General features: G+C 34.4%; 2 protein-coding genes across 3 annotated transcripts; one reads left to right on the top strand and one right to left on the bottom strand.

The window, feature by feature from the left end:
* The first annotated feature begins 48,509 nt into the window (after positions 1-48,509).
* On the top strand, positions 48,510-59,786 carry LOC125839138 (U-box domain-containing protein 4-like). 2 transcript variants are annotated; one of them, XM_049518117.1, is made up of 5 exons: positions 48,510-48,861; positions 56,426-56,706; positions 56,926-57,042; positions 57,197-59,200; positions 59,423-59,786. In XM_049518117.1, exons 2-5 carry the CDS (start codon positions 56,431-56,433, stop codon positions 59,480-59,482), a joined length of 2,457 nt encoding a protein of 818 aa, XP_049374074.1. In that variant the 5' UTR covers positions 48,510-48,861; positions 56,426-56,430; the 3' UTR covers positions 59,483-59,786. The 2 variants fall into 2 exon arrangements, with proteins under 2 accessions (XP_049374074.1, XP_049374073.1); XM_049518116.1 differs by having other exon boundaries at positions 48,510-48,879.
* Positions 59,787-67,845: 8,059 nt separating this feature from the next.
* Positions 67,846-71,437, bottom strand: LOC125839142 (ADP,ATP carrier protein, mitochondrial). The gene is made up of 4 exons (XM_049518122.1): positions 71,331-71,437; positions 69,068-69,578; positions 68,578-68,952; positions 67,846-68,425 (listed from the first exon to the last, which is right to left on the bottom strand). Exons 2-4 carry the CDS (start codon positions 69,557-69,559, stop codon positions 68,129-68,131), a joined length of 1,164 nt encoding a protein of 387 aa, XP_049374079.1. The 5' UTR covers positions 69,560-69,578; positions 71,331-71,437; the 3' UTR covers positions 67,846-68,128.
* Between the last annotated feature and the right edge of the window lie 652 nt (positions 71,438-72,089).

The raw sequence follows: 72,089 nt of genomic DNA, 5'->3' as shown, positions 1-72,089 counted from the left end.
AGAAAACAATGGCCAAGCAGAAAAGTTGTGCCAAAATAATAGAGTTCCAACAACATTTTTTTTTGTTTCTTCTTTAGATGCAAGGACTATCAATTTAAGTTACCTTCTCTTTTTGGGCAAAATATATATATAAAAATCATTTGGATTTTAGTAAAATTTATTGTTACTTAGTCTTTTTCCATTATTTTCTGCGAATTCTCTACCCATTTTCATCACAAAAGTCCTTGTTTTTTTGAATTGTTCAAAGTCAGGTTTTAGACCATTTATGTCTAAATTGACTCATGTCTTCTCCCAACTTCGGAGCATGTGGTCCTCACCTCGAGGGGACATAATGAAAGAGTTAGTTTTCCAATTCTCTTTTGAGCTTAGAGGGTAAAATTTTGACCTAATTTTAAATTTGAATTTCATGCCATCAATATGGGTATCGTTAGTTAAATATTAACGTGTAGTGTATATTTTTGATAGTGTGGCATCGTTCCAAGACTTCTTGGAAAGGAAAAGCTCCTGAGTAGAAGTTCGAGTGCGGTTTTGGATTGGGGTAAGTTATAATCTTATCTTTTAGACTTGGATTAGCTAGTGTAACGACTTCCCTCCTCGTTATGGGCAAACTATTAGTGAAGGAAAATGAGTGAGAAAACTTTTGGAGTACTGGGTTATATAAAAGTTTCAGGCTAGGTTAGGCTTGAACGAAATCTTAGTAAAGTAAGTTCTTGGGCAATCTGAGAAACGATTGGGGTACACATTCAGGTAAAGTCTAATTTCCTTGTTGCTAAGACATTAAGGAGTCCGTAGGACATTTCATACGTGAACTCAGGTGTATAGAACTCTCGATAATGATATTGGCATGAGGGGATCGGTTTGGACCATCAAAGTTCGAAGGTGTGCTGAAAAATAAGCTAATTTTGGAGGATTTCCAAGTCTTTGTCCCATTCAAGCCAATCTAGCAGGTGACACACCGCTATAGCGGTTGAATTAATTCCCACTATAGTGGGATCGGGCCGCTATAGCAGGCTTAGTCGCAGTTAATGCAGAAAATTTCCCTAAACCTTTCATTATTTGGCAATTACGTTTCTGGGAAGAGTAGGGGAAATCTAGGAAAAAATTCACCTAATTTCCATGGTTATCATCAGTAAAGGTAAGTAGATTACTCCGCTAGCGTGATAATTCGATTGTTAGGCCTAAGAATCTATGGTGATTACTTTAGGGGTGGGTTTTGGTTGATATACTGGTGGAAAAACCCAGTTTGTGTAGAACTATCATGAAACTGGTATGGAGTTTGAAATTAGGATATTATTCAGGTGTATTTAGGCAATTTGGTTCTGATTATCCGTCATGTCGATTGCTTGTAAACCAAGAACAAGTTAGGTATCATAACAAGGGAAAAACTCAAGTTCTATAGAGCATTTCGGGCTTGATTCAAGGTATGTGAAGGTTGTTGTTTCTCGTTTATGTTATATGTGCTTGCTAGCCACTTCGTCGGTATTGTTGGAAAAAGAATGTTTTATATCTCAAATAGAAATATCTCTTCCCACAAGCAATTGTAACAGACAATTGGTTCTACAATTGAATAACCTTAATGACTTTTCTTTTGAGAAAATATTGTGTTGATAATCTTAATTTCCTACCTTAAATAGTCTTGTTTGTTCATTATTTTAATACTTTTTTAATGTTGCATATTGAATCCTACAGCTACCTTTGTAGCATTTTCCATTAATCTTATTGGCATTAATCCTCTCTATCTGTTTGAGTCTTTAACATCATGTATGTTTCCCTATAAATATTGTCTTCCTCTATTACAAAGACTATGAGATTAATATATCTCTAAGAGAAATCTTTGCTCCTATATTATTTTGTGAGTTTTATTTTAAAATATTTTTGTTAGTTTCTGGCTCCTAGTTTTATACTAGAAGAACTTGTTGAATTCTGGGGGATACACCTATAACGGGTGAGATATCCTAAAGGACAGTGCCTAACACACCTCAAGCTTTGGTGAAATTCATACAAGTCTTCGTAAAGAAGATAATTTTCATAAGAGTTTCAACAATATTGTATTTTCTAATACATTGAGCTGTTATCTATTGTTTTTAAAATCTTTTCTTTGTAATGCATCTTTACTAATGCTTTATATTGAATTGAGTTGAGTAAGTTTGAGTATCATTGAGGTTGAGTTGAGTTGAGACAACGTAAGTTATTTCTTCAGTTCCAGTTTAAGCTTATGTCTTATTTTAGATTTCCCCTTGCATGCTCGTACATTCCATGTACCGACGCCATGTGGCATGCATCTTTTATGATGGAGATACAGGAAATCAGGATCATCAACCGGCGCTCCATTGATCCAGTCATGTTCCAGAGTTGTTTGGTGAGCCTCCTTGCTTCAAGAGGATCTTCTAGTATTTTCAATTTTTTTAGGATGATCGGGGATCTTGTCCCTACATCCCTCATAGTATTAGAGGCTTCATAGATAGATAAACAGTAGTAGTTGAGAAATCTTTTCATTTCCAGTGTTAAATGTTTAAGACTTGAGTTGCCTTTTTTGCTAGTTGAATGTTTTATTTCTAAAATATTTTGAGTTTACCTTTTGAGACAATTTGAGTAAAGTTTGATTTTAAAGCTCTTTTATTATTGAGTAAGTATTCCGCTGAGAGTTGAGCCAAACCAAGGGTGCTTGGGGCCACCAATGGTTCTTGAGTTCTCGTCGTGTCCAGGGTGTATGCTCGAAGCGTGACAAACTTGGTATCAGAGCCCAGAGTTTAAGAGTACTAAGGCGTCTATGAAGCCGTGTCTGTAGAGTCCTAGTTATCGGTGTGAAGCTCGCCACATCTATAATTAGGATGCTGCAACATTTAGGAACTATCTCACTTCTTTCATACTTTTTTCGTGCGATAAAGTTCATCTCTATAAAGTTTCTCTCTAATTCATGCTTGCACGTATCTTTCATATCATGCCTCCACGAAGAGTTGTTCGAGGTCGTCCCTCTATGAGGAATGTTGATGGTTGTCCCTCTAGGAGGAATGTTGATCCTGAGGATCAAGGGGTACCCAATGTACCAGAAGTACAACCCCAAGGAGAGGTCACAAATACTGAGTTCCGGGATGCTATCCGGATGTTGAGTCAAATGGTAACCAACCAAGCTAGGAATCGAAGATGTAATCAATAAGATGTGGCTGATACATCTAGCATCCATGAGTTCTTCAGGATGAATCCTCCAGACTTCACCGGTTCAAGTGTCACTGAGAATCCAGAGAACTTTGTAGAAGAGTTGCAGAAAGTATTTGAGGTGATGCATGTTGCGGAACCTGAACGTGTGGAACTAGATGCATACCAACTAAAAGGTGTTGCTAGAGTATGGTTCGACTAATGAAAGAAGAGTAGAGCTAAGGATACACCAATTATGAGTTGGGTTGTGTTTGAGGAGGCCTTCTTGGGGAATTTCTTTCCCCGTGAACTGAGAGAGGCCAAGGTAAGGAAATTATTCACTCTTAAGCAGTAATCTATGAATGTGAATGAGTACAACCTTATGTTCACCCAACTGTCCCGTTATGCTCCAGAAATGGTTACTGATATAAGGAGTGTAACACCCCAAAAAAAATTTTGAGCTAAGACTCGAACTGTTCTTCGTAGTGAGTGAGATTTTGGCAAGGAATTTAAAATTTCTTGAGTGTTAAGGTCACTAGATGTAGCACCTTAAGTTCCAAGAAGAACCAAAGAGAAAAGCATTCAAGTCATTCGTAAGTTTTCTTAAGTTTTGGGTCAATTTCAAATGACCATAACTTTTAGTACAACATGAGTTAAGAGACCCATAAGATATTAATTAAATCTCTTCGAGTCCTATTTCCAATGCCACCGAGTTTGATAAATTCCGAGCTCTAAGTAAAACATTATGACTGATTTACTAACGACGCACAAACCTGGCAGCAGCTCTGCGATGGCTCCGCGTTACGGAGCCAATACAAACCTCACTGCCTGGTGAAAAATTATTCTGACTCCCAACTCATTTTAATTATTTCTTTAAGGGTATTTTAGTCCTAAAAACCCTTAGGAGGTCATTTAAATTTCCCTAAACGAGTAGAAAATTAGTTTTTCAAATCAAACCCTCTCATCCACTCCAAAAATTATACGCTCAAGGAAATCAAGAAACTCTAAGGCTAGGGTTCATCTTTCAAGATTTTCCTTCAAGTTGCTTCAAGAAGATGGTTCTTTCAGGTATGTAAGCTTCCATAGTGTTGGGTTTGTTCACCCACACGCCAATCATGTTAATTTCAACGTTAAATTCGTTATAGAAAGTTGAAGCTTTGATGTTCTTGTTATGTATTCATGAATTTGTTTTCATTCTTGAATTGGGATGATATTGAGGAGTTCTTGAGATTATTGTGTCAATTTATATAGTTGTTAGAGTTAGATTCTAGTGTACATGTGTTGGGTATCTGAATCTAAAGAGGGGTTGAGCAAAAGAATCAAATTTAGGTGAATTGGGGTTAGAAAATGAAGAAGGAAAAAGTCGGGCGAATCTGGCAATCCAATCCGCATCGTGGACCTGCTTCCCCATTTCATTAAAAAAAAATCTTCGAGTCGTGGAGAGGACACGGACCTCTTTGCCTCAAACGTTATTTTTCAACCAAATATTAAAATGCATCTCTGCGTCGCGGACTTGCTTCCAGATAGTGATTTCTTGATCGTTTCTCATGTTTAACTATCTAAAAACACTCCTAAACATCACGAGATCTTTCTTATCACAAATCACAACCTTGAATTCATAATTCAAATTCAAGGTAGAGTAGAGGGTTAAGTTTTTGAGAATTATTTCGAACATTCTAAGAAAGTCCCTTTGAATCCTTTTGTGGAGTCTTTTACAACTTCTAGTAATTTATTTCAAGACTCGAGCAAGTGAGTATGAGGATGAGGAGAATGTATTCATGAGTCTACTTTGTCATCATGGGATCTTTCATATTATGAACCATAACTCTTGAATTCATAATTCACATTCAAGAGAGAGTTAAGAGTAGAGTTCAAGGAAACCTTTGAGTTCAATTGTGAATCCTTTGAGATCCATCGTCGATTTGAGTTAGTTTTGAGTAAGTAAGTATGAGAATGAGAAGAGTCGTATACATGAGTTCCTTATTGATATTTTAACCCTTGAGTTGAGTCGTTTATGCCTATAACTTCCGCATGAACTCCATCAGTTGAGTACCTTTGAGATGAGTAGTATCTTCAAGTTCTAAGTCTTGAGTATTGAGTTCTTAATCCCCTTTGAGATTATGATTCTAATGATGGGACTGCTACATGTTACCCATGCAGTCTTTGAGTTGAATTGTTCATGCCCATAATTCTGCATGAACCCTATAAGTCGAACAGTCTTGAGATGAGAAGTATCTTTGAGTCCTTGAGTTGAGTAGTTCATGTTCATAATTTCGCATGAACCCTCTGAATTGAGAATTCTTGAAATGAGTAGTATCATTGAAGTTCTTGAGTTCCAAGTATTGAAGTTCTATCTATGGTTATTGAAAACCTTGCATTGAGTCGTTCACGTCCATAATTCGGCATGAACCATATTTTAAGAAGTCTTTACAAATGTTTTAACTTTGTTTTAAAACTTAAGCTTTGACTTGAGTAAAAAGTAAGCGTAAAGTTCATTTTCTTTAAAATGATATATAGGAACTAAGTATTCCCAAGAGTAAATGTTTTCACATTTAAGATGAGGAAATTGATTTCCAAAAGAGTTTTGAGCAAGAAAGGGAACGTAGATTCCAAGAGATCTTTTAAGCTAAGTTTTGAGTAATTATCTCACACCAAAGAAAAAAGTTATGTTTTTAAACATATGAGCTAAGTATTTTTGGGAGTAGTATTGAGCACCGATATGGGGACGAGTTTGAGTTCAGATAACTCACGTCTCCATAAACCATGTAGCTATCATGGGTAGTAAAGGATTATACTTTTTAGATGATTCCTTAAGTGATTTTTAGCATAGACTAGTGGATCCACTTAGTTAAGACATTCTATATGACGACAAAGTATAGGACAGTTCTGGCAGCGTGGGCAAGACGTTGTATCATCACTTAGGCTCATAGTAGTGGTTGTCGGTTAGAGAAACTCCCACAAAGTTATATTGTATTTTTATATATACAAACTGAGTATATTGTCTTCATAAATACATTGAAGTTGCTTTCTGCTGTTTTAAAAGCTTTCCATATATTGCATCTCTTATTGTTGCTTTATATTGAGTTGAATATCCAGAGTTGAGTATCTTGAGTTGAGTATCTTGAGTTGATATGTGTTTTATTGTGTCAAGTACCTTATTGTTAAGTTTTACTGAGTTGAGTATCTTATCCTTGAGTACTTCTGAGTTGAGTAAGTTTGAGTATCCTTGAGTATTCCTTGAGTTGAGTAAGTCTTGAAAGAGGTAAGTATGTTTTCCTTTTATCAAGTTCAAGCTTATGTTATGTTTTAGAATTCCCCTTACATGCTCGTACATTCCACGTACTGAGTCATTTGGTCTATATCCTTTCATGATGCAGATACAGGTATTCAGGGTCATCAACAGAAGCTTCGTTGATACCACATGGAGTTCGAGTTAGCTATGGTGAGCCTTCTTGCTTACGGAGGATTTCATTTACTTTATAGTTTTGTCAAGATGTCGTGGGTCTTGTCCCGACTTACATCTTTGCCATTTAGAGGGTTCATAGATAGATAGTAGAATTTGAGAAGCTTGTTTCATTTATCTTATTAAATGTTTTAAAGACTTAAGTTGCCTATTTTGGGGTGAGTTGAATATATTATATTATTCATAGTTTTCTTTTGAGTTAAAGCTTGTATTTAAGTTTTTCATGAATTTTATTCTATTTTAAGCTTTGTATGCTTAAGTTAGTCTTCCTCATGTAGTCAACCTGGATGAGGGTTCGCTTGGGGACCAACAATGGTTCTCAAGTGCCGGCCACGTCTAGGGTGTAGGCCCGGGTCGTTACAAGGAGTATGATGAGTTTGTTTGTTTCTGGGTTGTCTCGCCTGTCAAGTAAGGAGGGAAATGCAACTAGGTTGATAGGGGACATGGACATAACAAGGCTGATGATCCATGTGCAACAAGTTGAGGAAAATAAGATGAAAGATAGAGAAGAGTTTCGAAACAAGAACACTAAGACATCAGGAAATGAGTCCAGGAAGCAAAAGAGAAATGCAAACCGGTCATCTTTTCAGAAAAAGCCAAATAAACCTGCTCCATCATCTGCTAGTGCACCTACACCAAGAAATAGAGGTGAGTTCAAGAATTAGAGTTCGTAGAATTTCAGAGCTAGACCTGCACAGTCTCAAGGTAGTGTGGCACAATGAGGTGTGTCATGATGGCCCCATTGGTTGCTTCAAGTGTGGTCAGAATGGTCATTTCATTAAAGAGTACCCTAAGAGAAGGTAGGGTGGTGGTAATGTGGGCAATATAGCAATCTTCTTTAGCGGCTCCACCAGATAGAGATACACCTAGAGGAGCTACTTGCGGAGGAGCAAACCGTTTGTATTCTATCAACAGTAGCCAAAAGTAAGAGAATTCGCTAGATGTTGTCACTGGAATGATCAAAGTCTTTACTTTAGATGTATATGCTTTGCTAGATCCATGAGGGAGTCTATCTTTTGTGACTTCTTATATTGCTATGAATTTTGATATTCTTCCTGAGTAACTTCTTGAGCCCTTCAGTGTTTCTACACCTGTTGGTGAGTCTATTCTAGCTGAGAGAGTTTATCGTGATTATGCCATTTCTGTCAATCACAAGGATGCCGTGGCTGATTTAGTTGAGCTAGATATGGTGGATTTTGATGTTATTTTAGGTATGGACTGGCTTCATGCTTGTTATGCCTCAGTTGATTGTAGAACTCGAGTAGTTAAGTTCTTGTTTCCTAATGAGCCAATTATAGAGTGGATTAGTAGTTCAACAGTGCCTAAGGGTCATTTTATTTCGTACCTTAAGGAGAGAAAGTTAGTTTCCAAGGGGTGTGTCTATCACTTAGTCCGAGTTAATGACTCTAGTGTTGAGACACCACCTCTTCAGTTAGTTCTAGTTGTGAGTGAGTTTCGAGAGGTCTTTCCAGATGATCTTCTCGGAGTCCCTCCCGAGAGAGAAATAAACTTCGATATAGATATTCTTCTTGATACTCGCTCTATCTTTATTACACCATATAGAATGGCTCCAGCTGAGTTGAAAGAGTTAAAAGTGTAGTTGAAAGATCTTCTTGAGAAAGGTTTTATTCGACTAAGTGTCTCACCTTGGGGAGCTCCAGTCTTATTTGTGAGGAAGAAATATGGTTCTCTTATGATGTGTATTGATTACTGTCAATTGAACAAGGTTACCATAAATAATAAGTATCCCCTTCCGATGATTGATGATCTTTTTTATCAACTTCATGGTGCCACTTGTTTTTCTAAGATAGATCTCAAATCAGGTTATCGTCAGTTAAGAGTAAGAGAAAGTGACATTCTTAAGACATCATTCAGGACTAGTTATGGTTATTATGAGTTTCTAGTCATGTTATTTGGTTTGACTAATGCTCCTACAACGTTCATAGACCTTATGAACAGAGTTTTTAAGCCTTATCTTGATATGTTTGTTATCGTATTCATTGATGACATTCTAATCTATTCGAGGAATGATGAAGATCATGCTAGTAATCTCAGAGTAGTTCTCCAAACTCTCAAGAATAAAGAGTTGTATGTTAAATTCTCTAAGTGTGAGTTTTGGCTTAAGTATGTGGCATTCTTAGGCCACATTGTTTCTGGTGATGGGATATGAGTTGACACTCGGAAAATATAGGTGTAGAACTGGCCTAGACCCACTTATCCGACTAATATTAGAAGTTTCTTGGGATTGGCTGGTTATTATAGGAGATTTACCGAGAGGTTTTCATCTATTTCATCTCGATTGACTAAGTTGACTCAGAAAATAGTAAAGTTCCAATGGTCTAAAGCTTGTGAGAAAAGCTTTCAGGAATTGAAAACTAGGTTGACTACTTCCCTAATATTTACCTTACCAGAGGGTACACAAGGTTTTGTTGTGTATTGTGATGCGTCCAGAGTTGGACTGGGTTACAGTTTAAGGTTCACGAGAAGAATTACCCAACCCATGATCTAGAGTTTCCCGATGTAGTGTTCGCTTTGAAGATATGACGTCACTATCTTTATGGTGTACATGTAGATGTGTTCAGCGATCACAAGCGTTTTCAGTGTGTATTTAGTCAGAAAGAGCTTCATCTTAGGCAAATGAGGTGGTTGGAGTTACTCAAGGATTATGACATGAGTATTTTCTATCACCCAGGTAAGGCTAATGTTGTTGATGATGCTTTGAGCAGGTTATCTATAGGCAGTACTTCCCATGTTGAGGAAAAAAAGAAGGAATTAGCCTCACACTTGGGAGTCCGTTTGCTGGATTCCAATGAAGGTGGAATAGTGGTGATGAATGGGGCTAAATCATCATTAGTGTCTGAAGTGAAAGAGAAACAAGACCAAGACCTTGTTTTGCTTGATTTGAAGGCAAATGTTCATAAGCAAAAAGTGATGGCTTTTGAACTAGGGGGAAGCAGTGTATTGTGGTATCAATGTTGGTTGTGTGTACCAAGGGTGGATGAACTCCAAGAGAGGATCATGGAGGTAGCTCATATCTCGAGATATTCGATCCATCCTGGTTTTACAAAGATGTATCGAAACTTGAGAGAAGTGTATTGGTGGAGTAATATGAAGAAGTGTATTGCAGAGTTCGTTGTTAAATGCCTGAATCATCAACAAGTTAAGGTAGAGCGCCAAAGGCCCGATTGTATGGCTCAGAATATAGAGATTCTGGTATGGAAGTGCGAGATGATCAATATGGATTTCATCACTAGTTTGCCGCGGTCTCACAGGCAAAATGATTCTATTTAGGTGATTGTAGATCGAATGAATAAATCTGATCACTTTTTATCAGTAAAGACTACCTATTTAGCAAAGGATTATGCCAAACTATATATTCAAGAGGTAGTTATACTTCTGGAGTTCCAGTGTCCATCGTTTCAAATAGAGGTGCACAATTTACTACACAATTCTGGAAGTCTTTCCAAGAAAGGTTTGGATTCGAAGGTAAATTTGAGTACTGTTTTCCATCCTTAGACTGATGGTCAAGCAGAGCGTACTATTCAGACTTTAGAGGATATGTTGAGATCTTGTGTGATAAACTTCAAAGTTAATTGCTATGATCACTTACCTCTCTTTGAGTTTGATTACAACAATAGTTATCACTCTAGCATCCAGATGGCTCCTTATGAGTCTCTTTATGGGAGAAGATGCAGATCTCCAATTGGATTGTTTGAAGTTGGTAAAAATGGATTGATAGGACCAGACTTAGTTCATCAAGCTATGGAGAAAGTGAAGATCATCCAAGAAAGGTTTAAAACAACACATAGTCGTCAGAATTCCTATACAAATTTTAGGAGAAGAGACTTAGAGTTTGAGGTGGATGATTGGGTTTATTTGAAGGTTTCACTCATGAAGGGTGTTATGAGATTTTGTAAGAAGGTAAAACTTAGTCCCCGGTATATTAGTCCTTACAGAATATCCAAGAGGATTGAAAATGTAGCTTATGAGTTGGAGCTACCGCAAGAGTTATGAGTAGTTCATCTGGTATTTAACATTTCAATGTTGAAAAAGTGTATGGGCGATCCTTCACTTATTATACCTACTGCAAATATTTGTATTAAGGCAAACCTATCTTATAAGGAGATTCCCGTTCAGATTCTAGATCGTCAGGTTCGCAAGTTGAGGACCAAGGAGGTAGCATCAGTCAAGGTCCTATGGAGGAATCAGTTTGTTGAGGAGGCTACTTGGGAGACAGAGTAGGATATAAAGAAGATATACCCACATTTCTTTGAGTCTGGAGAAGTTTCAAATCAAGGTACTAATTCTTTTCTTAGTATTCTTTAAATTGGTATGCTGAGTATATTAGATTGCATGTTGGGAGTTTGAGTAGGGTGTTAGATGTTGCCACCCTTAGTTCTACTTAGAGTGATCTCATTTGAGGAAGAATGTTCCCAAGGGGGAATTATAGTAACATCCCTCCTTATAAAGAGCTAAAACTAGAAACAACTAATTTGGAAAGATCCAAATTGAGAATTTTTCAAGTTATGCTTTAGTTGTGAGTTTTGGGTCAACTTCAAACGATCATAACTTTCAATACTACATGAGTTAGGTGGCCCATAAGATATCAAATTAAAGGTCTTGGAACCCTATTTCCAACACCGCCTAGTTTTCTAAGTTTTGAGTACGGATGGGATATCCCCATTTGAAAATCTCCCTTTCCAGTTAAGGAAAGTTACTCGGATTTAAGAAGGGTATTTTGGTCTTTTCCTTACCCCTTCAGATTAAAACGACTTTTTTGTAATATTTAGGGGTATGAACTGATTTGGTTCAGTTTTTCCAATCCTAATTACGCTTAGGGTTTTAGAAAAGAGTTTAAGGAGAGAAAAGGGGAGAAAATAGGGAAGGTTCAAGGCGTTCTTCAAGTTTTCTTGCGAATCGAGGATCGTTTCACCAAGAGTTTGATCCCTAAGAGGTATGTGAGTTCTCATAGTGTTGGGTTAGTTCAACCACATGCCAATCATGCTATTTTAAATGCAAATTCCGTTCTTGAAGTTGAAAAGACTTGTGTTCTTGAAGAGTTTCTTGAAATTTCATTCGTAATCTTGATTGTTGGGGTTTTGATGAATTCTTGAGATAAGTGTTAGTAATTTGAGGGTTGTCTTGAATAGATTATCATGTACTTATGTTGTGTATTCGAATATAAGTGAGTGGGGAAGAAACCATTCGATCCTATGCGAATAAGGGTTAGAAAACGAGAAAAACAATTCGTCGGGAAGTTCTGGCAGGGCTAGCGTGCCACCCCAGCAGTGCGCTAGGAAAAGGGTTCTGTAGTTTGGGTCCTGGGGTGCCGCGCCACTTAGTGTGCCCCAATCCACTTTCAGTAGTTCATGGCCTGGCTCCCCGCGCCACTCAATGCGCCAGGGCCACCAGGTCCCCTACTTATCTGTCTTTCTTTTCTTATGAGTTCCCTCGAATCGTACCTATGTTTTATACTTGATATCCACACTCTAATTACATCTAAACATCGAGAGATCATTCATAACATGAATCATAACCTTAATTTCATAATCTAAATTCAAGGTAGAGTTAAGAGTTCTTCTAAGTCATTTTAAGAAGTCTTTTACAATCATTTTAAATTTGTTTTAAGACTTGAGTTTGAGAAAGAGGAGTTAAGTTTCATTTTTTCAAAATGAATATATAGGAACTAAGTATTCCCAAGAGTAAATGTTTTTACATTTAAGATGAGAGGAAACACCGATTTCCAAAAGAGTTCATGAGCAGTTTTGAGTACTATCTCTTTTAAGAGAAATATTTTGAGTAATAATCTCAAACTAGAGAAGTTATGTTTTTAAATATATGAGCTAAGTTATATTTTGAGAGTAGTATTGATCACCGATATGGGGACGAGTTCAGATAACTCAAAGTCCTCATAAACCATATAGCCAACGTGGGTAACAAAGGTCATACTTGTTAAATGATTCCTTATTGCTTTTAAGCATATACTAGTGGATCCACTTAGTGAGTAGTCTTATACCCCGACAAAGTATATGACAGTTTTGGTAGTGTGGACAAGACACTGTATCATTACATAGCTCGTAGTGATGGTTGTCGGTTAGAGAATCTCCCACACAGAGTTATTTTGTATTCTTATACACAAACAGGGTTATTTTGTATTATTACATACAAACTGAGTTATATTGTATTTTCTAATACATTGAGTTGTTATCTACTGTTTTTTAAAAGCTTTTCTTTATTATGCATCTTTACTACTACTTTATATTGAACTAAGTTGAGTAAGTTTGAGTATCCTTGAGGTTGAGTTGAGTTGAGACGAGGTAAGTTGTTTCTTCAATTCCAATTCAAGCTTATGTCTTATTTTAGATTTCCCCTTGCATGCTCTTACATACCATGTACTGATGGCATTTGGCATGCATCTTTTATGATGCAGATACAGGAAATCAGGATCATCAACCAACGCTTCGTTGATTCAGTCGTGTTCCAGAGTTGTTTGGTGAGCATCCTGGCTTCCGGAGGATCCCTTGTATACTTCTAGAATTTTTCAGTTTTGTTAGGATGATCGGGGGTCTTTTCCCGACATCCCTCATAGTATTAGAGGCTTCATAGATAAATAGACAGTAGTAGTTGAAGAGTCTAATCATTTCCAATGTTTAATGTGTAAGACTTGAGTTTCCTTTTTGGCTAGTTGAATATTTTATTTCTAAAATATTTTGAGTTTACCTTTTTGAGACAGTTTGAGTAAAGTTTGTTTTTAAAGCTCTTTTATTATTGAGTAAGTCTTCCGCTGAGAGTTGAGTCAGGCCAACGGTTCGCTTGGGGCCAGCAATAGTTCTCGAGTGTCGGCCGCATCCAGGGTGTAGGCTCGGGGAGTGACAAGTTTTCCAACATCAACCCTATTTTCTTGTTTGGCTTAGTCTGCAATCTAGCTATATTTTAGCTTTCCTAAAGTTCAGCATAATTTATTTAATGGAACTAGAGTAGTGGTTTAGTGGGAATATGATTTCATAATATGTAAGCTTATTTAAGTCTATAAAGCATATTGAATAATATATCCAGCCAAATTCTCTGCAAACGGTTATCTCATTTCTCTTCTGTTTCTGTTTCTTTTCAGTTCTTCCTGTTATTTCCTACTCAACTATTGACTTCTTTGTTCAGTTGAGTTCATCATCCGGGTCAGAGAGGCTGGGTCAACCGAAATTGGGAGGATATGGGACACCACCAGCTGGATCAACTGATGCCTGGATGAACCGGGCCGGGATACCCGGGATGACTCGGTAGTCTCATCCCATCCCACTACTTTTATGGGACGGGATGGAACGTGGGGACGGTTATATATATTTACTAGTCCTCGGAACGTGCATTGCACGTTTGACCCCTATTATTATATTAAATTTATACAGTCCCAACTCATGTTTCTAATATCTTTATCTTATTGTGTGCCACCAAGTTCGTTCATTGAGTCCTAATGTAAGAAATTTTGTAAAAATAAATTATACAAAATAGAGTTAGAAAAACTCTTTTTAAAATTCGTGGAAGTGTCATTACAGGTTTATTTCAAAAGAATATAATAAATATCAGTATTTTAAGATAAACTTTCTAATATTAATAAATTAATTGTCATTATTGATTTGATTATAAAAGTTAGAAAAAAGTTTTTTTTTAATTAAAAAATAGAGAAAGGCATTTTCATAAGCCAACTTTGAATTTAAAACCTTCCACTTTTAACATAGAAAATATTTGTAACATCAACCCAATTAACGTGAAAAGCTATAAGATGAACCGGTCATCATACTATTGGAAACAAAACTTAAATAATAAATAAATAAACGCAAAACATTTCTAAATGTGAGAATTTTATAATCAACAAATATAAAAAAATATTATAAAAGTGAAAAGGTAGATAACTAAACAATAAAGTACTATATAGCACACAAGAATCAATAATCAAAATAATCTCTTTCTTATATTACAAAATTAACTTATGAAAATGGTTTTCCTATTTTAATTAATTTTTGAAAATAAAAGAACCGCAATGAAGATTAAATATATTAATTTCAATTGTTTGACATAATATTAAATCACAAATTTCATTTTTATAAAGTAGAATCTACAAATAAAGTATATATTCATTTATTATTCGATAGTCATTACTATTATATTGAATAAATATATAAAAATAAATTAACAGTGTGTTGACATAACAAAAAATAATCAAAAAGAAAAGAAGAATATCTTTTTTTGGACTGAATACTTGATTGTCACCCATGTCAAGGTACGGACGTATTCGATCCAACTCTTGCTATTACTTTATTATTATCAGATTATGTTATAAATTTAATTAAATAGCTACTTAAAAATTAACTAAAAAAATTTATTTAATATTTAACTAATTTTGCGTAAGAAATAATCATATCTCAATTCCTCATTCTAATCAACTTCGAAAAATGGAAGAAATGAAAAAAAGATTTTACTTTCAGTTCTTTGACATATATAATTAACTTGCAAGTTACAAAATTCAATTTTAACAATATAAATTGTATCAAAATTTAAATTTTAACATCTAAATCTGCCAAGTATTTTGCTTACAATTGAGACATCTATTTCCTTTTGCTTACAATTGAGACATCTATTCCTTTTTGCTTACAACTGAGACATCTATTCCTAACTAAAAATGGTACAAAAATAAAATAAAAATTTACAATAATTATGCCAAAAAAAACAAAAGTGATAATGATACATACAAAAATATATTGTATTTATTTACTTCTACGTATGACTTTATTGGTGCATAAGGTGTAACATTATTTTTCTTCAGAATAATATTTAAATTATTTGTATCTTATCAAACAAAAATACAAAAGAAAATTATTCTTTATGTAATAAATAATATCAATGCAATTGAAACACAAATTAAATCAATTGCATACGCGATGAAGCAGACATACATTATCAATAACAAATGAAAAAATAACAACTTAGAAAGAATCTTTATTGAAAGCCTGATAATTAATGGAAGAAGAAGAAATTATTATGAAAAATTACAAAAATCAATATAGCAAACAAAATTTCTTTATTACAAATGAAACAATACCTGATACAACCCAATAGAAAAAATCAGCAACTTTAAAATTAAAATATGCTAAAATGTGAAATGATTTTAGAAGCTATAAGTATATGAAGTGATATATTGGATTGGGAGGCCAACAGTTTGGAAGTTAGAGGAGCAAAAGCCTGAGAGTTGAAGAAAAATAATGAAGTGCCAATATTTATTGTGGTCTCTTAAAGAAAATGCCTTAAAGGTATTTTTACTTTTAATTGGATTTTTTAATTCAAATAAATTGTAATATATATATATATATATATATATATATATATATATATATATATATATATATATATATATATATATATAAGAATATATTAAGAAAAAATGTCAAAAATTTAAGAAAAAAAATGTCATTTAATTGTCATTATTGATTTGATTTTAAAAGTTAGTAAAAGATAGATTTTTGGAAGTTCAAATTTAATTTGAAACTATAAAGTTCAAATTTGAAATTTCAACTTTCAAATTTAAAATTTCAATGTATAAATTTCTAAGTTCAAAATTCAAATTTCAAAGTAAGTTTGATAAGTAAAGTATCAAATTATTAAAGTCTGTTTAATTATTTAAATTAAGTTATTGATACAACAATTGTATAAAAAATACTTGAATAAAGCCTATAAATTTATTCAAAATAAAATTTAATTGCATGAATTTTTGTTACAACTTACAATTTATAAATATTAAAAGAATAATTAATCTACGCAACCACCTTCTAGGAAGGGTTGTTTCAACTAGTTCTCGTATATAAGACTAACAGTTGTATTGTAAAGTATCAAATTATTAAAGTCTGTTTAATTATTTAAATTAAGTTATTAATACAACAATTGTATAAAAAAGACTTGAATAAAGCCTTTAAATTTATTCAAATAAAATTTAATTGCATGAATTTGTGTTACAACTTACAATTTACAAATATTAAAAGAACAATTAATCTACACAACCACCTTCTAGGAAGGATTCTGTTTCAACTAGCTCTCGTATATAAGACTAATATTTGTATTGTCCAAAAATATTTCTTTCTAACTCTCATATCATTTCGGCGGAAACATGACAAAGATGCTTGAAACTCTAGTGCCTCCATTTCGTCATCACTATTACATCCAATTATTGAATCTAATGCAGCTTCTTGTTCGAAAGTTAACTTTAGCAAGTCTTAATTTCTTCTCTCGGTGTTGATCCAATCTCTAAATAAAACCGATATCTCTAAGTTGTCTTCTGCCAATGAATATCTTTGGTCTCCAATTTTAAATCATGCTGCGCTGAAAGCACCCTCCAAAACAACTGATGAAGATTGAATAGCTAGAGCATCAAAAATTATTTTTCTAAGTCTTGGAAATGTACTATCACATTTCGTCCACCAATCTAATAGTTTTTAGTTGATATGCTCGTTTGTAACTAATTTCGATCCTTCATTAAGATATTCTTCAAAATCGTCATGGTTAGGAGAATCAAGACCAAGAAAATCTCTCTTATAATTATCAATACAATTACCGTTAGCATTAGAATTTTGAGGAGTATCTACTTCATAATTTTTCATAGGTCTATATTTTTTATACAATGTTTTGGAATGCACTTTTATGCTAGACTTATAAAGTTCTACATTTGAAACTTTTTCTGATAAAATTTCTAAAGTATCATAAAATGTATTAACAAGTGTTTGTGCATCTCGTAATTTATACCCTGAGTTAAATAAAATACAAGTTAAATAAATTTAAGGAATAAGTTTTAAAAAAAAAAAACAAATTCAACCATAACTTCAATAGCCGGTCTAAAATTTTAAATATTTTTGTATTTAACAAATATTTTTTGTAGCTTGATAAAAATGTTTTAAAAAATCAATGTTTTTTTTAATTTCATTCCGATCTTCTCACTAATTTGATCAAGTGGTGAGCATTATTGGGCATTGAAAACCATTTGTATGGGTCTTCTATATTCATAAGCAACTAAAAATTTCATATAAATAATTCCACCCAGTTTTAAATTGCCTTGGAACTTCCCATGGTATGAAGATGTCACGACCCAAAGTACGCCCTAGACGTGACATATCGTAGAAGACCCCGAGAGTCCCTATCTAAGACACTTGGCATACATATACACAAAATAATAGACAAAAGTTAAGAGTCTCGTAAGAGTAAAGAGTGTGACATAAAAGTGGAATCTACTCATAGTCTTGACAAGTCATCCTAATACATCATTATAAGAGGTCGGTACGTAAATTGTACACCACGTACAATGTCTGAAAACTAAAGCATAAGAAAGTAAGTAAAGGTGTCCGGGATTTTAGTAGTAAGCGGCATCCCCTCTTAATTTTGGGTAGGCGGAACCATTCTGTTTTGGTATGAGGACTCACCAACTATCTTCGAATCCTTAAAGTGACTAACTAGCCACAAGCGGAAGGAGAGGAAGAGTCACACCGTACATTAGTGATACAATGTATGCATAAGTACATAAAATGTTCTAAGTAAGATGGATATGCATATAAAGGTAAAATATAATCATAAGAGGACATAATCAAAAAATATGAAATGCATGACCAAGCTAAACATAGTAAAGTCATTTAAAGAAGAATAATAAATCATCAACATGGTCAATGCATCTTAAAGTCATAAATAAAGCTTCATGAAAACTTTAAAACAACTTAGTTTATTTTGTGGAATATTTACTATTAACCAACATAGACCACGTGAGCTATAACTAGAATCCAGTGCCTTGCTTCCACACCGAAAATATATGTCATTTCTTTCCAAGGAAAAGAATTTAAAATTCAAGCTTAGATGGATCCACTAATTATGTCACTTAAGACAAATCTACTGGACACGTAATTAGGGACAAGGAGATTGCTACTAGAGACCCGACCTCTACTAACGGGAGAACCTCCATCTCAATATCCTCTCGGTGCTACGTAAAGTCCCAACGGATTTAGTGATAAACATAAATATATCATCATCCATGAATAGACACGATTTATATACTAATCCAAGCTTAAATCATCATAGAATAGCTCCTTAAATCTTGTATCATGCATGTGTGAGAAAACCTTTCACCAAACCATGTTCCCTTGTATATATGTGAGAAAACTTTTCAATGAACCATGTTCCCTTATATGTGAGAAAACCTTTCACAATTTCATTGATGCTTATTTTAGAGAAACCTAGATCATAAAACATCCTTTTTTCATAAATCATGCATAACTTTCATGAAAACATCATTCATATATTCATAGATTCTTCATAAATTCATGTCTTTGAGAGTTCACAGTCAAAATTATGATCAATGCATGGGTTCATGTAAAATTGATTAGAAATCCTGTAGTTGAGTTGAAACAATCAGAATAAGATCAAGATAAAAAAAATTACTCCACACAATTAGACATATGAAGAATTAAATAAAAATCTAATCACTTTGATTAAAATTTGACTTGGAGAATTGAGAAATCTTTAGGGCTCAACGGGTGAATGGAACCCATTGATGAAGCCCTACATAACTTGAGGATCAAAGCCCAAAAACAATGGAGGAATTGGAGACTTGATGCTTGAAAACCCTAACCTACTTCTTGACCTTTGGAAAGAATAGGAGGGGATTAATGTGGATGGGATTTGGGGGTTTGAGTGAATGAGAGAATTGGGGAAGTTTCAAGGGCTCAAGGGTAGTTATAGGGCTTAAAATAGGAGTCATAACAATTAGATATTAGATGCATAGGAAAAGAACCAAATACCCTAAAAAAAAACTATCATATAGTTCCTAAGGTTTGGACCTAAGATCCGTAGAACTTTCTACGACCCGTACTGGTCAAACGTAGAACCAAGCTAGCATGAATAGAGTAGGAGAGAAACTAACAACCCAAAAAGAATACAAACTTCATAAAATGGACATAAACTTGGAGAATCACTCCAATTTAAATCAGAACATCAAATATCAAGTTTTGCGGAACATGCATGCATATGGAAAACATGAGAATGACTTAAACACATGAATTCAAAAGAATGAACCATGCAGAACTAATACCTTAAGCTAGAATAAGAGCGGAGGAAAAGAGATGAGGATACTGGGATGTCATATTGGGTTTTGGCTCCCAAGTAGCACCCTCAACTAATTGATTCTTCCAAAGAACTTTCGCGGAAGCAACTTCCTTATTTCTCAACTTCTGGACTTGCCGGTCTAAAAACCTCCTCATAAGAAAGATTTTCTTGAACTCCCAAACCTTTCAAAGGTATAATGGATGTCGGATCTCCAACACACTTCTTCAACAAAGATACATGGAACACCCGATGTACTGATGCTAAATCATTGGACAAATCTGATATGTGCCTACATAACGAGGACTAAGCTTCCCTTTCTTTCCAAACCTCATTGCACCCTTCATGGGTGAAATTTTAAAGTAAACCCAATCATCAAATTCGAACTCAAGCTCTCTTCTTCTAACATTGTCATAAGACTTTTGTCGACTTTTAGCTGTCTTCAACCTTTCACAAATGAGTCGAACATTTTCCATAACCTCATGCACCAACTCGGGCCCTATGTAAGTGACCTCACCAACTTCAAACCAACCTATCGGAGAGCCACACCTCGTACCATAAAGAGCCTCAAATGGTGTCATTCCAATGCTAGAATGATAGCTATTATTTAAAGCAAACTCAATCAAAGGAAAATGCTCATCCCAATTACCCTTGAAATCGAACACAAAAGCTCTTAGCATATCTTCCAAAGTCTGAATGGTACGTTTGTCTTGTCCATCAATCTAAGGATGAAAATCTATGCTAAGTTTCACTTGAGTACCAAGGCTTTTCTGAAATGACTTTCAAAACAGAGATGTAAATTGAGTACCATGATCGGAGATAACGAACAAGGGAACTCTATGCCACCTTACCAATTCCCGAATATAAAGCTTCGCGTACTTCTCTGCTGAAAACGAAGTCTTAAATGGGAGAAAGTGACACGATTTCGTTATTCAGTCCACAACAATCAAATCAAACTAACTACGAGTGCGAGGTAAACCAGTAATAAAGTCTATATTAAAATGATCCCACTTCTATGTAGGAATGCTAATATTATGAGCCAAACCACCTAGTTTATGATGCTTAAGTTTCACTTGTTGATAATTCGGACATTTAGCCACAAATTCCATAATATTCTTCTTTATCCCATTCTACCAATAGACTTCCCGCAAATCACGGCAGTGGCTCCAAGGTGAATAGAATACCGAGAAATATGAGCTTTTGTCAAAATTTGATTTCTTAACTCATCAAAATTTAGATTACATAACTGACCTTTATATCGAAGGAAACCATGTCTATGCTCATTTTAAAGAAATCTCGATCATAAAACATCACTTTTGATAAATCATGCATAACTTTCATGAAAACATTCTTCATTTATTCATAGCTTCTTCATAAATTCATGTCTTTGAGAGTTCATAGTCAAAATCATAATCAATGTATAGGTTCATGTGAAATTGACTAGAAAGCATGTAGATGAGTTAAAACAATCAGAATGAAATCAAGAAATTTAATCCACACAATTAGCACATATGAAGAATTAAATAAAAATATAATCACTTTGATTAAAATTTGACTTGGAGAATTGAGAAATCTTTAGGGCTCAATGGGTGAATAGAACCCATTGATGAAGCCCTACATAACTTGAGGATAATAATACAAAAACAATAGAGGAGTGGAAGAGTGACATCCTACATTAGTGAAACAATGTATGCATAAGTACATAGAATGTACTAAATAAGAGGGATATGCATAAAAAGGTAAAACATGATCATATGAGGACATAATCGAAAAACATGAAATGCATGGCCAAGCTAAACATAGTAAAATCATTTAAAGAAGAATCATAAATCATGAATGTGGTCAATGCATCTTAAAATCATGAGTAAATCTTCATGAAACCTTTACGAACAACTTAGTTTGTTTTGTGGAATATTTACCATTAACCAACACAGACCGCGTGAGCTATAACTAGAATCCAGTGTCTTGCTTCCACACCGAAAAGAGATGTCATTACTTTCCAAGGTAAAGACTTTAAAATTCAATCTTAGATGGATCCACTAGCTATGTCACTTAAGACAAACCTATTGGGGCACATAGTTAGGGACAAAGAGATTGCTACTAGAGACCCGACCTCTACTAATGGGATAGCCTCCATATCAATATCCTCTCGGTGCTAAGTAAAGTCCCAACAAAATTAGTGATATTTATAAATGTATCATCATCTATGAAAAAGCACAATTTATATACTATTCAAGGCTTAAATCATCATAGAATAGCTCCTTAAATCTTGTATCATGCATGTGTGAGAAAACCATTCACCAAACCATGTTCCCTTATATGTGAGAAAACTTTTCACCAAACCATGTTCCTTTATATTTAAGAAATCCTTTCACAATTTCATTGATGCTCATTTTAAAGAAACCTTGATCATAAAACATCCATTTTCATAAATCATGCATAACTTTCATGAAAACATCATTCATATATTCATAGCTTCTTCATAAATTCATGTCTTTGAGGGTTCATAGTCAAAATCGTGATCAATGCATGGGTTCATGTGAAATCGATTAGAAAGAATGTAGTTGAGTTAAAACAATCAGAATAAGATCAAGATCAAGAAATTTAATCCACATAAATAGAACATATGAAGAATTAAATAAAAATATAATCACTTTGATTATAATTTGTCTTGAAGAATTGAGAAATCTTTGGGCTCAATGGGTGAATGGAACCCATTGATGAAGCCCTACATAACTTGAGGATCAAAGTTCAAAAACATTGGAGAAACTGGAGACCTGATGCTTGAAAACCCTAACCTTCTTCTTGACCTTTGGAAAAAATTGAAGGGGATGAATGTGGATGGGATTTGGGGGTTTGAGTGAATGAGAGAATTGGGGAAGTTTCAAGGTGGAAGGGTAGTTATAGGGCTTAAAATAGGGGTCAAAACGATTGGTATAGGTATTAAATGCATAGGAAAAGAACCAAATACCCTTATAAATAATTGTCGGATAGTTCCTAAGGTTTGAACCTACAATCCATAGAACTTTCTACGACTTAGTCAAACGTGGAACCAACTTCAGAAATCCAAATTTCACCTTACCTCCCACGAGACCATTTTACGGTTCGTCTAACTTCCTACGGTTCGTAGACCCCATCTGTAGAACACAAGTTCAACTTCAAAATTTCACCAAGTCTAGAACCTTTCTACAAGATCCCTCTCTAACCCATAGAACAACCAACGACTCGTCAAAAACTTCAGTAGGCCTGAGGACCTAAATCAAATATTTGAATCCTTTCTACGAAAGACATCTACGGCTCATCCAAGTTCCTATGGTTCGTCTTGTAAAGTCGTAGGTCCAATATTTAGAGACTTGAATTTTCCCAAACTTACTGTAGGTTTATGACTCCTTCTCACGATCCGTAGGTCAGTCTCGTAGACCACTACTTCAACAAATTTTCTGCACTTTTCCTTTCAATTTTGACTTTCCACTTTTCGAGGTGTTAGAATATCTCCCCTTGATGTGAGGCCAAAAATATATATTTTAATCATTATTTGCCTCTCATTTATTATTTATATTTGTCCTTTTTGAGCATGAATTTTATAGATTGTGCTACATAGTAATTTTATTTGTAGGAGTAAATTGGTGTAAAGATAAAGAAGTTTGGAGCTAAAACGAATTAAAGATGGAGGATTATAGAACGAAATCAAACAGGCAGTTTAATGGATTAAATTAAATATTATATTCATATGCAAATTGCGCAGACATTGAAAGAAAAGTCAATTGATATTGGCCTTAGTGCCACGTGGCATCATGTGAAGCATTCCCAATTAATTGAAGCGGCAGCTACATAACAGCAATACGCGTACAACTACGAAACCAATTCCACTTGGTTTTTGGATTCCCGATTGGTTTTGGACTCAGTTATTTTATTTAGCGTTTTATCATCTATAAATAGTCCATAGAAATAATTATAAGGAGATCAATCATAGGGCATCAAGTATAAAGTTGTCAATATTTTTTAGGGTTCTTTTCTTCTTTTTTCTTTTCTTAGAGATTAGTGGCTAAACGCCTTAGTTCTGGGGCTGTAGCAACGAATTGAATGTTGATTATTTAAGGTTCTTGAATTAATTTTTGGTTGTCATTATAAGATACTTCTATATTCTTGTTTAAGTATTTTATGCTTGCGCACCATAAGATAAATCTATTGTCTATTCTTAAAATCGAGAGAGGAGAGGGTAGATAGACCAGAGAATACAGAAAGCTCGATCATCCATTACGAGTTGATTTGTGTTTAGGAGTGACGCCTGGATGAACAACTTGCTTGGTTACGAAATAGGATGATATATAAATGCTCGCCAGTTAGGCCTGTTTATCCCCGCTCAACGATATAGTTAGACAACTAGCCAGAGTAGGCGACTAGAGGTCGAGAGACCCGGCTCATACAATTAACCTTGTAAACCAGTAACTTGACAACTAAAATTAGTTCTAAGCCAAGAATATAATACATGAGATTCATTGCATGCTGCAGCCCTGAAATTTTCCAACCATTGTAAGTAATGTTATTATTTAAATCCTACATTCTTTTCTTTACAAATAAAAATCAAACACTTTTGTTACTCTTACATAAATAATTAGACCAGTATAATTTAGTAAAAATAGTTAATTTACAAGTCCTTTGGGTTCGATAATCTGGTTCTTTTAAGAGCCACCATATTACTTGTACGACCACGTACACCTGCGTGTGCAATTGGGAGCAACAAGTTTTTGGCCCTCTTGGGAACATTCATCCTCGAATGGAACTCAAGATTAGCATGAATAGAGTAGGAGAGAAACTAACAACCCAACATGAATACAAACATCATAAAATGCATATAAACATGGAGAATTACTCCAATCTAAATCATAACATCAAAAATCAAGTTTTGCGGAATACGCATGCATATGGAAAACATGAGAATGACTAAAACACATGAATTCAAAGAACGAACCATGAGGAACTAATACCTCAAGCTAGAATAAGAGCGGAGGAAAAAAGATGAGGATACTGGGACATCATATCAATTTTGGCCTCCCAACTAGCACCCTCAACTAATTGATTCCTTCAAAGAACTTTCACGGAAGGAACTTTCTTATTTCTCAACTTCTGGACTTGCCGGTCTAAAAACCTCCTTATAAGAAAGATTTTCTTTAACTACCAAACCTTTCAAAGGTACATTGGATGTCGGATCTCCAACACACTTCTTCAACAAAGAGACATGGAACACCGCATGTATCGATGCTAAATCATTAGACAACTCAAGTTCATAAGAAACTTTGCCAATACACTTCAAAATCTGATATGTGCCCCCATAACGAGGACTAAGCTTCACTTTCTTTCCAAACCTCATTACACCCTTCATAGGTTAAATTTTAAAGTAAACCCAATCATCAAATTCCAACTTAAGCTCTCTTCTTCTAACATCATCATAATTTTTTTCGACTTTGAACCGTTTTCAACCTTTCACAAATAAGTCAAACTTTTTCCATAACCTCATGCACGTACTCGGGCCCTATGAAAGTGACCTCACAACCTTCAAATCAACCTATAGGAGACCAACACCGCATACCATAAAGAGCCTTAAATGGTGTCATCCCTAAGCTAGAATGATAGCTATTATTTAAAGCAAACTCAATCAAAGGAAAATGATCATCCTAATTACCCTTGAAAACAGACACAAAAGCTCTTAGCATATTTTTCAAAGTATGAACGGTACGTTTGACTTGTCTATAAATCAAAGGATGAAAATCCATGCTAAGTTTCACTTGAGTACCAAGGTTTTTCTGAAATGACTTCCAAAACTATGATGTAAACTGAGTACCATGATTGGAGATAACGGACAAGGGCACTCTATGCAACCTTACCATTTCCTGAATATAAAGCTTTGCGTACTTCTGTACTGAAAATGAAGTCTTAAAGGGGAGAAAGTGAGACGATTTCATTATTCGGTCCACAATAATCCAAATCAAATCAAACTGACGACGAGTGCGAGGTAAACCCGTAATAAAGTCTATATTAAAATCGTCTCACTTACATGTAGGAATTCTAATGTTTTGAGCCAAACCACCCAGTTTATGATGCTCATGTTTCACTTGTTGATAATTCGGACATTTAGCCACAAATTTCACAATATTCTTCTTTATCTCATTCTACCAGTAGACTTCCTACCAATCATGGTACATCTTGGCGGCACCCGGGTGAATAAAATACTGAGAAATATGAGCTTCTGTCAAAATTTAATCTCTCAACTCATCAACATTCACATTACAGAACCGACCTTGATATCGAAGGAAACCATGTTAGTGCTCATTTTAAAGAAACCAACTCATAAAACATTCCTTTTGATAAATCATGCATAACTTTGATGAAAACATCATTCATATATTCATAGCTTCTTCATAAACTTATGTCTTTAAGAGTTCATAGTCAAAATCGCGATCAAAGCATGAGTTCATGTGAAATTGATTAGAAATCATGTAGTTGAGTTAAAAGAATAATAATAAGATCAAGATCAAGAAATTTAATCCACATAATTAGACATATGATGAATTAAATAAAAATCTAATCACTTTGATTAAAATTTGACTTGGAGAATTGAAAATTTTTTAGGGCTCAATGGGTGAATGGAACCCCCTGATGAAACCCTACATATCATGAGGATCAAAGTCCTAAAAAATGGAGAAATTGGAGAATTGATGCTTGGAAACCCTAACCTTCTTCTTGACCTTTGGAAAGAATTCAAGGGGATTAATGTGGAAGGAATTTAGGGATCTGGAAAATTAATGGAAAATGGCAAGCACAACATATTTTATGATTGTAAGCCAAATTTCACCTTACTTCCCATGAGACAATTGTCCGTCTAACTTCCTACGGTTCGTAGACCCCATCTGTAGAACACAAGTTCAATTTTGAAATTTCATCAAGTCTGGAACATTTCTACGAGATTCATCTCTAACTAGTAAAATAATCAACGACTCGTCAAAACCTTTAGTAGGCATGAGGTCTTAAATCAAATATTTGAATCTCTTCTACAAAAGACATCTACGGCTCATCCAAGTTCCTATGGTTTGTCTTGTCAATCATATGTCCAATATTTAGAGACTTGAATTTTCCCAAACTCACTCTGTGTTCTACGACTCCCTTCCTACAGTTCGTAGGTCAGTCTTGTAGACTACTACTTCAACAAATTTTCTACACTTTTCCTTTACATTTTGACTTTTTATTTTTGAGGTGTTACAATATCTCCGCCTTGGGAACATTCGTCCTCGAATGGAACTCAAGCTACCATGAATAGAGTAGGAGAGAAACCAACAACCTAACAAGAATAAAAACATCATAAAATGCACATAAACATGGAGAATCACTCCAATCTAAATCATAACATCAAAAATCAAGTTTTGTGGAACATGCATGCATATAGAAAACATGAGAATGACTAAAACCCATAAATTCAAAAGAACAAACCATGAGGAACTAATACATAAAGCTAGAATAAGAGCGGAGGAAAAGAGATGAGGCTATTGGGACATCATATTGGCTTTGGCCTCCCAAGTTGAACCCTCAACTGATTGATTCCTCCAAATAACTTTCACGGAAGGAACTTCCTTATTTCTCAACTTTTGGACTTGTCGGTCTAAAAACTTCCTCATAAGAAAGATTTTCTTTAACTCCCAAACCTTTCAAAGGTCCAATGGATATTGGATCTCCAACATACTTTTTCAACAAAGAGACATGGAACACCGGATGTACTGATGCTAAATCATTAGACAACTCACGTTCATAAGCAACTTTGACAATACACCTCAAAATTTTATATGTGCCCACATAACGAGGACTAAGCTTCCCTTCTTTCCAAACCTCATTACACCATTCATGGATGAAATTTTCAAGTAAATCCAATCATCAAATTTGAACTCAGGCTCTCTTCTTCTAACATCAACATAATACTTTTTGTCGACTTTGAGCCGTCTTCAACCTTTCGCAAATGAGTTGAACCTTTTCCATAACCTCATGCACGAACTCAGGCCCTATGAAAGTGACCTCACCAACTTCAAACCAACCTATAAGAGACCTACACCTCGTACCATAGAGAGCCTCAAATGGTGTCATCCCAATGCTAGAAGGATAGCTATTATGTAAAGCAAACTCAATCAAAGGAAAATACTCATCCGAATTACCTTTGAAATCGAACATAATAGCTCTTAGCATATCTTCCAAAGTCTTAACGGTACGTTTGGCTTGTTTATCAATCTAAGGATGAAAATCCATGCTAAGTTTCATTTGAGTACCAAGGCTTTTCTGAAATGAATTCCAAAACTGAGATGTAAACTGAGTACCATGATCGGAGATAACAGACAAGGTTACTCTATGCAACCTTACCATTTTCCGAATATAAATCTTGGCGTACTTCTTTGCTGAAAATTAAGTCCTTAAGGGGAGAAAGTGAGATGATTTTGTTATTCGGTCAACAATAATCCAAATCAAATCAAATTGACGACGAGTGTGAGGTAAACCTGTAATATTCTTCTTTATCACATTCCACCAATAGACTTCCTGCAAGTCACGGTACATCTTGGTGGCTTAGAATACTGAGAAATATGTGCTACTATCAAAATTTGATTTCTTAACTCATCAACATTCATATTACATAACCGACCTTGATATTGAAGGAAACCAATCCCCCATTTGGCAAAGATCCTTAATGGCTTTCTTGATAACCCAATTCTTCAAGTCAACTAACACTGGATCAAGATCTTTCTTAGCCTTCACATCCGATACAAAAGATAATGTTGATCCATTATGAACAATAACCCTACCTTAACTAGAATCAACCAACCGAACACCCAATCAGGCCAACGGGGGTAAACAAAAGAAAGCGATTAGAAAGAATTTCGGGACCAACACGAAATCTAATGGCCACATAAGGAGGAATAAATGACAAAATAGCTCCCAGATTAAGAAAAGAATACACATCAAAATAAAAGACTTTTAACATACCGGTCACCAGATCTGGGGAACCCACGTGATTTTATCGAGTCTGAATAGCATAGAATTTCTTTTGCTTTGGAGCACCCAAATCGGAACCACTCGGCTGAGTTTGCCTACATTCTCTTCCCTTAGTAACAAGTAATGGACAATTTCTAATCTTGTGACCACTCATCCCACAATTAAAACAACCATCCATGCCAGCCAAACATTTTCTATCATGTTTCTTACCACACCTTGAGCAAGCGGGAATAAAATATCCATTACCACTACCTCCTTGAGGTTTAGGGTAAGTCACGCTATCCTTGTCGAACTTAGGAATCGATGCATTACAAGAACCTTGACAAAAAACCTTTTGCCAGAATCTAGAGCGACCTTATCCACCAGACCTAGAAGAAGAAAAGTCATCATCACTAGTCATTGCCTTTAAAAAAAATATCCCCTTTACTTGAGAATTTTATCTTCAATTTGTCGGGCATGTATTATCAAACAAGAGATATCCATCTCCTTCATCAACATGGTAGTACAACACTCTTTGACAACAAAGTCAGAAACACCCCACACAAACTTACTCATCATTGCCCTAGAGTCGGTAATCATAGTCGCAACATACTTAGCCAATTGAATAAATTTCAACGCATACTCCTTCACACTCATATTCCCTTGTCGAAGATTTATGAACTCTAGAACGTTTTATTCTCTCATCTCAAGAGGAAAGAAATGATCACGAAAAGCTTATTTAATTTTCTCCCAATCAAGAGGACACACATTCACGACCCTCTCACTTTTCCATTGTTCAAACAAAACTTGAGCAACACCTAGAGTTGATAGGCGACCAACTCCGTCTTTTCTAGTATAGACACTTCCATAATTCCCACTATCTTATACACTAAGGATCCTTATTGTAACACCCCAGAAATTGGAAAGTCAAGTTGAAAGGAAGAGTGCAGCGAATTTGTTGAAGCAGTAGTCTACGAGTCCAATCTAAAGACCATAGAAATTCTTACGAGTCATAGGAAGTGAATCATAAAACCTAGAATGAGTTTGGGAAAATTCAAGTTTTTAAAGATTTGACCTATAGCTTGACAGGGAGAATCATATGATTTTTCTTAGATCATAGGATTGGTCAAAAGGGATGATTTAGAGATTTGGTTTAAGACCTTAGTTCTATGCAAGGATTTCATGGGGCGTAGTTAGTTCTGCGAGTCATAGGAGTGGTCTCATAGATATGGTTCAGACTTAGTGAAATTTTGGACTAAAAGTTGAGTTCTATGGATGGGGTCTATTAACCATTGGAATTAGATGGCCTGTAAGAAGGTCTCATGGAAAGTAAGGCTAATTTTGGGTTTCTGAAGTTGGTTCTACGGTTAACAAGTATGGGTCGTAAAAAGTTCTACAGACTGTAGGTCCAAACAGCAGGACTGTCCCGTAGTTATTTTTAATTGTATTTAGGTATTTTCCTATAATTCCAATGCCTATACTACGTCATTTTATCCTATAAATAATATAACTGATTTTACTCCTAGGAAACTAGCCATTCCCTTTTATTCCCTAAAAACCCCAAAATCTCTCCCAAGTTTTTCTCTCTAAGGCTCACAAGAGATTCTAGGGTTCTTCAAATTTTCAAGTCTACAATTCCTCCACTATTTTGGGCATCAAGATCAAGGTATGTGGGGTTTTATCAATGGACTCCATTCACCCTTTGAGCCCAAGGTTTTCTACGATTCTCCAATTCAATTTCAATCACATTGATTAGGTTTTCATTCAATTCTCCATGGGTTCTTATTATATGGATTAAATTGTTTTAATTTGATCATGTTATGATTGTTTTGACTCAATTACATGCTTTCCAATCAATTTCCTATGGATCCATATATTGATTGTGATTTTGACTATGAACCCTAAAAGATATGAATTTATGAAAAACTATGAAATATGAATGATGTTTTCATGAAGTATGCATGATTTATGAAAAATGAATGAATTATGATCTAGATTGCTTTAAGATAAGCAACAATGAAATTGTGATAGGTTTTCTCACATACGTAAGAAATCATGAATGGTCAAAGGTTTTCTCACACATGGTTAAAAGAGCTACTCTATGATATTTTTAGCTTGGATTAGTAACTTAATTATGTTTTTCTAAGGATGATGATATGCTTATCATTATTACTATTCTTTTGGAATTTTTACTTAGCACCAAAAGGATATTGAAATAGAGGCTTTTCTATTAGTAGAGGTTGGGTCTCTAGTAGCAATCTCGGTGTTCCTAGATACATGCCCTCGTAGGTTCTATTAAGTGACATAGCTAGTGGATCCACCTAAGCTAGAAGTTTAAGGTCGTTGCCTTAGAAAGCAATGTCATCTCTTTTCGGTGTGGGAGTAAGACAGCGGATTTCATGTTATAGCTCACGTGGTATATGTTGGTTAATAGTAAAATCCCACAAAACAAACTAAGTTTTTATTAAAGATTTTATGAATTTTTGCTCATGATTTTTAAGATGCATTGACCATGTTCGTAATTTATGATTCTTCCTTAAATGATTTTAGTATGTTTATTTTGGTCATACATATCATATTTTCGATATTGTTCCCTTATTGATCATGTTTTCATGTTTTATGCATATCCCTCATACTTGGTACAATAATGCATACTTGTGCCTAATTTTTTTAATAATGTATGGGTTACGTCTCGACCACTTCTTTTGACGTACTAGATGGTGTGTCAAGACTATGTTAGACTTCCGCTTTATTTCAAATTATTTTGTTACAATATGAGATTTTCTAATTTTCCCTATTATGTTGTTTATATGTATTTCAAGTGGCTTGTGTATGACCTCTTGGGGTCTTATACGCCATGTCAGGTCTAAGGTGTACTTTGGTCGTGATAAACTTGGTATTCAAAGCACAAGGTATTAGAAAAGGTCCTAAGATGTCTGACAAGCCGCATTGAGTAAAGTCTTGTTCATGAGTGTAACGCACGCCACATTTATGAATAAGATGCTACAAAACATTTAGGAAACTTCACTTCTTTTATTACTCTAAAGTCGTTTCCATAGAGGCTATCTCTATAAATATCCTTCTCCTAAATCGTGTTCGATCCTTTTATCACGACTCAGGGGTACACCCTAGATGTAACATAACGTATAGAACCCCGAAGGACTCCATACAAGCCACTTAACTCTCATAACATAAGAAATAGAACAATAAGAGTAAAACAATAGTCCAAGTCCAAACATTTTTATAAAGAAAAGCGGAAGTCTAAAACTCATGTCTCATCATAGCCATCTAATACAATAGAATGAAATTGGGCCTAGCCCATACATCATGTCCAAAAAGAGAAATACATGAAAAGAAAGTGAATCAATAACACTTCGTCCTCAAAGCATGAGGACTCACCAAGCTCAGGAAATTTCAAGAATCAACACTAGCCACGAAATTGGGAAACCTGTCTATCGGACCCTACATTTGGGAAAAATGTAGGCAAGAGTATGTGTTAGTACAAAACAATGTACCAAATATGATAACTATGCATAAAAACATTTAAAACATGCTAAAAGGGACAATTCATTTCATGACATGCAATTGACCAAGTAAAAACATGATATCAGAAAATCATCCTCAAGCTAAAAAATGTCAGCCTGAGGGTCCTGGTGTTCCCCCTCACTCTCAGAAGGGGTGAGGTGAGTAGCGTAGACTCCCTCATTGTCGGAGCTGACCTCCGGTGACTTAACTGCGGGCGCCTTGCCCTTTCCTTTGCCCTTCCCACCTTTGGTAAGAGGTTTGGTAGCCTTTGATTTGGATGCAGCTACATCCTCATTGATTACGATTCCCTTTACCCGCTTGCGGGGTGGCATGACCCGTCCCGATACTTTGGGTCTAGCCATATCTTTAAGCCGAATGAAGAATTTGATATGCTAGGAGGCAATGTAATCCAAATCCAAGCACGAGATCATGAACAAAAAGAAATAAAAAATGGGAAAATACGAAAAATCTAGAGAGTAGGTGAGAGAGTACGAGGTTAGAAATAAGAGAATGCGAAAGATTTTGAACATTTAAAACATTTGGCCTTTTAACATCTTTCAGTTCGCGGCCCTTTCGGCGGTATTAGTCGAGCATGCCGAACCACTCGGCGATGTGCCGAGTGGGACTTACCTCGCTGAGTTTTACAGGATCTCCAGTAAAGTTGGGGGTCCAAATGACGGACAAAATCGGGCTCGCCAACTTATTTGGTGAGCCGTCGATTTAGCCATTGGCCTGTCGAGTTTTATAGACTCCCATTTGATATTTTTGTGAGTCCAAAGGCGGTCCAAGTCGGGCTCACCAACCTATTCGATGAGTCAAAGACTGGACTCTTGGCTCGCCAACCTGCATATTTTCAGCCACATTCCATCTTTCAACCTGCACAATCAACACCCGTTATTCAAAAACAAACTCAAAGCATTAAAAACTTGGGTTGCCTCCCAAGAAGTGCCTTAGTTAACGTCGTGGCACGATGCAAGTACCCATTCAAGCTTCATTCTTGGGGTTTGCCATAATATCACTAGGTAACCCCCCTTGTTGTCTTGGGTTGAGATGTGAAGAAATCTGACCCATTTGAGTCTCTAACTGCTTGATCGAGATGGAATGAGAGGTCACCATCTGATTTAGAGTTGAGACATTCTCATTTATCTTTGTCAACACTCTGTCGTATCTATCGACTTTGTTGAGAATATGTGAGAGCATATCTTCTGTCTGGCCACCTTCAGAATCCTTGGGCTTTTGACACTCATGGGGAGGAACGAACCTATTCTTGTCCCTTTCTATATTCCATCCTTGGTTACCACCCGGCCTTGAGTAATTTGCATGCTGACTTACTCCTTGATTGGCCAGGAAGTTTACTTTTTTATTGTACAGTGCTTCAAATTCCACAATATTTTTGGCCAAGATATCCAATTGAGTCATCAATTTGGGAAAATTCTGATCCCTCTCTTGATCATTATTTATATTGGTCATGCGATCGAGAAGTTGGGATGTTATCGCATAGGGTTGTCGCATTACACCACCTGGAGAAAGTTGGTCAGCCATTCCTCTGTTTACTGAATCAAGACCTCTATAGAAACATTCCAGAAGCAGGTTATCTGGAAGTCCATGAGTTAGGCATTGTGATGCTTATCGTGACCAACGACACTAACCTACGGTATGAGTGTCTACGATCGTCGATAATATAGTAACCCAACTAAAGGTTGCGGTCGTGTCCCAAGGGAGTGGTTTTGAGAATTGATAGAAAAATAAAATTAAGCTCTAACTAGTAGTAGCTAAAGACATTAACGAACAAAAATATGGTAAATAAAGGGGGTGACACGAAAGTGTCAAATATCGATTTTTTTGTTACAAGTAGTAAAAGCAGAAAAAATTAATAAGAAAATCAAGAATGAGGAAATGATCTTGGGGTGTGATCGCAATACAAGTTGAGATAAATAGTTAGGTACATGCTTTTGATAAGAAATTTGTAAGATAATAGTGACTAGGCTAAGCTTTAAATGGAAATAAGTTCTCTCTCGGGTAACTTACCCCGTTTTAAATGCGTTCCTCTCGGACACACATTTTCCGCGTGAAGACCAGCCTACGCCTTACCCCACTCACTCTCTCAAGCTGAGTGTTAGGATATGGGACTAGGGCTCACCCTGTCAGGTTGAACCTCATGTTGACGCACTCCTTAGGCCATTAGTCTAGTGGTCTTAGTTTCGCGACCTCCCTCTCGGGCAAGCCAAAACCACATGAGTGGCTTTGTATTTGCAACTACAAACCCTTTAGATTAAACCACAACCACTAGGTGAAATCACCATTAAACTACATCTAACCTATCAGCAAGCAAGACCCAACAATAATATCAACACATATTTGCTAAATCACACCCCAAGAATGGGGGTTTTTAGCCACACATCAAGAAATAACAAAATATACCTAAAATGATAGTAAAATCAAATGGGTATAAGAAATTAAACCTTAATTTAAGCAAAGGAAGAAGAATAGAGAAGACCCAATTCCAACTTGGGGAAGATGAACTCCTTTCTTCAAGTTCCCAGAAACCCTCTCCAAACTTGAGAGAAAACATCTAAAAAGTTCTATTCTATTATGGAAATTAAAATAAAAGTTCCACTCTAAAATTAATAATAAGTTATGTATTTATAGACTTCAGAAAATAGCGATGGCAGATCTTTCGGCGAAGTTAGTTGATGTCGCCGAATGACTTCAGCGACTTGCCCTTCGTCTGTCTCATCGCCTTTTCATGCTTGCCTTCAACACCTTCACGTTATGGACCATTGGGCGGTATAGTACTATTTCGCGGAACTATTTGCCGAAGCGCCGACTGCTCCTTTCATCGCCTTTTTGATCATTTTCCTTCAGGGCTTCGCGTACTGGAACAAAGGGCAGAGTAAATCCCTTCGGCGAATCGCCAAGTGTGCTTAGCGATGCTCAGGCTTCAACTTCGTCGTTCTTTTTTGCCTTTTTGTTCCTTTTTGTGCCTAAGTGTCCATGTTTTCACTATAACTTCAAATACCTGAAACTTAAAAGTTTTCATCAGATATTGAGGCAAAATAAGCATTCGAGGACACTATTTCTATCAAAATAAAGTCCTAAATAAGTCCAATTTGTGGACTCATCACATTGCAGTGTTAGCTTCTTAAACCTTATCCATGTCTCATGGATTGGCTCACCCTCCAAGTGCTTGAAACCTTGGATGTTGTCCCGAAGAGTCATCATCTTCAAAGGAGGTAAATACACACTTGGAATGCAATAATAAGATCATCCCACGAAGTGATGGAATCTCTTGGCAACTCCACCAACCATTTGCTCGCCTCGCCCATCAGAGAAAATGGGAACAACCTCAACCGGACCGATTCTTGCGATATGTTCTTGAATGAAAATGGTCCACAGACATCAACAAAATTACTAATATGTTCATGGGGATCATCATGAGCCAGACCTCTGAATAAGCCCTTTAGTTGTAGGAGCTGAAGCATGGTGATTGTGATGTGAAACACAACGTTCCCTTAAGTTAGAGGCAAACGAATGGCCCCAACACCACCCATTTGGACTGGGTCATTGATGTTTGGGTCATTGACATTGTTGATGCATCTAACATCATCTTGGTGGCCCACTTGGCTACTATTACTTCCGTTAACGTTCATTTCCTCCTCTGTTTTAACAAGCAACACAAAACCAAAAATAAAGTAAGTAAATTCAACTATAACTAAAAAGAACACAATTCAACTTCACCAAAAGAATTTCAAACAAAACCATTCCCTGGTAGCGGCGCCATTTTGATTTAACGTTTCAAGCACACCTCATCTAATTCTAGGTGTTCAACAATCGTAAATCAGTATAAAACCCAACTAAATGAGTTGGGGTCAGATCCCACAGGGAGCGGTACGTGTTTTAAATCCAATTAGGAAGTGCAAATGTGGTCTAATAAATCATAGGAATAGAAATTATCGAGAATAACATGAATCAAATTAAAAGGGTGACACGAATGTCAGGTGGGGGTTCAACTACAAACAATCACAAAAACTTCGAACTACCAATAGGGAGACTTATTCTCGGGATGTGATCTATTATACGCAAATATATACACATGGGTAATTACAACTACTAGTAAATAGCTAAATATAAGTGAGTAGGCTGGACTATAGGGGAGATAGTTTCTCTCTCGAACAACTACCCTGAATTAGGTGATTTCTTTCGAACATCAACAAGCATGACAATGAAGAACATCCCACACCTTAATCCATTCACTCTCTCAAGCTAAATGTGTGGGATTGGGTTTAGGATTCACTCTCTCGAGCTAAACCCAGGTCAACCCAATACCCACAAACCATCAATCAATAATCTTAGTTCTAAAACCTCTCTCTCGAGCAAGCCAAGAACACAAATATAAAACTGCATTTGCAACTACAATTCTTAAATTAAACCACAATTAATGATTAAACTCAATTTTAAATAGCATTTAAACTAGTAATTAGCAATATCCATAAACTAATTCAGCCCATAATCACATTATCACACCCCAAGAATTGGGGTTTTAGCCTAATATCATAAAAAGGTAAAAACCATTACCGAATTGATTATCCATCAACTGGGTAAGAGTGATTTAGTCTTTATAATACTTCAACTTGTCGAATCTTCGAAACCCACTTCCAAATTCTCCAAATTGAACTTCTCAAATTTTTCAAAGCTATGAAAAACTATAGAGAGAAGAGTTCTAAGTGTTCTAAAATAAGAATAAATACTCAAAAATGTCAAACAATGTCAAAAGATACTAAACTAAATGTTCAAAATCTAATTTATAGTCACCAAAAATAAGCTACGAATGGCCGTTTGGCAAAGTAAGTCGGGCTCGTCGAACCACTCGACGAGCCGCCCTTTGATCTCTTCCATCGCCTTTTCACATTGGTATTCAGCATCATTGGGTTCTGTAACTTTAGGCAATCTATCTTGGCTTCGCGGAACTACTCGGCGATGCGCCGACTGCTCCTTTTTATCGCCGGCTTGGTTTCTTCCCTCAGGACTGGCACACTGGAACTTTAGGCAGTGGATCTAGCCAGTCGACGGTTTGCCAAACGCTCTTGGCGATCACTGAGCTTGCCTTTCATCAATTTTTTAGTTTGTTTTGTTCCTTTTTGCATGTTAGTGTCTTTGCTTTGTTCCTCAATCCATACACCTGAAAATCAAGGATTTAACATCAGTTTATGGCACAAATTAAACATTTGAGGACACTAAATTTATATAAACAAAGCCCCAAATAAGTCCAAATATTGAACTGATCAGTATTTACTTTAGTGTCTTGTACACGTGACAACTAGGCTTTGGGGTATTGTTTAGAATGAATAAGTGTTTCGCCTTTGTCTTGTTCTTGTTTTACCGTAGTTCCGCTTTTCTTTCATTAAAGTTGGGTTGACGCTGACTTGTTTTGGTGGGAATAGGCAAGTTCCATCACGTCGATTTTTGGATCGTGACATAAAGCTCCGGAAAAGGGGGTGAAACCCTATGGATTCCAAGCCTACTTTTATAAGCATTCACCTTTACAGATTGAGAAGATTGGGTTTCAGGCTTCTACTGCTTGACGCTCAAGTAGGCTAGGCTTACCTGAGTAATTAGACTTATTTCTAAATGCATAATACATTGTAGATTGACGGGAAATTTCATGCATAGGCCTTCGGGCACAGAGTCAGGATGGTTAGATTTGTTGTTTGTTGCTGGTTAGGGTGGTAAGGTGTTTTGTTGGTAGTGTTGGCCTTATGATTTTGATGGGTATGATTCTATGGGTAAGCAACCTATGGGTAATCAGATTACGAACTGAGAAAATTGACTGGGAAGGGTTGTGTTAATTAGGTGATGGTTGAATTATTTTCTGTTATAAGTTATGTGTGGATTTTAACTATTTCTTTAGTATTTGTCCAACCCAACCCATCGGTCCATAAAGACACTTACTCTAACACCTAGATAGGGGAACCCATACCCCCAAACTGAAACATGAAATGCGGAAATACCGAAATTAGTTAAAACAAAGTACCTTTGTCAAAAAAATACACTGAACCCTCTCTAAGGAACTAGTCTAAGTAGCTACAAGAGCTTCTAAGAGATCACAATATTCAAATAAGAAGACACAACCCCCACTATAAGGAAAGATAGGTAGAAGTTGTCGAAGATCATCTTTGTCATCACCTGAGAAACATCACTAGTCCTGCAACCAAACTTTTTCAAGTGACATAGCAAGAGTACTATCAGTACAAACAACACGTATTGGGAGGCATCGTCGATCCAGCCAAATCCACCACATAATATGATGTAAATACTCAGAAAAAAACATTCAATATAAGAATCACCCAACCCAACCTTTAGCCTCACACCCTTACTATTCCGGGTCTAATAATCATAACCCATATACCTTAAATCACCCCACCTCTTTTCGCTGCCAACTCCACCATCTAGGTCAATTCGCTCCCCCCCCCCCAATATCTGATCACAACCTAACTCCTCTATCATATAAAGACTTTCTCAAAATCACTCATTCTACCAACACCAGAAATTCCTCAACTGTTCCCATTCCTGATTCCAATCCACTACAACTATGTTAACCAGAGTACCATTGTTCCTCAAGCACTTACACCAACACCCTGACCCTTGTCCAAATTAGAAAACCACTTGTGAGGATCTTACTAAACTATGTTGACCCAATCCCTTTATCAGGTATAATCCAAATCACCCAAATTGACAATACCGCAAAAGCTAGATATTGAGCAAAGCTCCCAATCAACATCCTAACTTAACAACTGCCTGAGTCAAGCTTGAAATCATACACGATCACTCAAACTTGATTCCTCACACCTTTCAAGTAATCCGGACCACCAAGGATCCTCAAATATCATATACAGTGATTAATATGACCTCCCAATCTACACAAGAACTCTCCAAACATTTAAACACAATTTCTTGCCACTCATAGACCAACATGTAACAATCACATTTCGAAGAATGAATCCCAGTTCACTCATGGAACCAATATACAAAAGAATAGTAAAACATGTATCAGGCATGGTACCCGAGCCAACCAATAGTATCACGTACCAGGCGTGGCACCGAGCGAACCGATAATATGTATCAGGTGTGGTACCTGCGACAAATGAAAGATATCCCATACCAAGTGTGGTACTCGAGTCTGCTGATAATATGTACGAGACATGGTACCCAAACCAACCCTTGTACAAGGTGTGGTATTCGAGCCAATCGATAGTCACACAAACACAATAACTACAAGCCAAAAGATGAATCGTAGATTTATTCACAAGGTCACTTTCATTTATCAAGTGCGGAGATCCCAAGATAGAGGAACAAAATTTTACAATTTCTAAAGCAAGAAGGAGTATTAAATATTTCCTTTAGAATTGTAAAGTTTTTACTACAGTAATTTAATTAAGATAGACCTAGTCAATTATTAAGAGTAGTGTTCTATTTGAATTTTAAATAAATAGTATTTTATAAAATTCATGAGTTTGATACTTTTAGCAGATCTTTTTGCTTACTTTTAGGTTTAGAAGTTAGTAGTTTTATTATAAATTGAGTTCTTAGATTGCAGTAACAAAATATCGATCTTTCAACTTCAGTTCATAAGCTTTCTTTCTTGTTTTTCATTCTTTTAGTATTTTTATTCTTTTCATGCAATTTCTTTTCCTTTAAAACAAACAAAATATAAAGTAATTTTTCTTACTAAATAAAATTAGTTAGGAAAACAACTACATTATTATTCTACATATTAGGGACATTCACTATTTCGCCAGCATTTTAAGGAATTACTGTATATTAACTTAAGACTTTGCTCAATGATACAATAGATATTGGAAAATCTGTTGAAATTTTTATTATTAAAGAAATTTGATGTGTAATAAAATTGTGTCCGGTTAGAGTTTAAATAAATAATTGATGAACTAAACTTATTCATGATCAAATTGAATAGGTTAAGACTTTTATTTAAAGACAACTCTTACATTAAATATACTGAGTGATATGACAATATCTTCATTAAGAGGAAAATACATAAAATTAAAGAGAAGCATGTCTTTAAATACTGTTTTTATTCAAAATTTCATTATTTAAAAAAAATATATTATTTAATAATTTAATGAACCCACAAAAATATGTTATTTTTATGTACATTTATTACTAATTAATAATTATTACTAATTAACAAGATATGTACGTGCACAGTAAACTAGTACCTTTTAAAAAAAATTAATAATAAATATGCTAACAATACAATGGAGGCTTGATTAGTGTCTCTATAAGCAAGCTTTTTTTACCTATTCGCATTGATATGATTCTTAAAGATTTCTAAACTAAAGAGGTTTATAAGTTTGTATGCTATTGTTATATTTCCACTAGTCTAATACATTACTTTTTATACGAGAATCTAGTTACTTTTTAATTTTATAGATAAAATCTTTATTTTAGGTTTCATTCACAAGTATTTGCATGTACGTTAATATATAATTTTAATCCTGCTCTTATCGAGAAAACAATTAACTAGTTTCTTAAAGATGACCAAGAAGACAAAAACAAATTAAATAACAAATTATCATCAATGCCTTGCCAAAATATATGCACCAGCACAAACAAATTTGATCTTCAAAATAATAAGTTTTAGCATAAATACTTCAAAAGCACGTCATAACTTACTATAATTTACATTCAAATAATCTTTTACAGGCAAATGACAACATCACACTATAGTAGACTATAATATGATCACAGAGGTTTTAGCAAAACAAAACACAAAATATGTCAAAGAAGTGCTTCACATAACTAACAAAAGTGTAACGACCCTCACAGTCGTTATGGGTGAACCTTTAGTGAAAGAAGTGAGGGAGAAAAGTTTTGGTTTGAAGAGTTGTAAATGTCAAGATTGGCTAGGCTTGGAAGAAATCAGAGTCAGGAAGGTATGCAGCAATCAAAGAAAAGGATTGGGGGAATTGTCAAAGTCGAGTCTAATTTCTTGGTTGCTAAGATGCTAAGGAGTCCATAGAACTTTTCGAAAGTGAATTTGGGTAATTAGATCTTTCGATATCAAACTTGACGTGAAGGAGTTAGTTTAGAACGTCAAGGTTCGGAGGTGTATTGCGAAATGGACTCCTTTTGGAGGATTTCTGAGGTTTTAGCTCATGCAAGATGCTACAGCAGGAGACAGTCCACTACGACGTCCTAAATTAATTCCCGCTATAGTGGAATATCCCGCTACAATGCCACTATATAGTGGAATTAGACCGCTATTGTGGGGTAAGTTGCTAAAAATGGACAAAACACCCCAAAATCGCTCATAATCCACCTATAACATTTTGGAGAAGTGCAAAGGCAGCCTATGGTAGTTTTCATACATTTTCCACTGTAATCATCACTAAAGCTAAGCAAATGACTCCCCTTAACTTAGTAATTCAATTCTAGAGCCTTAGAATCATTGGTGGTGATCTTTAGGGGAGGGTTTGGGTTGGTTTATTGATGAAAAACCCTGGTTTGGCTTGAATTATCATGAAATTAACCTGGGGTTTGGGATTAGGATATAATACGAGTGTATTTAGGTCATTTAGGTTTGATTATGTGTTATGTTGATTAATTGTAGTCTAGGAACAGGCTAGGTATCATAACAAGGGGAAGCTCAGGTTCAATAGAGCATTTTGAGCTTGATTCAAGGAAGGTAATGGTTATTTGATTCTCGTTTATGTTATATGTGTTTGTTAACTCTTGCATTAGTAATAACCTATATAACGTATGGCTAGGGAAATGGAAAGAATATAAACATACATGTTATATTGTTATCAATTGCAATGTATTTACTTGGTGTACAAGTGTAATTTGTATTCCTAATGATTGTAGGTGTGATTGATATGTGTGATTATTGATTGACTCAGGTACCATGTGTGGTACAAGATATCCATTGGTTGGATCGGTACCATGACCAGTACATACTAATAGTTGGCATGGGTACCCCGCCTTGTATGGGTTATGCATAAATGGTTGGCTCGGGTACCACACTGGTACATACTAACGGTTGGCTAAGGTAACATGCCTGGGACATTAACTATTTGTGTGTGTGGGTTCCTCAAGTGAACTGGTTGGCTTGTTGCACTATTATTGATCATGTTGTTGCATGTGTTATCTATTTTACTAAGTTGTGGTTACCTATTCATATTTCATATAACTAGCTCCTACTAGTACATTGTGGATATGGTGTAATGATACTGCACTTACTCTTTCTTTGTTGGGTACAGGGCATATTATGGCAGCTGTTTTATGACCTCAGATGTGCCTCTAGTGTTTCCTGAATCCAAGGGTGAGTTTTTCTTTAGGGATGCTATGGATTTCTCTATTCTCTCTGGTCCATTTTTTCGGACTTAGACTCTTATTTTGGGGTTGCATCCCTACATTCTAGACTATGTAGATGTTTTGGTTCATGACTTTTAGATTCTATGGGGTATTCCATAATTGTTTTATAACTTCAATTTTGGATTATGAATGCTTGTTTTAAAATTATTGAAAACTTTTTACTTTTGGTTGTTTAGTAGACTGTGTGGTAGTATTTAATTGGTTCTCCTATTGTGCGGTAGTGTGGATGCATCTCACATCGAGTTAGGTCATGACAAAGTAGGTATTAGAGCCCTTGGTTTGTTAGTTTTATCGTACCAGATTTTGGATAAAGATCATATCCTTTATTCATACTAGAAGGTTGGTGGAGACTAGTTGTTTAGTCTACTTAGCTTATCTTCATGATGTTAGTGCAGAGTCTTTCTCTATCGAGTCAATCTCAGTGGTTTTAGAATTTCGAGAGGTATTCCCTACAAACCTGTCGGGTATGCCTCCGGATAGGGATGTTGATTTTTGCATATATTTGGAGCCGGAGACTCGACCAATCTATATTCCTCTTTATCGGGTGGCCCCAAATGAGTTCACAAAACTTAAGACCCAACTTCAACAACTTGTACATAAGGGGTATGTTCATCCTAGTGTATCGCCTTGGGGTGCTCTGGTGTTGTTCGTTAAAAAGAAGGAGGGTAGCATAAGAATGTGTATATAGTACATGATGTTAAACAAGGTTACCATCCAAAATAAGTACCATTTACCACACATAGATTACTTATTTTTGCAGTTACAAGGTGTTTTCGGTGTTTTAAAAAATAGATCTAACATCAGGGTACCATCAGTTAAATATTAGGCCTAAGGATATACCTAAGACAACATTCAGGACTCGGTTAATTCTTAGTAATGTCGTTTGGGTTAATCAATGTGCTTGCCGCTTTCATTAGTTTGATGAATGAAGTCTTTAAGCCATTTTTGGATTCTTTTGCAATTGTGTTTATAAATGATATCTTGATCTACTCCAAGAGAAAGTAAGACAATGCAAAGAACCTTCGCATCATTCTGGGTATCCAGAGAAGACATAAATTGTATGCCAAATTCTCGAAGTGCGAATTTTGGTTGACCTTAGTTGCTTTCTTAAGGCATATGGTTTCATAGAAAAAGGTGATGGTAGATCCCCAAAATATTGAGTCAGTTAAGAGTTGGGTCTGCACTAGCTCTGTGACTGAGGTAGAAGCTTTGTGGACACTTCTAGCTCCTACGCGGGTGTATTAAGAATTTTTCCTCCATTGTTATTCACCTGACTAAACGAACTCATAAGGAAGTACCCTTTGAGTGGTTTGAGAAGTGTGAAGAGAGCTTCCAAAAGCTCAAGTCTCTCTTGACTACGGCTCCCATCCTAGCATTTCCTGTGGAAGGTAAGGATTTCATTTTGTTTTGTGACGCTTCACATTCGGATTTGGGTGTTGTGTTAATGCGAGAAAAGAATGTGATATCCTAATCAAGGCAATTGAACTCTATGAGAAGAACTATCTAACACATGATTTGGAATTGGCAGTGGTAGTCTTTGCACTCAAGATATAGAGAAATTACCTTTATGGTGTCAAGTGTGAGGTAGTCACTAATCATTGTAGCCAGCAACATATGTTTATGTAGAAATATTTGAACCTGAGAAAGAGAAGGTGGATGGAGTTGTTGAAGGATTATGATGTGACCATCCAGTATCATTTGGGTAAGGCCAATGTGGTGGCAGACACATTGAGCCGGAAAGAAATTAGCATGGGCAATTTAGCTTACTTAGGGGTGTCTAAACGACCTTTGGCTGGGGAGATTCAGACTCTAGCATCTGGTTTCGTGTAGGTGAGAATCTCAAAGAATGATGGAGTGTTGGTTAGTATTGAAATTAAGCCCACATTTTTGGAGGAGTATCAAAACCAAGCAATTTCAGAATAAGCAAGCTCTAGAACAAGGTGGTGTCTCGTGAGGCCTCAAATGCTACACTTGACACTGGGGGGTTCTATGTTTTAGAGGACGAGCTTGTCTTCCTCGGGTGGATAACTTGATGCAGAATTTGTTGGCAGAGTCTTATGGCTCTCGGTATTTGATCCACCCGGGTATAACCAAAATATACCGGGACTTGAGACAGCTTTTGTGGTTTGGGCTGAAAAAGGGACATAGGTGAGTATGTGTTTGAGTGTCAGAACTGTTAGCATGTGAAATATGAGCAGTAGAGGGCTACATGTTTACTTCAGAATGTCTATTCCTGAGTGGAAGTGAAAAATGATAGCCATGGATTTCGTGATGGGTCTTCCTAAGACCTTGGGGAAGTATGATTTCATTTGGGTCATTGTGGATAGGTTGACTAAATCAGCCCACTTTATTCTAGTCAGGGTGAATTATAATTCGCAGTAGTTAAGCCAAGATTTATGACAAGGATATAGCACATAAGGTTGCATAGGGTACCCCTTTCCATCATTTCAGATCGAGGTACGTAATTTTATTTTAAGGTCTGGGGCAAGTTACATGAAGTGTTGGTCAAGGTAGATTGGAGAAGTATTTAAACTTGTTTCTTAAAGTTGATCAAGAAGACAAAATAAATTTAGTAACAAATTTTCCTAACTGCCTTACCAAATTAACAAACAATTGTTCTACAAAATAGTAGTTTTTAGCATTAATACTTCAAAAGCATGTCATAACTTACTATAATTTACAGTCAAATGATGTTTTATAGGAAAATGACATCACACTATAGTAGACTGTAATATGATCATAGAGGTTTTAGCAAAAGAAAACATATACTATGTCTAAAGAAGTGTTTCACATAACTAACAAAAGACACTAATACATAATCCCTAAATTTTACTAGAGTTTATCTTCTTCTGCAAAACAACTACATAATCCTTCAAGCCTTCTCTTTTAATATGGCTTCCTCTCTTTGCAATAGAAGGTTTATTGTTTAAAGAATAATAATGTGGCATGACATTATTATTTAGCTGTAAATTATACTATATTATAGTAATTAATAAAAGATACTAATACATAATTGATAATCTATATATTTTACTAGAGTTTCTCTTCTTCCGCAAAAGAATTAAATAATCCTTTATGACTTTTCTTTTGAAATGGCCTCCTCTCTTTGCAATAAAAGGCTTATTGTTTAAATAAAATTATGGCATGACATTTCATTTGGAGAGAGAATTTTTTATTATTATGTCAAATATATTTTGAGAAAATAAAAATAGTTGAGTGACATTGTAGTCAAAGAAACAAAAATGATATTACTTTGATAATTATTCAAACATGGGTGACTATTCAGAGAATTTGTTACATAGTCACGCATGTTTGGAAAATTGTCCGGTAACATTTTTATTTCTTTGAGAACTATAATATCACTCAACTATTTCTATTTTTCTCAAAATATACTTACACAATAAAAATATCATCCTCTCTCCTAATGAATGTCATGTCATGTTATTATCATCATCATCATCATCACCATCACCATCACCATCACCATCATTGTTATTGTTATTGTTATTGTTATACCATTTTAACAGTAAATATTTTAACTATACAATTAAAGTTTGTTGGAGTTTATTTGGAAAGCCACCTGATAATTGGAATTGGTGTAATTACTAGGATAGTAATTATTAGTCTAGTAATTACACAACCTAGTAATTACACTGACTTGTTTATTCGTCACAGTGTAATTACAAATGTACTGTTTGATTGAAAATTGCAATCATTAGATTATATTGAATTTTAAAAATAAAAGTGAATTATCTAAAATTTAAAATTTGTATTAGACAAATAAGAAATTTTATAAATGATATTAAATTAAATATTTAAGATATATATTGTCTTTCCAAAATATATTAATTGATAAACATATGTCCTTAACTAATATCATGAAAAAAAACAATTGATTTATATTTTTCAAATTAGTATATTTTAATTGAATTAATCATAAAAACTAAAATACAAGACTTATATGAACATCATGAATGCAAGTTTGACAAAAAGATTAATATTATAAATAAAATGTCATAAATTATTAACACATTTGACAAAAAGATAATCTATTCTAACTAAAAAATAAACGACTTACAATGTGAAATCTCAAGACAATATTACTAAAACAAGTGAAACTGAAAATATATCATAGGTTCTAAATTCAAAACAAAAAATTTAATATAATACTCTTATGTCAAACTTTAACATAACCTGCATAAATTCTACTTTAATTTAAAATTAGAATACTAACAAAATTTGCTAATGAAAAAAATAAACAAGTGTCCTTGGTATCTTGCATTAACCTAGCTAAGTTTGGGAATTATAATATCCCTGATGTAACCTCTACTGAAGTTATATATAAAATATCTATTATTACCAAAAAAAATAAATTAGATAATACGAAAAATTACATGGAATCACATGAAATAAAGGTTGAGAATGAAATGAAATATAAATAACATAAAATAAAATATATTTTTTTATAATATAAAAACGAAAAATAAATAAATAAATAATAGAAACAATAAATAAATAACAACGAAAAAAAATAGAAATAAAAAATAAAATAAAAAAAGTAATCAGCTTATAATTACACCATGTAATGTAATTCGCAGCTTCCTGAGAATTGGAGAGTGTAATTACTCACTGTCAATTATACCGAATTATATGTTGACCAGATAATTATATGGTCAACCAAACACGTCAAATAGTATAATTACACCTATTACACCAAATCTAATTACTCGAGTGACTTTCCAAACAAGCATTTAATATCTGTATAAGCAACTTTTTTACATATTCAATGGAAGCATTTTCCCCTACTTAAAGATTTTAAAACTAAAGAGGTGAATAAGTTTGCACGCTATTATTATACCTTCACTAGCTTGATACATTGTTTTATGTATGAGAATTTAGCTACTTCAATTTTATAGCCAAAATCTTTGTTCTAGATTTCATTCATAAGTATTTACCTATATGTCCATAAAAAAAAAAAAAATTGTCTTGCTCTTATCGAGGAAAATATTGAATTGGTTTCTTGAATCTGATCAAGAGGACAAATCAAATTAAGTAAAATGAATTCATCAATGTCTTACAAAAATATATTTGCAAATAAATTTGATCTTTAAAATAACAATTTTTAATATTTGTATTTCAAAAAAGCTTATCGTAACTTGCTATAGTTTATAGCTAAATATTATTTTATAGGCAAGTGACAACATCATATTGTAGCAGATTATAATATGAACAAAAAGATTTTAGCAAAAACAGGCATATAATATGTCTAAAGAAGTGCTTCACTTAACGAACAATAAACACCAATACATCATTCCTATATTTTACTAGAGTTTCTCTTGGAATTTTAAGAAATTAAACTTTATGAACTAATAGTTATTACTATTTGTATCATACGTAGTAATTTTATGGTATATTTTTTCAAATTCATTTACATTTATAGTATTTTAGTTATGAGCTTTGATCAAATCAGAATGAATAGGTTTTTAAATTCAATCAATCCCTTTTAATTGTTGAATTCATATTATTAGATAAAAACAAAAATTACTCATCGAAAGTAATAATTTCTAACACATATAATTTGTATTTGTAAGAGTAAAAGTTTATAATTTTATATAAAAAAAATATAGTCAATTAACTTTGACCAAAAAAATCTCATAGTTATGTAATCAAAATTTTGAAATTTAAACATTAAAATCTCTAAAAATCATACTAAATGGTCAACAAATACTCATACAAACTAGGGTTATCTTTTAGTATAATAGTAGTAATTATTCCATTATTCTTTTATTATAAAAATGATTATGGTAATAATATTATATCAAAAACATTGTTCTATAAAAAGTCAACATATAAAATGGACCTTAAATCCCTTACTTTGTTAAGCTAAATTTCCAACTTGGCTCTCTATCGAACATCGATCAGAAGCAGCTAAAATCCCAACTGCAGACATTCTTGTTCGTTATCTATCTACCCCATTAGCTCTAATCTGTTTCTGATTCATCCAAATTAACAAGAATTTGAGATTCCAAGTTGCCAGAATTGACAATTTTCTTCAACTTGAGATACTAAATTACTCAAAAACGCGTTGATTCTTGGGTTGGTGGAATCAATTTAGTCCTCTTTTTTTGAGCCTATATTCTTGGTCTTGGTCTTTGTTTTTGCCATTTCTTTGTGGGTTTAAGAGAGATTCATTTCTTGTGGTCAGAAGGGAAGAACATCAGGTTTGAAGTTTTTGATTGGTGAGTTTTTTTTAATTTGTTTTTATGGGTTTTTTTATCACTTCAATTGCTTTGTTTTTGTGTAATTAAGGTGCCCTAGTTCCGTAATTGAAATGGGTTTTCGTTATTGCTTGTGATTTTCATTAGGATTTGCTAGTTATTGTTATTAGGATGGTTCTTGATTGTTTCCTTGTTTGGATAGTACAACAATGAAATGTCTTTCTGATACATTTTGCTGCAAATTTATGGGGAGTAAGTTCAAACCCTTGTTGGAAAGTAGAAGGTAGAGACTTTAGAGCAGTAGTTGATTGTTGTGAAGATCAGGGTGGAACCAGAGGCGGAGCCACGATTTGAAGCTTATGGGGTTCTAGATTCTGATATTTTTTAAGTTACTAGGTTTTACATTGATATTCTATGAATATTCGATGAATTTTTTAAGAGAATTAAAGCTAATCCATAGGCAATAATTGCACTCTGCCGCGGGTGGAACCCATGGTCCCGACCACTTGATATAAGGGAGTATTAGAAGGAAACTTCTCATATAGTAATAAAGTTTGCTCTTTATGATAAATCTGTTCTTAGATTTCCACTTGCCTTTCTGGCTTTCCATGTTTCAAGTCTAAAATGTCCATCTTTGTCTTACTTCTTTTTGAAGATAGAGTTGTGTTCACACAGTATTAAGCTACAGTTAGATAATAATTTGAACCTAAATAGTGAGTTTATGTCTTCCCTAAGAATGGGCAAGTGGTTTGAAGCATAGGAGTGATGATTTGAGATTTCTGGTCGAAATCCCAGTTACAATACTCAGTGTAAGTGCAAATGCTCAATCTTGGTGGGCAGGATTATTTGGAACTTGTGCTTGTTTTTGTAGCTGGTTGCCCGGTGGATGAGTTGGCAAGTTACCCCAAGTACTAGTCAGTTGGAAAAAAGTGAACTCATTATCATAGAAATGTCCTGAAAATTGGGTTAGATAAGGAAGGGCATTTAACTTGATAGTAATACTTTTAGAGAATGAAAGATGAGTGTGAAGTGTTGCCTAAATACTTGTGGAGAATCAGTCAGCTGTACTGGGGGAAGGGAGTTGCTGAATATCTGCTTGACTCTAACTTACCAGAAGTATTCTCCATTCTGATAAAATAGCACAAGAGTTCTCTGTAGAATATGGAGCAGGACTTCTTATTTCTGGATTTAGAAGAAGTCTGATTTCCATTGCCAATAAGTGTGTAGGTGGCAATATTGACTTTAAAGCTCAAGTCTTTAACCAAAATAAAGCGAATAGATAGAGGATTTAAAATAGAGGGTCTCGAAATCTCACACTATGCTCACATGGAATAAAAGGGGAAATATCAAGTATGCGGGGTGGGGAGATTGACGAGGATGCTACACATTGTATTGCAGTGGGGTCGATGAAATGGGGGATCACCTCCAGTGTGTTGTGTGATAAGAATGTGCTCCCAAGCCTTGAAGCCATGTTTTATAAAGTGGTGGTCGGATCAACTATGTTGTATAGTACGAAGTGTTGGCTAGTCAAGAACTCGCATGTCAAAAATATGGAAGTAGTGGAATTGAGGATGTTGAGATAGATATGTGAGCATATTAGGAGAGATAGGATGAGAATCGAAGATATCCGAAACAAGGTGGGAGTGGCCTATGTGGTGGACAAGAAAAGGGTGGCGAAAATGAGATATGAGAAGAGAAGTTGTACAAACACTTGCATCCGGTGTGAGAGGTTGTCTATAGTGGGTAGGAGAGGTAAAGGTAGGCCGGAGAAGTATTTAGAAGAGGTTATAAGGTAGGAAATGACACAAACACACTTGAAGCTTATCGAGGACATGACCCTAGATAGGAGGATTTAGAGGTCGAAGATTATGATAGAAGGCTAGTGGGTAGTCAAGTGTTGTCTAGCTTCCTTATCAGTATTATTTTTATTACTCTTCTACTATCTTATTCTTCTATTTTATTGTCTCTTTGGCTTCAGTTATCATAGTATTTGTAATTGCTGCTGTTCCCTTCTCTATTGTTTTCATTATGGATTTCTTCACTACTTTATTTGTTTTACATGCCCGATTCTTAATATGCTTTACTTTGAGTGGAGGGTCTAGCAGAATCAACCTCTCTACTTCTCAAGGTAGAGGTAAGAATGCAGACACCACCCTCCCATGACCCTTCTTGTGGGATTATACTGGGTATTGTTATTGTTGTACATCTTCATCTAACTGTGCATTCTCTTGGTGCAAACAAGTCATTGGGAACTCCTCCGTATCCCCCCCCCCCCCCAACTATTTACAGTTGGGTATTTGGTATGACTTTCTTATTATTCTTCTCCAAAGTTTCATTTTATGAGTCATAAGTTGAGTACAACGATCATTCATTCAACTTTCACTTGTTAGGGAGAGGAACAGGTTAAAGGAAAGATGTGAGTTTGTAGATACAATTGTATAGGAAATTCATGACAACAATGAGACCTTAGTCAAGGGAGCAAAAATTTCAAATAGGAAGGAGATAAAGGAATGGACAGAAAGGGAATTCTCAAGGGAATAAGTTTGGAAAGGAGTTAAGATTGTGCTGGAGATAAAGCTCCAGGATCAGATGACTTCACCTTGGTGTTCTTCTGAAAATGTTGGCCCAAGGTTAATGGTGACATTATGGAGAAAGTATGATCTTCTCATGAAATTGGGAGGTTTGTCAAAGGCTTCAAAGCTTCGTTGACCTCAATCATATTGAGGGACCAATATCTAATATAAAAAATAACAGACCTGTTAGCCTAGTAAAAAGTATCTGCAAGATTATTGCTAAGATTCTCTGCATTAGACTAAAGAAGGTTGGACAAGATACTATTGACATTCCATATGCAGTCATGGAAGGTCTTAAGAACAATTGTAAATAGTGTTATAGACTGCAGTAAGATTCTGGAAATTAAATGTAATGTACATCAATTGGAGTTAATTAGAATCAATCAGGAATATTTAGGATCAATAGGACAATTCAATTCCTGTAACTATGTATTCATTTCCTATTTTATGATAGTGTACAAAATATTAAACCTTCAATGGTTGAAGGGAATAATCAAGGTAAAAGTCATAAAACATTTCTGGAACCCATCCTTCTTTCTTCCACATCATTCTTTTCTCTTCATTTTTTGAAAAAGGATGGCAAAATCTACAAACGACACTTGTAGCTAGTAAAATGGTGGATTCTAAAACCCAAAAAAAAAACTCATTGAGTACTGTGCAAACTGCACCTTGAGAAGGCATACTGATACAATCATATCAGGGCCTTTGGATTTTGTGATGGAAAGGATGGGCTTCACAACTAAATGGATCAAGTCTTCTTTATCACTTTTAGGCTTTTCAATAAGAGCCCCATAGGACGCTTCTCCTTTGGAATTTAAGAGGGCTCAGGCAACAACACTATTATCTCCTCTATTATTTATCTTGGCAATGGAAGTGATGCAAGCTAATCTTTAGAGCAGTCAGAAGGGCGCTACCTTTTTTTTGGTTTTTATAAACTCGGTAAGTTATAAGTTTTGTTAGTAAACACTAAACCAGAAGAAAGAGGATGCTGGAGGCAGTTACAACCAAAATATATTACCATTACAAGCTATGCAATGTGCTAATAAAATCAACAATAGCCTAGCTATCATTTACACCAACTGCAGCCTTGTTGTACCAAAATCTAAGCACAAATAGTCAATTTTGTTTGAGTTTGTATAGATTCTTCTTTATCCTCAGCATATCTGTTGTTTCTTTCCTTTCAATCTATGTTGCTCAAACTCCGGTGCGGACCTAGAGGTCAGATTCTTCATCCCATAAATTTTAGGATTTGAGGGTATGGAACCGAGTGCTAATACGGGTGTGCTAGGATTGGCTAATAAGTGTGTATTACAACATAAAAGAATGTATATTACGACATGTATAAGTATATCTCGATTAATAAATGTTATTAAGCTAAACTGATAAAATTTAATTCTATATAAATACCTAATATTCATAAGATATCTCAAGTAATGTTAAAAGATTCTCATACTTTATATAACTATATAAATATAACATGAACCCAAAAATCAAACCAAATACCTAATCCATTTATACTTCTTGGTCATAGATATAGTCAAAACATCCAAGGTAAGTTTAAATACGATGTGGATCCCACAGCCAGACCCAAATCATGTCGAACGACACAGGTGAACCAGGGATTTTGAAAGGTCCAAGCAACATAACTTCCAATTGCCCACCAAATGGCTGCTGGGATTTTTTCAAGTGAGAAAAAGAGGCCTTGTGGATTCCCTTTCTGCTGGAGGAACTGGAGAGTATCATGAGGCACTACTTTAGAGGCGCCATAGCTAATGCAAGGAAGTAGGACAATGTATGGGTTCGTTACCTACTATTCGTGAATGACACACAATACATTGAACAAAGTATGACCTTTTACAACTTTCGAGGCCTATCTTTAGTCATCGATAAATTCAGTAATCATAAGAGTAGAGCAAAGATTAGCGGATTGAAAGTGGTAAGGAGATGCTCTAAGAAGACAATTTCAAGCATACCTTCCTATTACATGTTTCACATGCAAATGTATAATGAATAATTGGAGATGATCCAAAGAATTTCTTGTGAGACACAACGAGGAGGCTTAAGATGTTCACTTTGTAAATTCCAATAAAGAATTGGAGGCTTGGGTATGGACGTGAGGATTTCGTTCAAGCCCTTGTGGGGAAATGGATTTGGAGATTTGACAAAAGAATCATGCACTTTTGAAGTTAGTGGTTGCTAGAATGTATGGGGATATGGAGAATGGAAAACATCTCAATCCTTGGGGAGGTCTATGGAGGAGCATAATAGAGACAAGGATGTTCATGGGAAAGATCCACTTCAAGGTGAGTAGGGGACAAAGTTAGCTCTGGAAACATAGATGGAGTCGTGTGACCTTCCAAACAACTCTTTTCCAACCATCTTCTATTCTTTCTTTTTGAGGAAGGTAACAATTTGTATAAATAAACAGCACAAAGGTTGTGTTGAGAGCCATATTTACAACATCAAAGCCAAGAAGCAAATTATGTCTTTGTTCTACTTGCAAGGATTCTAAAATGAAGCAAAGATTCTGTATCACCTAAGACAACCTCTTTCCAGCCCATCTTCCATATTAAGCCAAAAAGACAATTCTATTGCACAAGTGGAGCTCTTTGAGATTTAAGGTTGAAAAAAAGAACTTGCAGGATTGGGAGATCGGTGAATTTGGAACACTATTCTATGATCAATTAGAAGATCTCCCTGATAGACCAAGATACTTAGAAGTAAAGTGAAATAAAAATATATGTTTTTCGTAATAAAGTCATTGTGCTTTCGAATACCAAGCAGATAGATACAATCTCCTCTACTCAATATGAGGTTCTAGAGCATTGGAACATATCTGTTTTTCTACTTGGCTAGTAGAGTGGGGATTTTCTCACTGCTGAGAACATGGAGAAGAAGAGGATGCTAATGTGCAAGCCATCTGAAGTTAGGACCATTCCAGTGCCTCACAATGAGCCAATTATAGTGTACTTCATTGAATTAGTTAGACATGGAACCCTTCCCCTGTCACAGATTTTTTTCCAATTTGTGCCTTAAAAGGGAAGAACAGGAAAAAACAGGGCATGTGAAGTAGCTGCTGATATCCTATGATGCATATGTTGGGGATTGAATGGAAAGAAATGGAGAGGCTTCTGAAAGCATGGAATACTTGTTTTACAAATGATGAGATTCTTTTGATTTCTGGCCAATAAAAAGAAATGAGATTCTTTTGATATCGTGTAAATTTTCGCTGTACCTATGAGGTGCGTGTTACTATAGATGATTGGGTGCTATTTTGTATAGTGGATTTTGAGGTTCTCTACTTTTTGGATGCCACTTGTATATTGGGAGACTGTCCTATTATATGAATATTATTACTCCCTCCGTCCCATTTTATATGAGGTACTTTGATTCGGCACGAAGTTTAAGAAAGGAAGGAAGACTTTTAAAATTTGTGGTCTAAAATGAATGATAGAAATTTGTATGGCTGTAAATCATTTCATTAAGGATAAAATAGACATTTTATAGTTAAATTGTTACTTAATATAGAAATGTATCATTCTTTTTGGGACTGACTAAAAAGGAAAGTAAGTCATATAAATTGGGACAGAGGGAGTATTACTTATCCTAAATGAGAAAAAAAAATTTGTATTGGATGAGAAGGTATCTTCATACTCTTAGGGGTCGTTTGGTAGAGTGTATTAGCAAAAATAATGCATGCATTAGCTTTGTGTATTAGTAGTCCCTTGTTTGGTACACTTTTTCATGCTATGTATAATTAATGTTTGCATTAGTTATACACTCTATTGTGTATTGAGGAGTGTATTACTAATACCATTGATTTTTAGGTATTAGTAATGCAAAGGGATTTAACACATGCATTAGCATGGTTAAAGACCCAATTGCCCCTCAAAAACACTTTTATATCTTTTCCACATGGAGGATATATTTGTAAATAAATATTTTTATACAATGCATACTATTTTTAATACACCAAACCAAACAATGCATAAGAAATAATTTATGCATAACTAATGCAAGCATAACTAATACACGCATTACTAATGCAAGCATTACTAATACACTCTATGTGCATTATTTTTATACACTCTACCAAATGACCCCTTAGGATTCTCCACTAACCCTAATAGTTTTGTACACATTTGGTGCCATTAGTTAAATATTATTCACCAGAATCCTAAGGGGTAAAGCAAACATGACATTATCTGCTTACTATAGTCTGCAATAGCTGAGTGATTAAGACACAGCTTGTGATCATAGGTTTCCTTGCAATATACTTTTTGGCTTTTGCATTCATGATTGCTCTAATGAAATAAATTGTAATCCTTTTAGAATGTCTGGGGATCCTTATCCAGCAGTGGATCCTGAGTGTTATGTGCGGATTCATGGGAACCCAATAGCTTTTTCTCATGCCCTATATATGTATTAAAATGTCCACTAAACATATATAATTATTTGACTATGAACCCAATTATAATTGTATATTAACTTGAGGTCATTGTATGAATCCATTAACTTCAAATCCTGGATTCACCTGTCCTCAGCTGGATGAGTTAATTAAAGCTAAGAGTCAGCTGTATTCCTGGAAATTGTCCATTAGAGAGCTTTTGCTTCTTCCTGATGTGTTTTTCAAATGGAAAACTTCAAGCTGAATTCAGGTTATAAATTCACCGGCAAGCAAAATCTTAATCTGCTCTTCAATGTGATACTATCTTGAATCTGTCAAAATAGTATCTAGCCTGATTTTGTTCCATGATGGAACCTTCAAAAGATGGGTTCTAGAGATTCAAAACTAATGATTAAGCTACAGCCCATCTATACATTAGTGCGATTTAATTTCTCTTAATTTGTGGCATAGTTTCCCATCAGTTTTCTTATCTAGTAAATTGAAGAGATAATTTATCCAGTTTATCCTCTGTTATTCAACTCAGGTGTGTAACCTAGTTGGATATTGTTGATTTGGTTTATTGAGTAGTTTGATTGTAATTGACCAGGTGGAATGGAGATATCAATGTTAAAGATGCTTCTCAATAATATCTCCTGTTTTTGCCATTTATCATCGAGTGATCACATGAGTGGTGAACTGGTCCGTAGATATTACTGTAAGATTGAGGATATACTGAAGCTTGTAAAGCCGATTCTTGACTCTATTGCTGACGTTGAAGAAGCTTCTAGCGAGCTGCTCCTGAAAGCGTTTGCTGGGCTTGCTCAACATGTTGATGAACTGAGGGAGCTATTCGAAACCTGGGAACCATTGTGCAGTAAAATTTATTTTGTATGTTTGGAGATCTATCTCGTCATAACTTTCATGTCTTGAATAAACTGATTATCTTATTACAGTTTGCACTTAATACTGATTAAAAGATTTAAATTAAGAGAAACTATTTCTTATTTGCATTCATCTAAACTTCATGACTAATATGTAACACATTTTCAGTACTTTCAGCTATTTTATATCTAGTTTTCTGATATTTTAATTTTTGATGATCCATAGGTCCTGCAAGCTGAACCATTGATTGGGAAAATTCGAACATGTAGCCTGGAAATACTTGAGCTCCTTAAATCTTCTCATAAAAGCCTTCCTGCTGATGTAACTTTGACAACCCTTGAGGTGGGTGCTAAGTACATGGCTTCTGTGTCTGTTCTACCTTTTAGTTGCATTCATCTAACCCTTCTGAGAAATCTTCCTCCCTACTGTCTCTTTTCATTTATGTTTGTGGATTTCTCATCATTTCTAAGGTGGGTGTATTTTGTTTGGATTGCAGCTCTATATACTGAAAATTAAGTATGTAGATTATGAATTGATATCAATGACAATTACAAAGGTTATTAAAGCTCAAGTGGAAGGCTTGGGAGCCAGCTCAGATAACTTTGCCAAAATTGCTGATTGCCTAAGCTTGAACTCAAACGAAGAGCTTTTGATTGAGCTTGTGGCCCTTGAAAAATTGAAAGAGAATGCTGAACAAGCTGAAAAGACTGAGGACGTTGAATATATTGAGCAAATGATAACTCTTGTTTCTCATATGCACGATTGCTTTGTCACTGTGAAACAGTCCCAGAGCTGTACCACTGTGCCAATACCTCCTGACTTTTGCTGCCCTCTTTCACTTGAGTTGATGACTGACCCTGTAATTGTTGCATCTGGTCAAACCTATGAGAGGGCTTTTATAAGGAGATGGATTGATCTGGGTCTCACTGTCTGCCCCAAGACACGGCAAACTCTGGGGCATACAAATCTCATTCCCAATTACACTGTTAAGGCACTCATTGCAAACTGGTGCGAGATAAATGATGTGAAGTTGCCCGATCCCATGATATCTTTGAGCTTGAACCAACCATCTTCCCTCATAACACATGCAGACTCTGGTGCATCCAGGGATAACCATGTATTTCCCCTTACAAGGGACAAACACTCTTTGTCACCAGACTCCACGCAATCTTTAGGTTCTCCGAGAAAGACTTTGATTTCGTCTAGTGTAGGCCAAAGAGAGGAATCATCTCCATCTCATCTCCACTCCTCTTCAGAGGATTCTTTACCTGGAGTTGCTGGTAATGTACTTGCTTTTGATGTTGAAAGGATAATTATGAAGAGTGAAGACCGGATGGCCCACTCTGGAGAGATAAGTTCACATGGTCATAGTACATTAGCTGTTGAGGAACAGTTATCTTCAGGTCATAGTAGAACAACCTCGGCACCCAGCACGCTTGCTAATTCAAACTTTTCCCCTGTAATTCCTGGTGATGGAAATAAGTTATCCTCTCAGTCAGAAGCTGCTGCTGTTGCTTCAAGGGATGTTGTAGTGGATTCCAAGCCAGCTGCTTCTATCCCTCGAAGGGAGCCAGAATTTCCATCTACACTAGAGACAAGACCTCGTAATCAAGCGATTTGGCGTAGACCATCTGATAGGTTTCCAAGAATAATTTCTTCCCCTACAGTTGAAAGAAGGGCTGATCTTTCAGAACTTGAGGAGCAAGTTAAAAAGTTGGTTGAGGACTTGAAGAGCACTTCCATTGATATGCAGAGAACTGCTACAGCTGAACTCCGGTTACTTGCCAAGCATAATATGGATAACCGCATGGTGATTGCAAATTGTGGTGCTATTAGCTTGTTGGTTAACCTACTTTATTCAGAAGACATGAAAGTACAAGAAGATGCTGTTACTGCACTTCTCAACTTGTCAATTAATGACAACAACAAGTGTGCCATTGCAAATGCTGATGCAATCGAACCTCTGATTCATGTCCTCCAGACAGGGAGCGATGAGGCTAAAGAAAATTCTGCTGCAACTCTTTTTAGCCTTTCTGTGATGGAGGATAACAAGATGAAGATTGGGAGGTCTGGAGCAATCAAACCTCTTGTTGATTTATTGGGAAATGGAACTCCAAGGGGCAAGAAAGATGCAGCGACAGCTTTGTTTAACTTGTCAATACTTCATGAGAACAAGGCTCGTATTATCCAGGCTGGTGCTGTAAAGTATCTCGTAGATTTGATGGACCCTGCTACCGGGATGGTTGATAAGGCTGTTGCTGTTTTATCCAATCTTGCAACCATTCCCGAGGGAAGAGCAGGAATCGGTCAGGAAGGAGGGATTCCTCTTCTTGTTGAGGTTGTTGAGCTGGGCTCTGCAAGGGGTAAAGAGAATGCAGCAGCTGCTCTCTTGCAACTATGCACTAACAGTAACAGGTTCTGCAACATAGTTCTCCAGGAAGGAGCTGTACCTCCGTTAGTGGCATTATCACAATCTGGCACTCCAAGAGCAAGGGAAAAGGTCTGATGCCAAAAACTTCAACCATTTTCTTTCTTCAAATTTTGTGCACCGATAGTGTAAAATATTTTTGCACCATCAGGTTAAGTTACCAGCTTATATAACAAACAAATTATGATAACTTGAAAGTATAGTAACAGGTTAAATTACACTGTCAGTGCTACTAGACGTTTGCCCTCTTTGGTTTTGTATATGTATAAATATTAACTTTGTGATTACATGCAGGCTCAGGCACTTCTTAGCTTCTTCAGAAATCAACGGCATGGTAATGCAGGAAGGGGCTAATTTATACATTGAACATTTGGGCACATACTTTTCTTATAATTAACAGATAAATTATGTGTGTAAATTTGATATTATAAGTACTGTATGTGAAGATCATGGTTTCCTAGAATGTTTCCCAGATTTGTGAGATCTGCAAAAGTAAATTAGTTGGTGGCTCAGATGGAGTCCATCTGAATAGCTTTGTATGTACATGTGGAGAAAATTTTAGATGACCGCGAAAACGCTGCAGCCTTTGTAATTTTACAAGTGGTGAGATTGGTAAATGATAACTATTCTTTCTTTTACTTAGAAATGCAAGTACACCTCTTGATTTCTCTTTAGATTTCAAAGATTTGGATAACCAGTGTTAGCTGTTCAGTGAACGTGTAGTTTCACAGATCAGATATTTGAATGTGGTATATGATAACAGAAGTAATTAGACAATCTTTTTGGTATGTTGAGTATTAGAGTCTTCATCATGTCATTTGACAAATCATAATGTTGTTGCAGTTTCTTTCCACTTGTTTTTCTTTGTTGAAACTGTTGTCATGTCAGAGCATAATTGCAATGGAGTAGCAGGGTTAGCGGTTGGTTACGTGAACTTTTACTTTCTTTTTTTTGTGAGAATTTGTTTTTCTCATATTATAATTTTTTTCCCATTTCCGCTTACTCTACCTTTTTATTAAAATCATTGAAATTTAGGCAATTAATCTAAAATTTGTTGTAGGCATTGAAATTTTGTTTGACTCTACAATGTGTTCAATTTGAGTTAGGACTCTACCAGGTGTGTTCAATTCAAATTAGGATTCTTAGAGGTTACTCAGTCCTAAATTCGGATACTATATTTTCCTAAAAGACATCTCGAATATTTTGCAAATTCATGCAATATTCATAAAGAGATCAAATTCAAATCATCCTAATTTGAGAAATATGCCACTAACGGCCCTCAAATCATGAACAAATCTTATGAGAGAAGAATCAAGGGAGGAACAAAATTGTACTTATATATTTATCAATAAAATTATATTTCTTCATATTTATTTATGATTGCAATTTATTTTCTATCATTTTAAAATTTGTTGTAAATATGTATCCTTCCCAAATAATACTAGGTGCTTGGTAAGTTATGCGCACTCAATGTTTATACGAATTCAATAGACGTATGTTATGTGTTTCCAGTTTCCATATTGACTTCTATCATTTAAAAAATATAATTAGAGAGGTAGATAATACATTTTTTGGCTCAATTTATGTGATATTTTCTTTTTTAGTCGGTCTAAAAAGGAATGATACATTTTTATATTTAAAATAATTTAATTTTAAATTACTTATTCTACCTTTGATTAGATGAACTTAATGAGATAATTTATAGTAATATATATATCTATGACTTAATTTAGACTATAAATTTCAAAAAAAAAATTCTTTCTTAAATTTTGTACCAAATCAAGCTAAATCAATAGATACTCGTAAGTACTTACCTCTCGCATAATACTCACTTTGTCTTATCCATAAAAACTAAACTAATTAGCATTGCATTTTCTGATCGTCAAACTAATTACACTTTCGATTCGTTGTAGCTTTTGTGGGCAAGTTATCTATATTTTCTCATTTTCTTTTTATTTCTCTATTTGTTTAGTTTTTTTTTTCTTTTTTCTCATTATTTCTTCTCTTTTGTTCAGTTTTTCCACAGATCACATTATTCATTATTTTTTATTTTTTTTCACCATAATCTTATTCATACTCAATTTAGACTCTTACACAGATCCATTTTTTTGTCCCTTTAATTTCTTCTTCTTTTTCTATACAATAAGAAAAAATAATTGATATAGTAAACATGTGTTCTCCTTTTTTATATATAACATAATATATCTTTGGTCTTTTTTGTTTCTCTAATCACATATCAGAGCAACATGTTTTATCTTTTCCTTTTCCTTTCATTTTATTTTTGTTTTTCTCCTTTTCTAGTTACATTTATTATTATTTTTTTAAAATTATGTTATTTTTTTTCTTCATAATCTAATTCTATACATCTTTTTGGCCTCTTTGTTTTTTGTTCTTTTTTTATTTATTGTTTTTTGTCTTTTATTATATTAATAAAAAGATAATTGATATAGTACACTTTTTATTTGCTTTTATGCAAGTATACAATTGTAGTATAGTATGATACTCACATGATATATATTAAGGAAAAGGCATAAATTTATTTTTGAACTTGTCCCAAAAGGTCATTACATGCTTAAATTAATATGGTGATCTATTACACACCTCTACTACTAAAAAGTGAATTTGTTTACCCCTGAGACGTATAGCATCATTCTCACAATGGGAGGTGTATCACACTTGTACCACATCAATGTCATCTCACTGCCACATGAGATGACATGTCAGATTTTGAATAAAATTCTTCATGTCATTCAATTGTTTCTTCTTCAATGAACACCATCATAAAACAACGACCATTGTCGTCATAATAGTACCAAATCTATATATTTCACCATAAAATTAAAAAAACTGCCACACATTTCACCACCTACGATCAAACCCACCATGAAATCATTACCATTGCCGCCATATTAGTACCAAATCTATATATTTCACCATAAAAATTAAAATAGTTGCCACAAATTTCACCACCTATAATCAATCCCGCCATCAAAACCAGAATATTTTAGATTATGTTTTATGTTACTCAAATAAATAGCTGAAATTTATTTAAACATAATAATTAATAAAATTATATACTTAGACGTCATATTAATAACAAATATGAGTAATGATCTATAAGTTATCAAATTTGCATAATATAGAGTTGGTACAAGACTATAATTAACATTAACACGTTATTCTCGAGGATTCTCAGCAATATACAATAGACTTAGTAAATTAAATATGGATTCTGAAATTTACAATTGAATGATTAATGATTAATACATTTCTTCATTGATTAATTAACCGTTCATACATCGTGTGTGTTTTTATTTTAGAAAAATAATAATATAATTTTGGGACTTAGATATTTCAAATCAATATTAATAATAATGCACATTTTGTAGTGATGTCTTGAATCAAGAAAGTCATTTCTTATAATACAATTGTCTTAATATCAAGGTTGAATACTCTCTTTTCAATATAATCCTAATATTGCTATAGAATACTCAAATAAGGTTCATAATATTTTTACACTTCATTACTATACCACATTGTTTGTTTGATCTTTATAAAAATAATAATTAATATTGTGCAGATTATATTGGATTATTATTAGGAGAAAAAGATTTGTTAAACTCCTTTATGTGATATAGAGGTATAGAGATAATACATATTTCGTAAAAAAAAAAAACACATATACATTTATTGTTACATGTACAAATTAAATAACTCATATATCCTTTTTTGACTAACGAAAGTTAAACTTTTAATTTTTAATTTATTTATTTTAGTTATTTAATAAAATAATATTCATATAGAGGTAACTTTGATAGTTTTTTCACGTGATTTTATTTTTGACCTTTTTTAATTGAACAGCTAATTTGGGTCTTAATTATCTCCCTCATGAATCTATTTGTTAATCAGTAAAGCAACATAGGAAATTTCTTTAAACCATATCAAAAAATGGCTTCCCATTTAAAAGGTATCACAAAATCAACAATGATAGATCAAATAGATAAAACATTATGTGAGTACAAAAGAGATCATTCCATATGCACTCAAAAAGATTTACAATCGTGGCTTAATGAAACCTTTCATTTGAAAGTTAGTTAAGGTACAATATCAAACACACTCAAACGATCAGCTAAATATCTTTCGGCTGACTTAAAAAAGGAAAGGATATCAAGCGACACAAGCCAGCAAAATATCCAGACATGGAGAAGGTTGTTTATGAGTGATTTCTCCAATATAAAGACCGTGTAAATATAACAGGAGAGTTAAATTTGGAAACGACAATAGATGCAATGAAACTTTTATATCCACAGCAAGATTTTGAGAACAAATTATATCTAGGCTGGCTTGAAAATTCAAGCTAAGACAAAGTATCAAGTCATTTGGTCGTTTCGGAGAAATTGGTTTAGTTGATATACAAGACATGGAGACGAAAAGGGAATCCATAAGAACAAAAATAGATCAATTTCCTATGAAATATATTTTTAATATGGATAAAACTGATTTATTTTACAGGTTACAAACCGATCATTCTCTTGCTACGAGACAACTTGAAGGAAGAAAGCAGGACAAAGAAAGGCTCACAATTGTTATTTGTTGCACTGAAGATGGATTTGAAAAAAATCCTTTATGTATTATTGAAAAATATGCAAAGCCACGTTGCTTCAAAAATACCAACATGACCAGCTTGAATTGTAACTATCGTTCTAACAAAAGAGCATGGATGACAAGTGTGCTTTTTGATGAATATATTCGTTGGTTTGACCACAAAATGCATGGTAGACGAGTTTTGTTTATGGTAGATAATTGTCCAGCCCATAATAGAAATATTGAAGGACTACAAAATGTTGAATTGTTTTTCTTGCCACCCAACATGACATCCAAAATTCAACCTTGTGATGTTGGGATAATAAGAGCTTTCAAGATATATTATCGTAATAGATTTTATCATAGGATATTAGAAGGCTATGAAGTGGACAAACTGATCCAACAAAGATTAATGTTTCGGATGCTATCAACTTTGCAATTCCTGCTTGGACACAAATATTTAGCAAGAGACAATAGCAAATTATTTTCGACACAATAAAATTCATTTGGGGGATGCAATCTCAGAGAATTTGAATGAACCCACTTGTGTAAATGTCATTCATGAACTTGAGGTCGTGATTAATGATTTTGGTTGGCATAATACATAAACATGACCCTTAACTTGGCGTCAGCTGTCAACTATGACCTTTAACTTTGGGTGTGCACAAGTAGACACTTAAACTTGTATAAAATTGAACAAATGGACACAATCGTCCTACATGACACCTTACATGGCAATTTTGTAACCTACATGGCATTCTATGTGTCTTATGTCATGTAGGACATGTGTGTCTACTTGTTCAATTTTATGCAAGTTTAAGTGCCTACTTGTGCACACTCAAAGTTGGAGGGCATAGTTGTTCGTTGAAGACAAATTAAGGGTCATGTTTATGTATTATGCCATTTTGGTTACCACAATAAAATGGATGTCAATAACATGTTGGATTATCCGGGTGAAAGTGATACATGTTGAGGTCCAGAGTTTAGAAGAAATTATGGATACCATCGTAAAAAACAATGTTGATGATGAAGTAGAAAATGATATTATACCTTTGGAACCAGTTACACGTAAGGAAAGAACTCTTCACAATTTTATGGTACAGTTCGAAAAGACAACACCGGAGCTCTAAGATGCAATAAGAAAAGTTAGAGATGAGCTTCAACTAAATTTAAATTTTAAGAAAAAAACAGAACACAATAGAATCATATTTCACTAAATTGTCTTAGATATATTTGTACTTTTAAATAATTATTAATTTATGATATTAATGGAACCATATATTTATATAGGGGTCTTCTGAAAATATATTATCTTATCGAAATTGGTGATTTTTTCCATTGGCCTAAGTCGGGACCAGAGAAAATATTATTTTAAAGAAATTATTAATTTATTGAGTAATAATTTTTAGAGGTTTTACTGCAATGTTGTTTAAATATTTAATTATTTGAAAGTGTGTATGTTATAATTTATATTAGTTGAAGGTTGTTTTTGATATTTTAAAAATATATGTAATAATTTGACTCATTTTTAAGAACTGATTTAAAATAAAAAGTTTATTATCACATTCAGAATATAGAGATATTATTTCTCAAACCCAAAATGTTATGGAGCTAAAGTAAAATTTTTTAAGACAAATTTGGTTAAGTGATTTTATAAGAAAAAAAATCTAAAGTGGATGACCATAAAAAGGTTAAATGACTTTGCTATATAATATTTTATAGTTGAGTGATCTTTTGAGATATTTACTCTTATAACTAGTAATAGTTTAACATTTTTGTATACTTACTTTTTTTTCATTTGTTTGTTTGCTTTTAATTTGGCACGAAGTTTAAGAATATATAGAAAACTTTTGAATTGTGGTTCAAAACTAAAAAAACGAAGAATATATCAAAATTTTCTTTAATCTTGTGATTTTAAATATATCATATGAAATGTTTGAATAAAAAAGTTGCTAAAAAGGAAAAAAATCTTTTTCAAATGAATTAAAAGGAGAATATGACAAACAAATTGAAATACAAAGTAAATATATCATATTAGGCTACCTACTTTTGGCTTTTGACTTTTAAGTCACATAAAAAAAAGCTTACTCAAACATATGTACTAACTCTGTTCAATAATAGTTGTCTATTATATCATTTTGGGATATCCAATAATACTTGTTCACTTTATGAAATTGATTGATAATTTTACACTTAGGAGTCGTTTGGTAGGCCGCATTAAAATAAGTAGTCCATGTATTATGTATGGTATTATTTAGTACTATGTTTGGTAGGAATTTGGGCTAATGTATAACTAATCTATGGCTTAGTTATACCTCCTACATGGTATTAATAGGATGTATTACTAATACCTTCCATTTGGAGGTATTAGTAATACATGGGATATAATATCATGGGATAAGTCTATGTAAAGACAAAAATATCCCTCAAATTATTTTAATTATTTTGTTTATTTTCTTGATTTTATGTTTTATATTTGTATTAGTAAATTTATTTAAATAAATTGGCTTACAAATTATTTAGAGAGAGTTGTCTGTTACTAAAAAATCCAATACAAATTAACACAATATTTGAAATGTGAGTTGTTTAACATTAACTAATTAAAAAGACAAATATATCACCACATGACGTTTGTGATCTTAATTGAATGTATAATTTGTTGCTATATATATATATATTTGTGTGGTTTTTTAATTATTTGTATTTTGAACAATTTATAAAATTGCATACATATTAAAACTACAACTTCAATTTTTATGTATAAATGTAGATGGTTTATTCAATTTTACTATTGTTTATCATCTTTTCAATTTTAAAAGTTGATAGTTTATCATTTTTAAATTGAAAATTGACATTTTGTAAGGGATCTATTTACTAAGATGACAATTATTTATCCTCAAATAATTTAAGTGAAAAAAAAGGCAAATATGACAACAAAATTGTTCTTCTCATAGCTAGTTAGAAGGGTATAAAAAAATAATATTGTTCGGCAATTATTTACTTTAACCCAATTACATAATAATTAAGAGTATAAATGGAAATGAGTTTTTTATGAAGTTTTAATCCAAACACAAGATGAGGTGGGAAATAATGAACCAAACACTTGATAAAAATAAACTCTGCATTACTAATCCCGCACTATTAAACCTTGCATTATAAATCCCAACATTACTAATCCCTGCACTATTAAACCTTGCATTACTAATCCAACATTACTAATCCCTGCATTATTAATCTTTATACCAAACGACCCCTTAGTTCATAATTTACCCGTATCATTAATTATATTCATTTTCATATTATATTTTCAAGACATTGTATTTATTATATTTAAAGGATAATACAGTAAAATTATTCTTCTATTTATTATTTTTTAAGAGGTGTGCAAGTCAATAGTGGACAAGTATTATTGAACATAGGAATAACAAAATTTTGAACAATTATAGTCTAAATACTTCCATAAAAATTGAGTGACATATAAGAAATAAATTGAATATTCCCTCTGTTGCTATTTACTTGTCTATTTTTGACTTAATATACCTATTAAGAAAAATAATACTAATTGATATAGCGAATTTACCATTTTACCTCTATTAATTGATAGAATTTCAAAATCAATTTACTCATTAATGAGGTTCAACCTTTTCTTCAACAACATTAACTCTCTAAATAAATTAAAGATATAATAGGTAAAAAATAGTCTTTTCTTAATTTGTCAAAAATAACAAGTAAAATTAAAATTAGACAAGTAAAAAGCAACAGATGAAGTATGTGAGAAAGATAGATGTAAATTGAACAATTTTTAATTTTTGAAACGAAGTAGACGAGAAATAAATTCACATAAACTAAAGATTGAATGGGAAAAAGTACATAAAACTTGGTTCTTACTCTTTTGCTAAACATCTCTTGCTCTATGTATATATAATCAATACCAACATTTAATTTCTTAAGAAGTCCTATACGAAATTTAGTTGTTTAAACTTCAATTTGGAGACGATCATCCCTTTTTCAAGCTCAAGCTTATGTAGAATTTTAAAGGACATTGCACAACAGAAGTAAAGAGTAAAACAGAGCTATGATGACATTTTCATTAGCTAAATATAAAGATAAATATGAAAAAATGACAGTAAAAGTATTTAACTATCAGATGAATCATATCTGAATTTAATTCAATCAAAAATTGATTATTAGAATCTGTAAACTCTGCTGTGAATATAAAGGTCTGCATGACAAAACACCCTTAAAACAAGGGAATGATTAATTGCAGGTTCAAAGTTCTAACCCGCTCTAAAATTTTAAATTATTTCAAAACGGATAGGGAAAAAACGTAAAATATCCCAACCCTAAATGGAACTTCAATAAGGAGGATTTTCATCATCACCATAATCTAATTCTAAAAAGACGTTAATGTCCGAATTAGCCACCACCTGAGCCATATTTCTTTCCAAACACGATCACCTGTAGCTTGTCATAACCAGCCAACACACCAGCACCAGCAACGGCACGGAGGACGTTAGCACCAGCACCCTTAAACAAAGATTTGGGACCCTCATTCTTAAGGATTTGGTTGAATGCATCGAACGAGCTCTTGTACTTCACTGCCTCACCAGATGTCATCATCATTCTTCTCCTAACTGTGTCAATAGGGTACGATGCAAGACCAGCACCATTGGTGATAAGCCATCCAAGAGCAAAGCTAGCAAAGAAACTATCCTGCAACCATCAAGAGAATAAAAAAATAGAATGAAGTCATATTCCAACCATAACATCCTAAAACCCAACTCCAAAGTAACAGCCAACAATCTCCAAGTATTGTAAGCATCTGAACATAACTATCAACATATGATATCATTTGGATAACTAACCTCCATCTTTCCAGTCAACAGCACTGGCTTCAATGAATCATACATTCCAAAGTACAAACCACGGTACACAATGATACCAACACATGAAATGTTAAACCCACGGTACAAGCCAGCAACTCCATCAGATTTAAGTGTCTTTCTGTAGACATCAACCAACCCATCGAATTGTCTGCCACCACCTCCCTTCTTTGCAGCCTTGGCATCATTTGCAAGACGAGTACGAGCATAGTCAAGGGAGTAAACAAAGAGCAAAGAGGAAGCACCAGCACCACCACCAGATGCCAAATTACCTGCAAACCACTTCCAGTAGCCATCGCGGTCCTTCTTGAAGTTGAACAGCCTCTTGAAGTAGTCCTTAAATGCAAAGTTCAATGCCTGTGGAACACAATATTAGCCAGCATTACATACTTCAAAAAATCAACAGAACAACCAGCACCCATCTATCTTCATATACATGAATTGTAGTATCAAATGTAAGTAAATGGTATACCTGAGTGGGGAAGTAACGAATGACATTAGCGGTGTTTCCTCTCCACAAGGCAGCAAATCCTTCATCCTTAATTGTCCTACTAAAACAGTCTCCAATTCCCTTGTATGGTTCTGAGAGTCTACCAGCCTTAATCATCTCATCTTGGTTTTGGATCAAAAGCTTCACACGCTCAATAGGGGCAGCAGCAGTCTTTGACACAGCAGCAGAAACACCACCCATGAGGAAGTCAGTGGCAAACGCTGCAAGTCCTTTCTCTTGTGGAGCTTGCACAAACACTGGTGAAGCATTTGCGGCAATCAATGAGAGATCCTGTGTGGCATGGCATGTTTGTAGTCCGGCATTAGAGTAATTGCCATACGGAAAACGTCGCTGGGAGAGAGCAGGCCTTTGAATGCCCCCGTAGCGGGCATGGACATCCTGTGAAAGACTGGAGCTCAGATGCATCTGGCTAGCTACCTTCTGATAAACAGTTGGGTGCTGGTTATCTGCCATCACAGCCTAGAATAAACTCCTGCAAAGATAAAAGCAATAGACTTAGGTCTCTACACTTGACCTCAACAATACTTCTACAAATTCATAAACAAGACTTTTAAATTCCATCTTAACCACCAAAAGACATGAAAGCCACAAACCAAATACCCAGTTGAGTTCAGCTAATTTTTATTCCCATTACTTGCCTTGGGAACTCAACAAGAGCAGAAGTCGCTAAACACTGTGCAGCAAAAATGAAACTTATTACACCATATCAAAGTCCTAATTTCTTGCATTTCGGCATGTTTGAAATGGTATTTTTCCTTTGAACTAAAATTGTCAATGAAAACCATCAATCTTGATTCTCAATAGCAATCAGCCAAGTAAATCTTTGATGTTTGCAGTTACTATCAAACCATAGGAAAATTTAACAAGCTATTCATTTGGACATGAGAAGGTGAAGATATTTATAGTTAGATGCACAAAATATATTACATACTCCCTCCAATTCAATTTGTTTGCCTAATTTTCTTGGCATGGTGTTTAAAAAGATAAAGGAGCCTTTTGAAACTTGTGCTCTTAGATTAAAGAGATGTACAATGTACCAAAATATCATTTAATCTTGTGGTCATAAATATGTCACGTGGAAAGTTAGAATTAAAAAGTCATCAAAAAAGAAAAGAGATATTTTTTTAGAGTGGACTAAAAAACAAAAAGCAAGACAAACAAATTGAAATGGGATCTCATATAAAATGGGACAGAGAAAATAGCTTTTCATTTACAATAAATAACAAATGATATATCTTACAACAGCAAATGATGTGGTCCCTTTGATCCACAGTGAGCAGTAACTGGCCCAACCCATACTAATGTTTGTAGTAAATCTCATTTCCAAGGTACAGTAATGAAGAATAAACACAATTATTATTAACTGATTTGATCTAATCTACATATTTCTGAACTACTACATACACTAGATGAACCAAATCACAAGTCTGACAACATAACTTGTGAACACAAATACCAAATCATTTACTCAATAAATAATTTTTTAAAAGAACAGTAAAAGCTTGATGTACTCTGGTAAACAGCTGGACATCTTGACACAAAATGTATACAGTTTGTTCAAATGACATACAAATGCCAAAACTCATTTTTCTTAACATCACCAAATGACAGAATACTGTATTTTAAATCACATGAATAATCCTATCCTATGTTGCTCAGACTCTTCAAAATTATAAGTTGTGCATTTTTGAAGTATACAACACGAGTGCAGCAACATTTTTGGAGAATCCAAGTATATAGATCTTAACTACATAACACAGACACATCAGGCCACTCTAAACGCGTTGACCAGATCAACAGTGTGTACAGTTTTTATCAAATAACCCTAACTATAGTATATAGTTAAGTAACCGAATTCTAGATTATAAATCACACAACACAACTATATATTTGAATAAAAAATCGCACTACTCGTTGACCAGATCTATAGTTATATCGATAAAACAATCTCTCCTACACCAAAAACACAGCAACAGCACTGTAAAACACGAATCGGATCAACAAAACCGTAGATCCACAAACCTACAATCCATTTCCAATAAACTTACAAACAGATCTACGAAAAAAACTCAAAAATCACAAAAATCTAGACGTATCAAAATACTACAAACCTCAAAAAGAGTAAAAATACATAAAAATCGCTATATTTCACAGATCTAAGCAGAAAAAAGTGCTAAAAGAGAATCAAAATCGGATGATAGAACGAAAGAGAAAGCTGTATTACCTGCGTTCTACTCGCCTTAGAAATCGCTGCGACGAAACAGGCAATGAAGAGAAAGGAGAAGAACGAGGAGTTGGACGAAAAGAGGGTTCAAATGGGGTAAAGACAAGGAATATATATATATATATATATATATTGGGTGGCCAATGACCTATACAAGAGATATTTTTCATGGACTTTTTAGTAACATTTTTCCTATGCTACACTCAATTTTACTACTACGCTCTCCTCGTGTTTTGACTAGATACAAAAATTTGGAGAAAAATAATAATTTATGGTATATAATAAACTCATTTGACTATGAGAATTATTTTTCGTTTAACTATGAAAATTTTAAATATGAATTGTATATTTGGAATTATAAAAACACCCAAAATCTTGTTTTTACTTATCATTGTATAATTTCTTTTTCAAATTTTACCCTTTTTTTTATATAAAAATAATATTATTTAAATTAATTTCATGTTTTTGAGGAAAATTACAATCAAACAACTAAATATTTTATTTGCAAAAATTCTAATTAAATACAATTTAATTTTTAAAACCTTCAAATAAAGTGCTAAAAATATACGTGATAGTATATAGGGAAAATAGTCTGATATACCCTTCAACTTTGTCATTTAGTGCTTATATATCCCTCGTTATGATTGTGGCTCATATATATCCATATTGTGATACAAATAGCCCACATATACCATTTTCTCTAAGGGAAGTGAAAAAATAATTTAAATTTAATTTTTAATTACCTTTTAAAAAAAAAAT

Source organism: Solanum verrucosum, unplaced genomic scaffold (genome assembly GCF_900185275.1).
Source record: "Solanum verrucosum unplaced genomic scaffold, falcon-dt-bn FXZP01000164.1, whole genome shotgun sequence".
NCBI classification, from domain to species: domain Eukaryota; kingdom Viridiplantae; phylum Streptophyta; class Magnoliopsida; order Solanales; family Solanaceae; genus Solanum; species Solanum verrucosum.
The sequence above is the reverse complement of the archived record's forward strand: the minus strand, read 5'-3'. Positions and strand labels throughout refer to the sequence as shown.

Excerpts from the sequence above, each read along its gene's own strand:
- LOC125839138 (XM_049518117.1), top strand. The coding sequence starts at position 56,431 with ATGGAGATATCAATGTTAAAGATGCTTCTCAATAATATCTCCTGTTTT. Across the intron at positions 57,043-57,196 it reads TAACTTTGACAACCCTTGAG|CTCTATATACTGAAAATTAA; the intron begins GTGGGTGCTAAG and ends TTTGGATTGCAG. Across the intron at positions 59,201-59,422 it reads CTCCAAGAGCAAGGGAAAAG|GCTCAGGCACTTCTTAGCTT; the intron begins GTCTGATGCCAA and ends GATTACATGCAG.
- LOC125839142 (XM_049518122.1), bottom strand. The coding sequence starts at position 69,559 with ATGGCAGATAACCAGCACCCAACTGTTTATCAGAAGGTAGCTAGCCAG. Across the intron at positions 68,953-69,067 it reads TTCGTTACTTCCCCACTCAG|GCATTGAACTTTGCATTTAA; the intron begins GTATACCATTTA and ends TGTGTTCCACAG. Across the intron at positions 68,426-68,577 it reads TGTTGACTGGAAAGATGGAG|GATAGTTTCTTTGCTAGCTT; the intron begins GTTAGTTATCCA and ends TGATGGTTGCAG.